We start from the raw sequence: 72,089 nt of genomic DNA, 5'->3' as shown, positions 1-72,089 counted from the left end.
CCTTTCTTCAGGGCTGTGGTAGTGTTGGTTACCTTAGCTTTCTCCAGGGCTGTGGTAGTCATTAACTTACCTTTCACCTTCCACTAGAGCTATGGTACCACTGGTTAACTTAACCTTCCTCCTTCCTTCAGGGCTGTGGTAGTCATTAACTTACCTTTCACCTTCCACTAGAGCTATGGTACCACTTGTTAACTTAACCTTCCTCCTTCCTTCAGGGCTGTGGTAGTTCTGGTTAACGTGCCTTTCTCCTTCCTTTTGGGCTGTGATAGTGCTGGTTAACTTACTTTTCTTCTTCATTTAGGCTGTGGTACAGCTCATTAACTTGCCTTTTTCCTTCCTTTGGAACTGTGGTAGTGCTAGTTAACGTATCTTTCTCCTTCCTTTAGGGCTTTGTTAGTACTGGCAAACTTAATTTCCTCTCTTTTTCAAGGCAGTGGTAGTACTAGTTAACTTACCTTTCTCCTTTCTTCAAGGCTGTGGTAGTGCTGGTTAACTTACCTTTCTCCTTCCTTTGGGGCTGAGATACTGCTGCCTAACTTACATTTCTCCTTCCTTTGGGACTGTGGTGATGATGGTTAACTTACCTTTCTCCTTCCTTGAGGCTGTGTGAGTGTTGCATAACTTACTTTTCTCCTTCCTTTGGAAGTGTGTCAGTGTTGGTTAACTTACCTTTCTCATTCCTTTGGGCTGTGATAGTGCTGGTTAACTTACCTGTCTCTATTCTTCAGGGCTGTGGTAGTGCTGATTAACTTCCCTTTCTCCTTCTTTTGGGGCTGAGATACTGCTGCCTAACTTACCTTTCGCCTTCATCCTTTGGGGCTGTGGTAATGATGCTTAACATGCCTTTCTCCTTCCTTTGAGGCTGTGGGAGTGCTGCATAACTTACTTTTCTCCTTCCTTTGGAGCTGTGTCAGTGTTGGTTAACTTACCTTCCTCCTTTCTTCAGGGCTGCGGTAGTGCTGGTTAACTTACCTTCCCCCTTTCTTCAGGGCTGCTGTAATGCTGGTTAACTTATCTTTCTCTTTCCTTCCTCCCTTCTTCAGTGCTGTGATGGTGCTGGTTAACTTACCTTACTCCCTTTTTCAGGGCTGTGGTTGTACTAGTTAATTTACCATTCGCCTTCCATCAGGGCTGTGGTAGTGGTTAACTTATTTTTCTCCTTACACTGGAGCTGTGGTAGTGCTGACTAATTTAACCTGCTTCCTTCCCTCTGGCTGTGGCAGTTCTGGTTAATATGCCTTTCTTCTTCCTTCAGGTGTGTGGTAGTGCTGGTAACTTCCTTTATCCTTCCTTTGGGGCTGTGGTAGTGCAGGCTAACATACCTTCCTCCTTTCCTCAGGGCTTTAGTACTACCGAGTAACTTACCTTTCTCCATCATTCCTTTAGTGCTTTGCTAGTGCTGGATAACTTACCTTCATTCCTTTGGGGCTGTGGTATTGCTGTTTAACTTACCTTCCTCCTTCCTTTGCAGCTGCATTAGTGCTGGTTAACTTACCTTTCTCCTTCTTTTAAGGATGTGGGACTGCTGCTTATCTTACATATTAGCTTCCTTTGGAGCTGTGGCAGCGCTGGTTAACTTACCTTTCTCATTCATTTGGGGCTGTAGTAGTGCTGCTTATCTTACATTTCTTCTTCCTTTGAGGCTGCGGGAGTGCTGCTTATCTTACCTTTCTCCTTCCTTCAGTACTGTGTTAGTGCTAGTTAACATACCTTCCTCGTTTCATTGCAGCTGCATTAGTGCTGGTTAACTTACCTTTCTCCTTCTTTTAAGGCTGTGGGACTGCTGCTTATCTTACATATTAGCTTCCTTTGGAGCTGCGGCAGTGCTGGTTAACTTATCTTCCTCCTTCCTTTGCAGCTGTGGTAGTACTGGCCAACTTACCTTCTCTTTTCTTCAAGGCTGTGGTAGTGCTGGTTAACTTAGCTTTCTACTCCCTTCAGGGCTGTGGTTGTGGTTTTCTACTCCCTTCCAGGCTGTGATTGTGGTTAACTTAACTTTCTCCTTCCAGAGGAGCTGTGGTACTACTGGTTAACTTAACCTTCCTCCCTCCTTTGGGGGCTCTGATAATGCTGTTTAACTTATCTTCCTCCTTTGTTCAGGGCTGTGGTAATGCTGCTTGACTTGCCTTTTTCCTTCCTTCAGGGCTGTGGTAGTCCTGGTTAACATGGCTTTCTCCTTCCTTTGGGGCTGTGGGAGTGCTGCTTATCTTTCATTTCTCCTTCCTTTGGAGTTGAGATAGTACTGGTTAACTTACTTTCCTCCTTTCTTCAGGGCTGTGGTAGTGGTTAACTTATTTTTCTCCTTACACTGGAGTTGTGGTAGTTTTTATTAACTTAACCCGCCTCCTTCCCTCTGGCTGTGGTCATTCTCATTAATATGCCTTTCTCCTTCCTTCAGGTCTGTGGTAGTGCTGGTAACTTACCTTTTTCCTTCCTTTGGGACAGTGGTAGTGCTGGTTATCTTACCTTTCTTCTTCCTTTGGGGCTGTGGTAGTGCAGGTTAACTTACATTCCTCCTTTCTTCAGGGCTTTAGTACTACCAATGAACTTATCTTTCTCCTTCCTTCCTTCAGTGCTGTACTAGTGCTGGTTAACTTACCTTCATCATTCCTTTGGGGCTGTGGTATTGCTGTTTAACTTACCTTCCTCCTTTTTTTGCAACTGTATTAGTGCTGGTTAACTCACCTTTCTCCTTCTTTTGAGGCTGTGGAACTGCTGCTTATCTTACCTATTAGCTTTCTTTGGAGCTGTGACAGTGCTGGTTAACTTACCTTTCACCTTCCTTTGAGGTTGTGGTAGTGCTAGTTAAGTCATGTTTGTCCTTCATTTGGGGCTGTGAGAGCACTGGTTAACTTACCATCCTCCTTTCTTCAGTGCTGTGATGGTGCTGGTTAACTTAATTTTCTCCTTCATTTGGGGCTGTTGTAGTGCTGGCTAGGTTACATTTCTCCTTCCTTTGGAGCTCTGGTAGTGCTGGTTAACTCGCCTTTCTCCTTCCTTTGGAGCTGTGATAGTGCACGTTAACTAACCTTCCTCCTTTCTTCAGAGCTCTGGTAGTGCTGCTTAACTTACCTTTCTCATTCATTTGGGGTTGTGGTAGTGCTAGTAAACTTACCTTTCCCCTTCCTTTGTGGCTCAGGAAGTACTGATTAGTTTATCTTTCTCCTTCCTTTAGAGCTGTAGTAGTGCTGGTTAACTTACCTTTCTCCTACCTTTAGACTGTGTCTGTGTTAGTCCTGGTTAACTTATGTTCCTCCTTTTTTCAGGGCAGTGTTAATTCTAGTTACCTTACCTTTCTCCATCCTTTAGGGTTGTGGTAGTGCTGATTAACTGACCTTTCTCCTTCCATTAAGGCTGTAGCAGTGCTGGTTAACTTACATTTCTCCTTTCGTCAGTACTGTGTTAGTGCTGATTAACTTAACTTTCTGCATCCTTCAGTGATCTGGTTGTACTGGTTAACTTGCATTTCTCCTTCCTTCCTTCAGTGCTGTGATAGTGCTAGTTAACTTACCATCATCCTTCCTTTGGGGCTGTGTGGTAGTGCTGGTTAGCTTACATTTCTCCTTCCTTCCTTCAGTGCTGTAATAGTGGTAGTTAACTTACTGTCGTCCTTCCTTTGGGTCTGTGGTAGTGTTGGTTAGCTTACTTTTCTCCTTCCTTTGCAGCTGTGGTAGTGCTGGCAACTTACCTTTCTTCAGGGCTCTGGTAGTGTTGGTTAACTTAGATTTCTCCTTCCTTCAGGGCTGTGGTAGTGGTTAACTTACCTTTCACCTTCCACTGGGACTGTGGTACTGCTGGCTACCTTAACCTTTCTCCTTCCTTCAGGGCTGCGGTAGTTCTGGTTAACATGCCTTTCTCCTTCCTTTTGGGCTGTGGTAGTGCTGGTTATCTCAACTTTCTCCTTCCTTCAGAGCTGTGATAGTTCTGGTTAACTTACTTTTCTCCTTCATTTAGGCTGTGTTACAGCTCATTAACTTCCCTTTCTCCTTCCTTTAGAGCTGTGGTAGTTCTAGTTATCTTACTATTCTCTTTCCTTTGTAGCTGTGGTAGTTCTGGTTATCTTACTATTCTCCTTCCTTTGTAGCTGTGGTAGTTCTAGTTATCTTACTATTCTCTTTCCTTTGTAGCTGTGGTAGTTCTAGTTATCTTACTATTCTCTTTACTTTGTAGCTGTGGTAGTTCTGGTTATCTTACAATTCTCCTTCGTTTGTAGCTGTGGTAGTTCTAGTTATCTTACTATTATCCTTCGTTTGTAGCTGTGGTAGTTCTAGTTATCTTACTATTCTCTTTCCTTTGTAGCTGTGGTAGTTCTAGTTATCTTACTATTCTCTTTCCTTTCTAGCTGTGGTAGTTCTGGTTATCTTACTATTCTCTTTCCTTTCTAGCTGTGGTAGTTCTGGTTATCTTACTATTCTCCTTCCTTTGTAGCTGTGGTAGTTCTAGTTATCTTACTATTCTCTTTCCTTTGTAGCTGTGGTAGTTCTAGTTATCTTACTATTCTCTTTCCTTTCTAGCCGTGGTAGTTCTAGTTATCTTACTATTCTCTTTCCTTTGTAGCTGTGGTAGTTCTAGTCATCTTACTATTCTCCTTCCTTTGTAGCCGTGGTAGTTCTAGTTATCTTACTATTCTCTTTCATTTGTAGCCGTGGTCGTTCTAGTTATCTTACTATTCTCTTTCCTTTGTAGCTGTGGTAGTTCTAGTTATCTTACTATTCTCTTTCCTTTGTAGCTGTGGTAGTTCTAGTTATCTTACTATTCTCTTTCCTTTGTAACTGTGGTAGTTCTAGTTATCTTACTATTCTCTTTCCTTTGTAGCTGTGGTAGTTCTGGTTATCTTACTATTCTCTTTCCTTTGTAGCTGTGGTAGTTCTAGTTATCTTACTATTCTCTTTCCTTTGTAGCTGTGGTAGTTCTGGTTATCTTACTATTCTCTTTCCTTTGTAGCTGTGGTAGTTCTAGTTATCTTACTATTCTCTTTCCTTTGTAGCTGTGGTAGTGCTGGTTATCTTAGCTTTCTCCTTCCTTTGGAGCTCTGGTAGTGCTAGCTAACTTTCCTTTCTCTCTCCTTTAGGGCTTTGTTAGAGCTGGAAAATTTAATTTCCTCTTTTTTTTCAAAGCAGTGGTAGTGCTAGTTAACTTACCTTTCTCCTTTCTTCAAGGCTGTGGTAGTTCTGGTTTACTTACCTTTTCCTCTATTCAGGGCTGTAGTAGTGCTAGTTAATTTACCTTTCTCCTTTATTCAGGGCTGTGGTAGTGCTAGTTGGTTTACTGTCATATTCTTGAAAAATGCTTCTATTGAATGATGATAATGTTGATGGAAAATGCCTATTTACGACACGTCTAAAAGGCAGGACATCGGAAATGACATATCCAAACTTCCTGGTTCGACGAGTTCGACATAGCAAGAGGTGATGTCAGTCACCTGTTCTATACACATTAACATACTACCCCACCCAATGGTCAATGGTACATTAATTGTACTATTTTGCAGGGAGCACTATGACCCTTGTACCCCACATACCTCCTGCACATTAAGTATACCAACTCTGAGATCACACTACAGTGAGGAAATTGGCTAATTCCCTGTTCCTCACTGAATCTCTACCTCCCTACCCAATGTTGAACCCAAAATATTGACCTACACTACCCATTCACTGTAGCTTAGTTGATTGTTTTTGGTTTGACATTATGCTGACTTGGAAACTGCAAGTCGATCACATGTCAGTCGACCAATGCAGTTTCCAAGTTTTGATAGAAATCCATGCTGGTTAAATTACCTTTCTCCTTCATTTGGGCTGTGGTAACGGTTAACTTGCCTTCCTCCTTCCTTTACAGCTGTGGTAGTAATGGCCAACTTACCTTCTCCTTTCTTCAGAGCTGTGGTAGTGGTTAACTTACCTTTCACCTTTCATTAGGACTGTGGTACCACTGGTTAACTTAACCTTCCTCCTTTATTCAGGGCTGTGGTAGGCCTGCTTAACATGCCTTTCTCCTTCCTTTGGGACTGTGCTAGTGATAGTTAACTTACCTTCCTCCTTTTTTCAGGGTCATGGTAGTGCTGGTTAACTTACCTTTCTCCTTCCTTTGGGGCTGTGGTAGTGCTTGTTAACTTACCTTCCTCCTTCCTTTGGAACTGTGGTAGTCCTGGTTAACTTACATTTTTCCTTCCTTTGTGGCTGTGTTAGTCCTGTTTAACTTACCTCTCTCTTTCCTTTGGGGTTATGGTAGGGCTGGTTAACTCACCTTTCTCCTTCATTCAGGGCTGTGGTAGTTCATAGGTTCCTAGGTGTTTACTAGGCTAACAACCACAAGGGCCTTTTTAAGCCTAGCCATGCAGCCCAAATCTCTGATGAGTTCTGATACCCCTGATAAGTGTAAGCAGGGGGTTGGGAGATGAACCATTTATAGGTTACCTCTGTCCATAAGAGACATAGGTGCCAAACCAGGAATGAATTTCCGGTTTCCCATCCAATTGTCCAAGTTGCTTTTGAATTGGGTTAGAGAGGAACTCTGCTTCACATGAATGGAGGGCATGTTCTATACATGAGGTAGTCTCTGGGATACATACCTATCTCTCCAGCAGTACCTATTTATGTCACAGGCAAGGTTTAAGTCTTTAGAGCAGGTAATTCTGGTGCTGTTTACTTTGTGGATATGCAATAGGTCCAATAGAGTAGGGTCTGACAATGCCTTATATGCCAGCCATAGAGCTCCATTTCAAAGCCTGTAGGAGACCGAATATAGTGATAGGGCCTTGAGGCAGTCTGCATAGGACATTTAACTTTCACCTTAAATTCTTTTAGTGAGGAACCTCTGTGAATGTTTCAATTGTTGGATACGCCTGGTTAGGTACATACCAAAGGGGGCATTTTATTCAGTGATCGGTCTGATGAATGCCAATGAGTGCTGGTTAACTTACCTTTCTCCTTCATTTAGGGCTGTGTTAGTGCTGGTTAACTTCCCCTCCTCATTTTGCCAGAGCAGTGGTAGTGCTGGTTAACTTTCCTTCCTCATTTTTCCAGGGCAGTGGTAGTGCTAGTTAACTTAACTTTCTCCTTTCTTCAGGGCTGTGGTAGTTCTGGTTAACTTACATTCTTCTTCATTCAGGGCTGTGGTAGTGCTGATTAACTTACTTTCTCCTTTGTGGCTGTGGTAGTGGTTAACTTACCTTTCTCCTTCCACTGGGGCTATGGTACTGCTGATTACCTTAACCTTCCTCCTTCCGTCAAAGTTCTGGTAGTACTGATTAACTTAACTTTCTTATTCCTTCCTTTCGGACTGTGGTAGTGCTGGCCAAATTACCTTCTCCTTTCTTCAAGGTTGTGGTAGTCTTGGTTATCTAAGCTTTCTACTTTCTTCAAGGCTTGGTAGTGATTAACGTACCTTTCTTCTTCCTTTGTGGCTGGGGTACGTTTGGTTAACTTAACCTTCCTCCTTTCTTCAGGGCTGTGGTAGTGCTGGTTAACTCACTTTTCTTCTTCATTTGAGGCTGTGGTAGTGCTGGTAAACTTATCTTTCTCCTTTCTTGGGGTGGAGATACTGCTGCCTAACTTACCTTTCACCTTCTTCCTTTGGGGCTGTGGTAATGATGGTTAACTTACCTTTCTCCTTCCTTTGGTGCTGTGGCAGTGTCGGTTAACCTACCTTTCTCCTTCCTTTGGGACTGTGATGCTGCTGGTTAACTTACCTGCCTCCATTCTTCAGGACTGTGATAGTGCTGGTTAAGTTCCTTTTCTCCTTCCTTTGGGGCTGAGATACTGTTGCCTAACTTACATTTCTCCTCCTTCTTTTGGGGCTGTGGTAATGATGGTTAAATTACCTTTCTCCTTCCCTTGTGGCTGTGATGGTGCTGGTTAACTTACCTTCCTGTTTTCTTCAGGGCTGTGGTAGTGCTGTTTAACTTAGCTTTCTCCTTCCTTCCTTCCTTCCTTCAGTGCTGTGTTAGTGCTGGTTAACTTACCTTACTCCCTTTTTCAGGGCTGTGGTTGTACTAGTTAACTTACCGTTCTCCTTCCATCAGGGCTGTGGTAGTGGTTAACATATTTTTCTCCTTACACTGGAGTTGTGGTAGTGCTGATTAAATTAATCTGCCTCCTTCCCTCTGACTGTGGCAGTTCTGGTTAATATGCCTTTCTTCTTCTTTCAGTTCTGTGGTAGTGCTGGTAACTTACCTTTTTCCTTCCTTTGGGACTGTGGTAGTGCTGGTTATCTTACCTTTCTCCTTCCTTTGGGGCTGAGATACTGCTGAGTAACTTACCTTTCTCCTTTTTCCTTTGGGGCTGTGGTAGTGCTGCTTGACTTGCCTTTTTCCTTCCTTCAGGACTGTGGTAGTCCTGGTTAACATGGCTTTCTCCTTCCTTTGGAGCTGTAGGAGTGCAGCTTATCTTTCCTTTCTCCTTCCTTTGGAGTTGTGGCAGTGCTGGTTAACTTACCTTTCTACTTCCTTTAGGACTGTGTTACTGCTGGTTAACTTACCTTTCACCTTTCTTCAGGGCTGTGGTAGTGCTAGTTAACTACCCTTTTTCCTTCCTTTGGGGCTCATGTACTGCTACCTAACATGCCTTTCTCCACCTTCCTTTGGCACTGTGGTAATGATGGTTAACTTACCTTTCTCCACCTTCCTTTGGTGCGGTGGTAATGATGGTTAACTTACCTTTCTCCACCTTCCTTTGGGGCTGTGGTAATGATAGTTAACTTACATTTCTCCTTCATTTCAGGCTGTGTGAGTGCTGCATATCTTACTTTTCTCCTCCCTTTGGAGCTGGGGCAGTGTTAGTTAACTTACATTTCTCCTTCCTTTGGGACTGTGATACTGATGGTTATCTTACCTGCCTTCATTCTTCAGGGCTGTGGTTGTGCTGCTTGACATTTTTCCTTCCTTCAGGGCTGTGGTAGTGCTGGTTAACTTACCTTTCTCCACCTTCCTTTGGCGCTGTGATAATGATGGTTAACTTACCTTTCTCCACCTTCCTTTGGTGCTGTGGTAATGATGGTTAACTTACCTTTCTCCACCTTCCTTTGGCGCTGTGGTAATGATGGTTAACTTACCTTTCTCCACCTTCCTTTGGCGCTGTGGTAATGATGGTTAACTTACCTTTCTCCACATTCCTTTGGCACTGTGGTAATGATGGTTAACTTACCTTTCTCCACCTTCGTTTGGTGCTGTGGTATTGATGGTTAACTTACCTTTCTCCACCTTCCTTTGGTGCTGTGGTAGTGCTGGTTAACTTACCTTTCTCCACCTTCCTTTGGCGCTGTGGTAGTGCTGGTTAACTTACCTTTCTCCACCTTCCTTTGGCGCTGTGGTAATGATGGTTAACTTATCTTTCTCCACATTCCTTTGGTGCTGTGGTAATGATGGTTAACTTACCTTTCTCCACCTTCCTTTGGCGCTGTGGTAATGATGGTAAACTTACCTTTCTCCGCCTTCCTTTGGCGCTGTGGTAATGATGGTTAACTTACCTTTCTCCACCTTCATTTGGCACTGTGGTAATGATGGTTAACATACCTTTCTCCACTTTCCTTTGGTGCTGTGGTAATGATGGTTAACTTACCTTTCTCCACCTTCCTTTGGTGCTGTGGTAGTGCTGGTTAACTTACCTTTCTCCGATTTCCTCTGGCGCTGTGGTAGTGCTGGTTAGCTTACCTTTCTCCACCTTCCTTTGGCACTGTGGTAATGATGGTTAACTTACCTTTATCCACCTTCCTTTGGTGCTGTGGTAATGATGGTTAACTTACCTTTGTCCACCTTCCTTTGGTGCTGTGGTAATGATGGTTAACTTACCTTTCGCCACCTTCCTTTGGCGCTGTGGTAATGATGGTTAACTTACCTTTCTCCACCATCCTTTGGCACTGTGGTAATGATGGTTAACTTACCTCTCTCCACCTTCCTTTGGCACTGTGGTAATGATGGTTAACTTACCTTTCTCCACCTTCCTTTGGCACTGTGGTAATGATGGCTAACATACCTTTCTCCACCTTCCTTTGGCACTGTGGTAATGATGGTTAACTTACCTTTCTCCACCTTCCTTTGGTGCGGTGGTAATGATGGTTAACTTACCTTTCTCCACCTTCCTTTGGGGCTGTGGTAATGATAGTTAACTTACATTTCTCCTTCATTTCAGGCTGTGTGAGTGCTGCATATCTTACTTTTCTCCTCCCTTTGGAGCTGGGGCAGTGTTAGTTAACTTACATTTCTCCTTCCTTTGGGACTGTGATACTGATGGTTATCTTACCTGCCTTCATTCTTCAGGGCTGTGGTTGTGCTGCTTGACATTTTTCCTTCCTTCAGGGCTGTGGTAGTGCTGGTTAACTTACCTTTCTCCACCTTCCTTTGGCGCTGTGATAATGATGGTTAACTTACCTTTCTCCACCTTCCTTTGGTGCTGTGGTAATGATGGTTAACTTACCTTTCTCCACCTTCCTTTGGCGCTGTGGTAATGATGGTTAACTTACCTTTCTCCACCTTCCTTTGGCGCTGTGGTAATGATGGTTAACTTACCTTTCTCCACATTCCTTTGGCACTGTGGTAATGATGGTTAACTTACCTTTCTCCACCTTCGTTTGGTGCTGTGGTATTGATGGTTAACTTACCTTTCTCCACCTTCCTTTGGTGCTGTGGTAGTGCTGGTTAACTTACCTTTCTCCACCTTCCTTTGGCGCTGTGGTAGTGCTGGTTAACTTACCTTTCTCCACCTTCCTTTGGCTGTGGTAATGATGGTTAACTTATCTTTCTCCACATTCCTTTGGTGCTGTGGTAATGATGGTTAACTTACCTTTCTCCACCTTCCTTTGGCGCTGTGGTAATGATGGTAAACTTACCTTTCTCCGCCTTCCTTTGGCGCTGTGGTAATGATGGTTAACTTACCTTTCTCCACCTTCATTTGGCACTGTGGTAATGATGGTTAACATACCTTTCTCCACTTTCCTTTGGTGCTGTGGTAATGATGGTTAACTTACCTTTCTCCACCTTCCTTTGGTGCTGTGGTAGTGCTGGTTAACTTACCTTTCTCCGATTTCCTCTGGCGCTGTGGTAGTGCTGGTTAGCTTACCTTTCTCCACCTTCCTTTGGCACTGTGGTAATGATGGTTAACTTACCTTTATCCACCTTCCTTTGGTGCTGTGGTAATGATGGTTAACTTACCTTTGTCCACCTTCCTTTGGTGCTGTGGTAATGATGGTTAACTTACCTTTCGCCACCTTCCTTTGGCGCTGTGGTAATGATGGTTAACTTACCTTTCTCCACCATCCTTTGGCACTGTGGTAATGATGGTTAACTTACCTCTCTCCACCTTCCTTTGGCACTGTGGTAATGATGGTTAACTTACCTTTCTCCACCTTCCTTTGGCACTGTGGTAATGATGGCTAACATACCTTTCTCCACCTTCCTTTGGCACTGTGGTAATGATGGTTAACTTAGATTTCTCCACCTTCCTTTGGCGATGTGGTAATGATGGTTAGCTTACCTTTCACCTTCCTTTGAGGCTGTGGCAGTGTTGCTTATCTTACTTTTCTCCTTGCTGGTAAACTTAATGTTCCTCTTTTTTTTCAAGACAGTGGTAGTGCTAGTTAACTTAACTTTCTTCTTTATTCAGGGCTGTGGTAGTGCTGGTTAGTTTACTATCATGTTCTTGAAAATGCTTCCATTGAATGACCATAATGTTGATTGAAAATTTCTATTTATGACATGTCTAAAAGGCAAAACATTAGAAATTACATATCCGAACATCCTGGTTCGACGAGTTCAGCATAGCAGAAGGTGATGTCAGTCACCCATGCTATACACATTAACATACTGCCACACTCAATGGTCTATGGGATGGTACATTAATTGTACTATTTTGCAGGGGGACTATGTTCCCTGTACCCCCCACACCTCCTGCACATTAAGTACACCAACTTCGAGATTGTACTACAGTGAGGAAATTTGGCTAATTCCCTGTTCCTCACACTACATTGAGGAAATTGGCTAATTCCCTGTTCCTCACTGTACCTCGACCTCCCTACCCAATGTTGAACTCAAAATATTGACCTACACTACCCGTTCATTGTAGTCTAGTCAATTTTTTTTTGGTTCGACATTATGCTGACTTGGAAACTGAAAGTCGATCACATGTCGGTCGATCAATGCAGTTTCCAGGTTTTGATTGTAATCCGTGCTGGATAACTTACCTTTCTCCTTACTTCAGGGCTGTGGGAGTGCTAGCTAACATAACTTTCTCCTTCTTCCTTGGGGCTGTGGTTGTACTGGTTAACTTACCTTTCTCCTTTCTTCAGGGCTGTGGTAGTGCTAGTTAACTTACCTTTCTCCTTCCTTCAGGGCTGTGGTAGTGGTTAACTTGCCTTCCTCCTTCCTTTACAGCTGTGGTAGTGCTGGCCAACTTACCTTCTCCTTTCTTCAGGGCTGTGGTAGTGTTGGTTACCTTAGCTTTCTCCTTCCTTCCTTCAGGGCTGCGGTAGTGGTTAACTTACCGTTCACTTTCCACTAGGGCTGTGGTACCTTGGTTAACTAAACCTTCTTCCTTCCTTCAGGGCTGTGGTAGTCCCGGTTAACTTGCCTTCCTTCTTCTTTTGGGGCTGTGGTAGTCCTGGTTAACTTACCTTTCTTCTTCATTTGAGGTTGTGGTACTGCTGGTTAACTCACCTTTCTCCTTCATTCATGGTAGTTAATAGGTTCATAGGTGTTTACTAGGCTAACGACCACAAGGGCCTTTTTAAGCCTAACCATGATACATCCCAAATCCCTAACAAGTTCTGATACCCTTGATAAGTGTAAGTAGGGGTTTGGGAGATTAACCATTTACAGGTTACCTCTGTCCATTAGAGACATAGGTGCCAAACCAGGGATGAATTTCTGGTTTCCCATCCAGTTGTCCAAGTTGCACTTGAATTGGGTTAGAGAGTAACTCTGATTCACATGGATGGGGAGCATGTTTTATACACGTGGTAGTCTCTGGGATACATACATATCTCTCCAGCAGTACCTATTTATATCACAGGCAAGGTTTAAGTCTTTAGAGTGGGTAATTCTGGTGCTGTTTGCTTTGTGGATATGCAGGAGGTCTATCATAGTAGAGTCTGACAATGTCCTATATGCCAGGCATAGATCTCCACTCCAAAGTCTGTAGGAGACAGAATACAGTGATAGGGCCTTGAGGTGGTATGCATAGGACATTTAACTTATGCCCTAAATTCTTTTAGGGAGGAACCTCTGTGGACATTCCAATTGTTGGATATGCCTGGTTAGGTACATACCAAATGGGGCATTTTATTCAATGATAGGTCTGATGAAAGCCAATGAATGCTGGTTAACTTACATTTTTTCCTTCCTTTGGAGCTGTGGGAGTGCTGATTAACTTACCTTTCTCCATTGTTTGCAGCTGTGTTAATGGTTAACTTACCTTTCTCCTTCCACTGTAGCTGTGGTACTGCTGATTAACTTAACCTTCTTACTTACTTCAAAGCTCTGGTAGTACTGGTTAACTTAATTTTCTTATTCCTTCCTTCTGGGCTGTGGTAGTGCTGGCCAACTTATCTTCTTCTTTCTTCAGTGTTGTGGTAGTGTTGGTTAACTAAGCTTTCTCCTTTCTTTGAAGCTGTGGTAGTGCTAGTTAGCTTACATTTCCTCTCCTTTTGGAGCTGTCATAGTGGCAGTTTGCTTACTTTCCTCCTTTCTTCAGGGCAGTGGTAGTGCTAGTTAATGTGCCTTTCTCCTTCCTTCAGAGCTGTGTTCATACTGGTTAACTTACCTTTCTGCTTTCTTCAGGGCTGTGGTAGTCATTAACTTACCTTGCTCCTTCCACTGTTGCTGTAGTACTGCTAGTTAACTTAACCTTCCTCTATCTTCAGGGCTGTGATAGGCCTTGTTAACATGCCTTTCTCCTTCCTTTGGGGCTATGGTGGTTCTGGTTAAGTTACCTTCTGCCTTACTTTAGGGCTGTGATAGTGCTGGTTAACTTACTTTTCTCCTTACTTTAGGGCTCTGTTAGGGCTGGTTGATCTACCTTATGCCTTTCTTCTGGGCTGTTGTAGTGCTGGCTATCTTACCTTTCTCCTTCCTCTAGAGCTGTACATACATATATACATACAAATGTTTCAAGCACAAGCATTAAAGCCCTTCTAGCTTGCCAATATGCCAAAGCACTTCTTCCCATAATAAATGTCCAGGCTGTTCTTAAAAATATCTAAACTAGTACTTGCTTTAATGTAATTTGGTAGTCTGTTCAATGCATCAGCTATTCTGTCAGAGAACCAATTAGTACACTTCTCATTCCTATAGAATCTTCTACATAGGTTATTTCATGATTCTCTAGTACTTTTTGATAACACCAAACATTCCTAGAGGTAGTTGTCCTTAAATGTCCTATATACCTGAATAAGATCTCTTAAATATATGTAAGAGACACTGTACAACTTCAAATATTTAAGTCTTTCATAATAACTTAGATTTTCACATCCATGGATGCCCTTGGTATATTTCCACTGTACTTTCCTGTTTTTTCATGCTTGTTTTCCTATAGGGTTTCCATATTGTTATTCCATACTCAAGTTTGGGTCTAATGTAACTAACAAACAATGACTTCATTATGTTTGATTTCCTAGACTTTATAAATCTTTTTATACAACCTACAGTTCTATAACTATCATTAGCCAATTGGTTGATATGATTAGAAAAACTCATAGCTGAATCTACCCATATACCCAGGTCCTTAAATTAGTCTACAGTTTCAATCACTGTGTGCTGAATTAAATATTCACCTTTCAGTTTGTCTTCCAAATCTCATATGCTTAGTTTTTGATGTATTTATCAACATATTATTCTCCTGTGCCCAAATGGTCAATTTAGTTAAATTATTTTGCAGACATGCCTTATCTGTAACACTTGTAATCAGTTTACCCAATTTCAGGTTGTCAGCATATAGACTGTAGAGCACCTTAAATGAAAAAGTAAGGTCTGAAAGATACAATCTAAACAAGTAAGGGTCTAGGACAGAGCCCTGTGGGACACTTTGACTGTAACCAACGATTTCACCTGTCCAGTTGGTGTGTGATACTTGCCATGTCCTATTTGTAAGCTATGCAGTTATCCATCTTATCAACAGTACATCAATACCTAGTTGCACTAATTTATTGATCAGTGTTTTGTGTATGACTGTGTCAAATGCTGAAGTTAAATCTATATAAATCACATCACAACATAATTTTTCACTCATAGCTGTTAATATATTGTTATAGAACATCATGTTACAGGTGGTAATAGATCTATTTTCAACATATGCATGCTGATATATGGTTTCAAGTCCCAACCTATCCAGTTCTGATAATAACTTATCCAGTATTACCTTCTCCATTATCTATCCACAACATGAAAGTAGACTTATGACTCTGGGTTTGTCCTACTCCCCTTTCCCTTAAAGACAGGTTTAATAAATGCATGTTTCCAATCTTGACGAATCTCCCCATATTTATATGATCTAGTGAATAACAGATGTAATGGCAGTGTAAGTTTTTGCTTGTGTTCTCAGGTCAATGTTACTTATTCCGTCTTCTCCCTGCGCTTTGTTTATATCCAGTTTGCACAGTTCTTTTTCAATATAATCTAATTTGATTCCAGTATCTGGGGTTACCTAGATGTCACTAGGACAACTTACCACCCCTTTTATGGAGCCAAACTGTTTTACATAAGATTTTGTAAATATATCTGTAATCTGTTGTGTCTGAGAATAAATTTTAGAATCTGCACAGTTTATCAATTTGTGCATCTTTACTCCTTCCACATCTTATGTAGCTATAAAAAGGTTTCTTATTATGCTCAATATCTTTATATAAACTTTCTTCAAATTTTTCTTGATCTTGTATAACACTATGTTTAATCTGTTTGTCCAGCTCGTTTATTTCAGTTTTCAAAGTTGTAGTTCGACCTCTTTTCCATGCCTTATATTTTTTGTCTCTCACCTTAATCAGTTATCTTGTTCTTATGGAAATATACGCCCCTGATGTTGTGTGCCTAGATCCTGATGTTAAATTTTTTTTTATGTTTTGCACTCAATTTCTCTTTCAAAACTTTTCACATTCCATCTGCAGTTTTTCCACTGAACACCTCACTCCAGTTAGTTTTATATAGTAACTGTTTTGCTTCCCTATAATCTGTAATTAACCTTTTGTGCATTGCCTTAGATTTCAGTTTGGCAGAATTATCTAGCAACAAATTAACCTTTATGACCCCATGATTACTGCACATCAATGGTGGTAAAACTTGACTTGAAGTTACAGTAATTTCTTTGGGAACACAAACAATATCTAGTATATTTTGTCCCTGGTAGTTTTTTTTTTTTTGTTACGTCTGAAGCATTTGTTGTTCCTGAATATACTCTGTGAATAATTTCTTTACTAATGTCATTGAATCAATATTATTCCAGTCTGTTTCTGGTAAATTTAAGTCCTCAGCTAATATTATTCTTCCCTCCTGTGTTTCATGTAAGAAATGTATGAATTCCTCTAGGTCATCTGCACTTGACTTTTGTGGTCTGTTCACTCCCAACAATTGTTAAATGTTCCAGGGTTGTCTTTATTGTCACAGTTACGCAGTCTATAGTATTGGTGTTATCACTGAACATGTAATAATCACAAGTCTCATAATTATCTTTAATCCCTATCATAACACTTCCACCTGATTTTTTGTTAGAATGTCTGTTACAGTAAAAACGTTTTATACCCTGACAGAACAGGTTTCCAGTCATTGTTATTTAACCATGTTTCAGAAACTATAGCAACATCAATATTGTGGGAACGTAGCAAATTTTCTAATAAAAAAACTTTATTATTAATGCTCCTAGCATTAACAACCATCAGAGATGCACCAAATGTTGCTATCTGTGAACTGTTACATTTTTGACCTGGCAAAAATTCTGGCTAGTGTTTGTCAAATATTGCAAAATATCTGCTGCAAAAATTCTCTTCCTTGATCTTGACAAATGCACATCATCCTGTCTGAACACATGTGCCCAAAAGAAGGCTTGGATGCCCTACACATTTTCATTTTTTAAAGCACAGGTTCATAGGTAGGTACTAGGCTATCTACCCGAGGGCATTTATAAGCCTAGCCAGAGTGTGAAGGCTTTCACTGCCCCATTGATTAATTAACTGATCCTCTGTCAAGCAGAGCCAATGAAGTGATCCCAGGAGTGTATTTTCTGTTACCCATCCACTCATCAAGGTTTTTCTTGAAGAGTATTAGTGAGGGGCTCTGCCTAATGTAGTTTGAAATTTTGTCCCAAAGCATGGGGAGTCTCTGTGACAGGAATCTATCCCTCCAGCATGTTCTATTTATTGTTGTGGTGAGGTTTAGCTCACTAGAGCGCATGGCTCGCATTGACTTGGATTTCTTTAGGTGGTGCATGTCCATCCCATCAATTCTGAGCTGGACATGGCTTTGTAAGTCAGGCAGAGATCACCTGTGAGTAAGCAATATGCCACTGAGTACAGCCGGAATGTTTTCAGTCGGGCTGCATAGGACATATGTTTGAGGCCAGTAATCCTCTTGGTGAGAAATTTTTGTGGTCTTTCCAGCTGTTGGAAGTGTCTTGTGAGGTACATCCCAAATGGGGCATTGTACTTTATGATGGGTCTGATGAGTGACAGGTAGAGGGGCGCTATAACCTCTTTATTTCTAGATGCAAACCCTTTAGTAATTAGATGGGCCACATAGAAGGATTTCCTAACTACTTTGGCAATATGATTGTCAAAGGAGAGATTACTATCTACTTGGGTCCCCAGAGCTGTTATTACCTCTTCTGTATGCAGTAATCTGTGGGTGTTTTGTTTTTCCCAAATGGGATGACTATGCATTTTTTGGCATTTGGACATTTTTTCCATGTAGGTGTTTATCCAAAAAATCTTTTCATTCACAGTGACCTGACTATCCTTTCTATAGGTGATTTGTGAAAAATATGTCCTAACACCAGTACAAGCTATACTATCTAGGAGGGCTCTCAGTTCCCTACTAACCATCAGAGAATCCTTGCAGGTGACATCATTTGTACCAACATGAATAAATAACAGATCCACACTTCCTTACATTAAGACATTCCAAGGTTTGTTTCACAGCTTCTATTTTTGCTCCTGGCAAGCATAACACTACCCAATGTTCATTATCATCTCTGCAAATATAAGTATCAGTTCCTCTAATAACTGAATCTCCAATTACAAGAACATCTTTGCTGACCAGCTCTGAAGAATCTTCAGCTTCTAATACAGACATTTCTGCTCTATCAATTGTTACAAAGGATAGATCTTCATCACTATTAGTCTTATTAATTCCACTGTTTTCATTGCGTATTAAATTCTCATCCAGCTGGCATTGTAAATCCACAGCTTGAGCCATGTAGTCAACATCTGTCTTTCTCTTCTTTTCAATCCTTCCACGTTCAGTTTTGATTTCTTCCTTTTCACCTGCCCCTTGCTTCTTTTTTCTACCTTTTCCATTGGAAAGGTGATGCATTTTTCTGTAGACTGAAGGGTTTCTGTGTTACATAACAAAGCAGAATTGTTTTTACTATGTATTCTCTTTCCTTTACAGTCATTGGTCAGTTTCTTTTTCTTCCTTGTTATTTGTTGAGAAGTTGTTCCTTTCTTTTTTTTTGTTTCCTTCTAAACAAACCAGATCCTCAGATTGCTGAGTACTTGCATCCACAATTCCATAGTTCTCAGGGGCCTCATCATCTTTCATAGGGGTTGAATGATTTGCAGACAATAGATGCATCATTTCCTAAATGTGTTCTATTTGTTCTATGCCTAACATTATTTAGTTCATCAGTCCAGTCACTAATACATGAAACAGTTCTCCAAGCCATGCCAATTGCACATGTGCAATCATCATCATCACGTTGAGATCTGCTTCTAACAATGGTAAGCAAATCATCCAACTTTTGACACGAGGAACAAAGATCACCAGTGTTATCAGCTGTTACCTTTAAATATGGATAGCATTTATTACACTGTACAAGATACTTGTGCATTAGCAAATTGTTAATTGCATACTCATTTAAGGAATCCATATTCAGATTTAATTGAATAAAATATTGCCAAGGAAAACAATTACACAAAGTCAGTAGCAAAGAATTCAAAGGAACATAAATCAACTTCTATGACAAAAATTATACCAGCAATATCGAACTAAATAATAAAATACAATAAAGTTGTTCTGACCATACAAGTTCTACCTGCCAGACAGAAGTTGTAATTTCTTTACGTAGCAGGCGTGCAGTAGCTTCTGCTCACTATAGCTCACAGTCACACCTCCTTTTAACAGTAAAAATAAATAAAACTTCTCTTACCAGTCAACTCCACAACAAATCACAAGCCAAGACAGGATTGTTTTGATATGCTCAGAATCTTCCTCTCTGCAGTCTATGCAAATTTATAGCTGTCTAGGCCCCTTGTGGTGGCTAGAGCTTGCCTGTCCAAAACCTATCCCTTTCTCACAACCAAAAGTGAAACTAAAGGTAAAACAACAAAATATGAATCAAAGTAAAGATTGTTAATAAGCAGTCTCTTCCTACCTACAAACAGTTAAAAATAGTGCTGACAAATGCAATAAAAATTCAAATAAAATTGCTCTTACCAGTCAACTCCACAATAAATCACAAACCAAGACAGGATTGTTTTGATATGCTCAGTGGTAGTGTTGGTTAACCTACCTTCCTCCTTTACTATCCTCCTTTCTTTGGGGCTCTGGTACTACTGATTAACTTACCTTTCTCCTTCCTTCCTTCAGTGCTGTGGTAGTGCTGCTTAACTCATTCACTCCGGAGCAGCTCAGAAAATGCTGCCTGCTAACAGTGCAGCCTGAGCTCATTTTCAGAAAATCCATTTGTAATACCATACAGAAAACAAATGTTCATAACTCTCTAACCATAAGAACTAGACTAAAAATGTAAATGTGAAAGTTGTTCAGCAAATACTGACCTTTCTACCAGTATAAATGTTGATAGTGTGTCTGTTATTATTAAATATTTGTCAAGGAATGCTGATATTGTGCATATTTTTTACCTTTTTTTTTTTACAAAAAAATCACAATATCTTGGTGAATGTACCATGGAGACCCATACAATTTGTAATTAATTTGTATGAATTTTAGCTTTAAAATGATACATTAACCATTACTATGTGATGCTCCATTATGGAGATATTCACAGAATATTATTAATGAATTATTAATGAATTATTATTAATTATTAACACTGAACCTGGTTCAAGGCTCCAGAGAGCACCCCTGCAATACCAGACTACAACTCTTACCACACTTTTCAGCCACAAAACCAAGAATGAAACACTAAAGGTGGAGGAGTGTTCATATTCACCAATGATATTCACACCTCCAGGCTAGTTGCCCAACACAATGCATCTGAAATTCTCTAGGTGAAACTAACACTAAGCAAGACTGCAATCCAAATTGTAGCTTGCTACAAATCCCCCACCATGCCCCAAGTTTCTCACTACACCTTTCTAAATATACTGGAAAATATTAAGATACAACCAAACATCCTAATACTGGGTGATTTCAACTACCCTGCCATTAACTTGGAAAACTACTCAGGTACCAACTCCTTTTCCCAATGGTTCTTAGAATTCATAAATTACAATGCCCTGGATCAACTAATCCATTGTCCCACCAGGTGCTCCAATATCCTAGACCTGGTCATTACCAACATGGGAGATAGATGCTCCACACCAGTGGTCACCCCCTCATTGACCAGGTCTGACCATAAGGAAAACACCCTTGACATCCACATCTCAACCCCACCCCCCAGTAAGGAAACCTCCTTAAAAAACTTCTCCAAAGCCAACTTCATGCTACTGAAGTCAGAAGATGAACTTCATGACACCCATGCAGACGGGATCTGAAAGTTCGACTGCAGAATCCTACGCTAAGGCACTGTACGAGCACATCCACTCATGCATGAATCGTGCCATCCCAAACAGAACCAAGATGCACTCCTCAAAAAAAAGGAAGCCAATCTGGCGGTCCCCTGCTATAAAAAATTATACAACAGAAGGAAGAAACTGTTGCAGAAAAGAGGAAAATCCCAGGATGCAAAAACCCTCCCTCACCAGCCTCAGTAAGAAGCTGAGATCCCTCATAAAATCCTCAAAAGCTAGTTACGAAAATAAAATTGCCAAAGATTCCAAAGACAACCGCAAGGCATTCTACAGTTATGTCAAGAATCTAAATGGCAATGCTCAGATCTGCTCTGAGCTACAACAGAATGGCATTAAATATACTGATCCCAAGGATATTGCCAATATCCTGGCAGATCGATTTAGTGCCAATTTCACCCCCTCTCACCCCCTACAGGGCCCATTTCAATACCAAAAGATTGCCAAATCCCGGTAATGACAGCCACACAGGTAGAAACCGCACTCTCCAAAGCTAAGAATACAGCATCCATGGGACCAGATTATATCCCAGGCTGCGTACTACATGAACTACACCTCACCTGTCATGTTTAATCATAGCCTCACCTCAGGCTTCATGCCCACTGAGTGGGGCACAGCTACAGTTATCCCACTCCACAAGGGGGGATCCACCTTGGATCCCGGGAACTACCGCCCCATCAGTCTGATGAGCCTGATCTCCAAGGACATGGAATGCATTATTGTGGAACTTATAAACAAAGACATTGGCAACCTTGAAACACTGGACCCCACCCAGTTTGGGTTTATGAAGGGCCGATCTTGTCTCCTGAACCTGATTGACTTCTTCAAATCAGCCTCCAGAGCTGTGGACGAGGGTAAGGCAGTCCACACAGCCTATCTGGACCTTGCCAAAGCCTTCGACACCATCCCCTACTCTGGAATCATAGATAAACTTACTAAGCTGGGCATAAATCCCTACATCACTCGATGGGTTGCCAACTGGCTTACTGACACAACCCAGACTGTAAAAGTAGCTGACTCCAAATCCAAAGTGGCAAGTGGAGTACCTCAGGGTTCAGTCCTGGGACCACTCTTGTTTGGCATCTACTTCTCTGAAGTACAAGCCAACACTAAGGGACTCTGGCTAACAAAGTTCGCAGATGACTGCAAACTGGGAGCCATTATTGAATCCCCAAATTATGTGGATATTCTACAAAAGGGCCTTACAAAAACAGATGCCTGGTGCCAGAGCCATGGGTTCAAGCTTAATGCCAAGAAATGTATAGTTATCCCGTTTGGAAAAAAACATGTACTCATGAATTACCACATAGGTGGCAGTACACTAAACATCGAAAGTGTGATGAGAGACTTAGGGACACAGGTGGACAGTGGTCTCACCTTTAATAACCACATCACCACAACAGTCAGGAAATCCTTCTATGTGGCACACCTCATCACTAAGGGCTTTTCATCCAGAAAAAAAGAGGCAATTTGTCCCATTGTACTCATCCCTCATTAGACCCATTATAGAGTATAATGCCCCGTTTGGTATGTACCTTACAAGACATCTGCAACAGCTGGAAAGGCCACAGAAATACCTCACTAAATGAATTACAGGCCTAAAGCAGATGCCATATGCTGACCATCTAAAAAAACTCCAGCTATACTCTGTGGCATATTGTCTACTCAGAGGCAATCTCTGCTTAACATACAAGGCCATATCAAGTCCTGAGCTGTTGGACATGCTCCACTTAAAGAAATCCCAATCCCTCAGAGCCACACATTCCAGGGATCTAAACCTTGTCATCACAATGAACAAAACATGCTGGAAGGATAGGTTCCTGACCCAGAGACTCCCCATACTCTGGAATAGACTGCCCATACATGTCAAGCAGAGCGCCTCCTTGGCCCTTTTCAAAAGGAACCTTGATGATTGGATGGAAGATAGGAAATTTACCCCGGGGATCATGTCAGTCACCCTGCTAGACAGGGGTATAGGGAAGTAAATATTGTGGGAAGAAATATCCAGGGAATTGTTATGGCTAGGCTTGTATAGACCCTAGGGTAGATAGCCTAGTACCAATCTATGAATATTATATTTCTCATAACTGATAAATAAACAAAGCATAATACGTCATCACCTGTAACAGAGATTACATATCAGTGTACAAGTTGTTTGGCTCAATGTCATCTTTAAAACAATGCCCCATTTGTGTCATCACCATGCTCCCTTGCAAAAATATGGGCATAATAATGAGAAATATTACAAATGTACAATTTTCATAATCCTACAAGACTAAACAAACTGTGATATCTGTGCATGTGTACAGCATACAGACACAGTTATTTTACCATGTTGTAAGGAGTAATACTGTCTTCAAAATTAAGTATTACTTGGGACATTGACATGCGCCCTTGCAAAGTTATTTAGCAAAATATGAAATAAAAAGTCATAATTTTCATAACCTTAGTCGTAAACAAACTTTGATATCTGTATATGTGTACAGCATACAGACACAGTTATTTTATCATGTTGTAAGGAGTAACACTGTCTTCATAATGAGATATCACTTGGCACAGTTACATGCTCCTTGGCAAAGTTATTTACCAAAATATTTAAAAAAATCATAATTTCCATAACCTAAGTCCTTAATAAAGTGTGATATCTGTACATGTGTACAGCATACAGACAGGCTGTAAGGACTAATACTGTCTTCAAAACTGGCACAATTACATGCTCCCCAGCAAAGGTATTTACCAAAATATTCATAACCTTAGTCGTAAATAAACTGTGATATCTGTACATGTATACAGCATACAGACACAGTTCTTTTATCATGTTGTAAGGACTAACACTGTCTTCAAAATGAGGTATTACTTGGCACAATTACATGCTTCCTAGCAAACCTATTTACCAAAATATGAAACAAAATCATAATTCCATAACCAAAGTCCTAAACAAAAGATGATATCTGTACCATTGTCCTGCATACAGATGCATACAGACTCAGTTCTTATTCCATCCTGTAGCTACTAAGACTGCCTTCAAAATGAGATATAGCCTCACAGCAAGTGGTTCTCCAGTTCGATTCTCGGCTGGAGCACCTCCTGTGTGGAGTCTGCATGTCCTCCCTGTGGCCGCGTGAATTTTAAAAGACATGCAGGTAGGTGCATGGGTGTACCTTCTTTGAAGGTTGGGTGCTGGGCTGGCAACTAGACACTGTAAAAATTCACTGCCAGTCATTAGCAGACCGGAGTTCCACTGTGGTGACCCCTAATCAGGAAAAGCCAAAAGAAGACTTAGCATGCTGACATGTTCCCTGACAAAATTATTCTCCAAATATGAAACAATATCATAATTGTCACAACCGAAGTCCTAAACATAATGTGATATCTGTACATTTGTCCAACATACAGACACAGTTCTTTTTCCATCCTGTAACTAATACTGCCTTCAAAATGAGGTATTACTTACCCTGATGACATGTTTCCTGACAAAGTTATTTAGCACAATAGGAAAAGAAATCATAACTCTCATAACCATAATTGTAACCAAACCATGATATGTGTGCAGGATGGTTATTGACATATTCTCTTGTACGTGGCACTCTCCTCAAACAGTTGTTCTTACTCAGCAAGTTCACCATCTCCCTACCACAGTTATTTGCCAAACTAAGAAAAATATCATAATTTACATAACACAATTCATAATCAAACGGTTATCTGTACCTGCGCACAGCATACAGATAGTCCTTTTACAATCTGAAAATGAAGTGTTACTCAGCATGTGTACAAGTTTTCTAGCAGTTCTTTTCCTATGTTGTAAGTAGTGACAACAGTGTTCATAAAATATAACAATAGAGTTTCTTACCATGCTGGTCCTACTTGGTCATGGCTGTTGTCCATTTGTTCTCACTAGCTGCATGTTACCAATATATTATGCATAGCTGTCATCACGCCATTGTGAAGGTCAGTCAAGAACAAGACAATGCCCTCCTCAGGTGAATGTCATCACTTCTGAAAAGGTGAACATCTTCTGCGGTGATGCTGTCATGGCAAATTGTTGATCTACTGACCCTGTGATCAAGCCATGCATGAACCCATTCTGTAAATGTCTGGCTTTGTACACTGTCTGTTGACTGCTGTTTTCCATATCTGGCAAGGAATTATGTCAGACCACACAAAATTACAACGTGGCCACTATGACTGCAAGTATTCAAAATTTGTTCTGATTTGAAACCGTAGCTTTCCAAGTGGGTGGTTGATGACATCATTCCCTCCAATGTGCAGCACAAGAATGTCAGGCTCAGGGTAGATTGAACACTTCTCTTCCAACAACTGCAGGAGTCCGCTCTAATGCATGTCTCTTCTTGCAATCCAGTGTACCTTGACACTAGACGTGGGGAAGCTCAAGTTGTAGTGGTTTTCACTTCTGAAGGCATGGCTGGCAGGCCAGGTAATGTAGGAATGGCCACAGACCCACACTCTCACTTGTTGTTTTGCTGCTGGTGAAGCCATTTGGACACACCTGCACAGGAAAGAAATGCAAACAGATTACTACTGATGTTTGAGAGATGTATTGAAAAAAAACTGGTGGGGGGGTGGCTTGAAATGACTCCGCAAAGACAAAAACCTAATTCTGTCTTGTGCATTCATCAATGTGATAACGACCTCTACTCAACAGTGACAGCTGCTGAGAATTTTATCTGAAAAGTGCTAATGACTCAGTGCTATAGTGGAACTGCACTTATTGTTAATGTGATAATGACTCAGTGCTATAGTGGAACTGCACTTATTGTTAATGTGATAATGACTCAGTGCTATAGTGGAACTACACTTAATGTTAATGTGATAATGACTCAGTGCTATAGTGGGACTGCACTTATTGTTAATGTGATAATGACTCAGTGCTATAGTGGAACTGCACTTATTGTTAATGTGATAATGACTCAGTGCTATAGTGGAACTGCACTTATTGTTAATGTGATAATGACTCAGTGCTATAGTGGAACTGCACTTATTGTTAATGTGATAATGACTCAGTGCTATAGTGGGACTACACTTATTGTTAATGTGATAATGACTCAGTGCTATAGTGGGACTGCACTTATTGTTAATGTGATAATGACTCAGTGCTATAGTGGGACTGCACTTATTGTTAATGTGATAATGACTCAGTGCTATAGTGGGACTGCACTTATTGTTAATGTGATAATGACTCAGTGCTATAGTGGGACTGCACTTATTGTTAATGTGATAATGACTCAGTGCTATAGTGGGACTGCACTTATTGTTAATGTGATAATGACTCAGTGCTATAGTGGGACTGCACTTATTGTTAATGTGATAATGACTCAGTGCTATAGTGGGACTGCACTTATTGTTAATGTGATAATGACTCAGTGCTATAGTGGAACTGCACTTATTGTTAATGTGATAATGACTCAGTGCTATAGTGGGACTGCACTTATTGTTAATGTGATAATGACTCAGTGCTATAGTGGGACTGCACTTATTGTTAATGTGATAATGACTCAGTGCTATAGTGGGACTGCACTTATTGTTAATGTGATAATGACTCAGTGCTATAGTGGAACTACACTTATTGTTAATGTGATAATGACTCAGTGCTATAGTGGGACTGCACTTATTGTTAATGTGATAATGACTCAGTGCTATAGTGGGACTGCACTTATTGTTAATGTGATAATGACTCAGTGCTATAGTGGAACTACACTTATTGTTAATGTGATAATGACTCAGTGCTATAGTGGGACTGCACTTATTGTTAATGTGATAATGACTCAGTGCTATAGTGGGACTGCACTTATTGTTAATGTGATAATGACTCAGTGCTATAGTGGGACTGCACTTATTGTTAATGTGATAATGACTCAGTGCTATAGTGGGACTGCACTTATTGTTAATGTGATAATGACTCAGTGCTATAGTGGGACTGCACTTATTGTTAATGTGATAATGACTCAGTGCTATAGTGGGACTGCACTTATTGTTAATGTGATAATGACTCAGTGCTATAGTGGAACTGCACTTATTGTTAATGTGATAATGACTCAGTGCTATAGTGGGACTGCACTTATTGTTAATGTGATAATGACTCAGTGCTATAGTGGGACTGCACTTATTGTTAATGTGATAATGACTCAGTGCTATAGTGGGACTGCACTTATTGTTAATGTGATAATGACTCAGTGCTATAGTGGGACTGCACTTATTGTTAATGTGATAATGACTCAGTGCTATAGTGGGACTGCACTTATTGTTAATGTGATAATGACTCAGTGCTATAGTGGAAGTGCACTTATTGTTAATGTGATAATGACTCAGTGCTATAGTGGAAGTGCACTTATTGTTAATGTGATAATGACTCAGTGCTATAGTGGAAGTGCACTTATTGTTAATGTGATAATGACTCAGTGCTATAGTGGAACTGCACTTATTGTTAATGTGATAATGACTCAGTGCTATAGTGGAACTGCACTTATTGTTAATGTGATAATGACTCAGTGCTATAGTGGGACTGCACTTATTGTTAATGTGATAATGACTCAGTGCTATAGTGGAACTGCACTTATTGTTAATGTGATAATGACTCAGTGCTATAGTGGACTGCACTTATTGTTAATGTGATAATGACTCAGTGCTATAGTGGGACTGCACTTATTGTTAATGTGATAATGACTCAGTGCTATAGTGGGACTGCACTTATTGTTAATGTGATAATGACTCAGTGCTATAGTGGGACTGCACTTATTGTTAATGTGATAATGACTCAGTGCTATAGTGGACTGCACTTATTGTTAATGTGATAATGACTCAGTGCTATAGTGGGACTGCACTTATTGTTAATGTGATAATGACTCAGTGCTATAGTGGGACTGCACTTATTGTTAATGTGATAATGACTCAGTGCTATAGTGGGACTGCACTTATTGTTAATGTGATAATGACTCAGTGCTATAGTGGGACTGCACTTATTGTTAATGTGATAATGACTCAGTGCTATAGTGGACTGCACTTATTGTTAATGTGATAATGACTCAGTGCTATAGTGGGACTGCACTTATTGTTAATGTGATAATGACTCAGTGCTATAGTGGGACTGCACTTATTGTTAATGTGATAATGACTCAGTGCTATAGTGGGACTGCACTTATTGTTAATGTGATAATGACTCAGTGCTATAGTGGGACTGCACTTATTGTTAATGTGATAATGACTCAGTGCTATAGTGGGACTGCACTTATTGTTAATGTGATAATGACTCAGTGCTATAGTGGGACTGCACTTATTGTTAATGTGATAATGACTCAGTGCTATAGTGGGACTGCACTTATTGTTAATGTGATAATGACTCAGTGCTATAGTGGGACTGCACTTATTGTTAATGTGATAATGACTCAGTGCTATAGTGGGACTGCACTTATTGTTAATGTGATAATGACTCAGTGCTATAGTGGACTGCACTTATTGTTAATGTGATAATGACTCAGTGCTATAGTGGGACTGCACTTATTGTTAATGTGATAATGACTCAGTGCTATAGTGGACTGCACTTATTGTTAATGTGATAATGACTCAGTGCTATAGTGGGACTGCACTTATTGTTAATGTGATAATGACTCAGTGCTATAGTGGAACTGCACTTATTGTTAATGTGATAATGACTCAGTGCTATAGTGGGACTGCACTTATTGTTAATGTGATAATGACTCAGTGCTATAGTGGACTGCACTTATTGTTAATGTGATAATGACTCAGTGCTATAGTGGGACTGCACTTATTGTTAATGTGATAATGACTCAGTGCTATAGTGGAACTGCACTTATTGTTAATGTGATAATGACTCAGTGCTATAGTGGGACTGCACTTATTGTTAATGTGATAATGACTCAGTGCTATAGTGGGACTGCACTTATTGTTAATGTGATAATGACTCAGTGCTATAGTGGAACTGCACTTATTGTTAATGTGATAATGACTCAGTGCTATAGTGGGACTGCACTTATTGTTAATGTGATAATGACTCAGTGCTATAGTGGGACTGCACTTATTGTTAATGTGATAATGACTCAGTGCTATAGTGGGACTGCACTTATTGTTAATGTGATAATGACTCAGTGCTATAGTGGAACTGCACTTATTGTTAATGTGATAATGACTCAGTGCTATAGTGGGACTGCACTTATTGTTAATGTGATAATGACTCAGTGCTATAGTGGAACTGCACTTATTGTTAATGTGATAATGACTCAGTGCTATAGTGGGACTGCACTTATTGTTAATGTGATAATGACTCAGTGCTATAGTGGGACTGCACTTATTGTTAATGTGATAATGACTCAGTGCTATAGTGGGACTGCACTTATTGTTAATGTGATAATGACTCAGTGCTATAGTGGAACTGCACTTATTGTTAATGTGATAATGACTCAGTGCTATAGTGGAACTGCACTTATTGTTAATGTGATAATGACTCAGTGCTATAGTGGGACTGCACTTATTGTTAATGTGATAATGACTCAGTGCTATAGTGGGACTGCACTTATTGTTAATGTGATAATGACTCAGTGCTATAGTGGGACTGCACTTATTGTTAATGTGATAATGACTCAGTGCTATAGTGGGACTGCACTTATTGTTAATGTGATAATGACTCAGTGCTATAGTGGAACTGCACTTATTGTTAATGTGATAATGACTCAGTGCTATAGTGGAACTGCACTTATTGTTAATGTGATAATGACTCAGTGCTATAGTGGAACTGCACTTATTGTTAATGTGATAATGACTCAGTGCTATAGTGGGACTGCACTTATTGTTAATGTGATAATGAGCTGCATTTCATCACTTGAAAGTTCTGCATGCTCAGACACAGGTGATAATTGCTGCACATAACCTTTTGAGTCGGCATTCATTATAATTCAGTAAAAATAGTATATCAGAATTCAGTAGAAATAGTACAACACTTAGATGAGCCCCTCCTCCTACCACCTAATTTCCACACGACTGACAAAACGTGGAAAAATCCCAAAATTTATGTTAGCTACCACTCCATCCTCCTATAAAAAAGAAGAAATGAAAAAAAAATCCCCTCTAAATGAACTACAGACAAAATATGCAGATCCATCACCCTATCTCCCAAGAGAAACCACTGTTATAATGATCAAAGTGAAGTAGTCGGTCTTTCAAGATATATACCCGCATACATATACGCATGTGTACATACATATATATCCATGTACACACACACACACACACACATACATATATACACACACACACACACACACACACATATATATATATATATATATATATATATATATATATATATATATATATATAAAGAAAAAAAATCAGGGATTTCAGAGGGTAGGTAGTTGATCAAGAATGAAAAAAAAATGGACACCACAGATGGAACATTATGGTGAGTACAGAACTTCTGTTTCTGACGTTATGTGAGTATGCAAAAGCACCAAAATGAGACATCTACCCAGTGACCCCTTCTGCAGTCTGTCCTACTATGCAGACGCAACAGAATGTAACATTAGTCATGTGACACGTTGAGTATTATGTCGAAGCATGCAAAAGAACCAAAATGAAACAGTTCCATAGGTGTTAGCTGCCATTTACATACATAAACCACATTTTCCTTAATTATCTCTGTAAAAAATACCTGCTACTATCACAACTAAATAAATGAGTGGAATTAACAAAACTAGTCCTATCAAGTATGCACAAGAACCAGATTGAAACATTACCTGCAATGACCGCCTTCAGTAGTATGTCCAAGTGAAAATCTGGTTTGAAATTCAAAATTCCTGACTACAACACAGAACACATATGGTTTGTGTCCTGCCAGAGTGAACTACATAAAAGACATGGCTAGAGTTAGCAAGTAAATGCAAAAACATAATAAATAGGTAAAGGCAGCATAATCTAAAGAAAAGAATGAATACAGTGAAATCTCAAAAGTGTGGCTGCCGAGGTTTGGTAAGCTCTGTGATACTACCCTGAAATTACCCCAATAAGTCTATTCAGGATACAATGAGCTCTGTGATAGTTCTAACATCTGCATGTATGAATACAAGTACTGGAAAGGCAGACAGACAATTTAAAAAAATATAAACAAATTGTGGAATGACAAAATAAGCATGACTCATAACATAAATAACAGTACTTGACTATTTGGCTTTCAAAAATTATAATTACAAAAGCAAATCAAATACTGCTGGCAAATTTTCCAGAACTAACTTCAAACAGTGCACAATCCCAAAGGCTGACATTTTATAAAGGAGAAAAATGTGGTCAAGCAATTATAAGAACACCATATACATGCCTGGGCAGAAATTGTAATGAAACTTTCCCAACAAGCAAATACACCGCAGAATGTTACTGTAAGTAAATATACAACTGTTCATCCCCCCCAAAAGAGTACCACATACACACACACACACACACACACACACACACACACACACACACAGATAATATACCTGAAAGCAGTGCAAAGCCACTATGTGGCATTGTTTTTTTAAGAACTGAAACACGATGGGAAAACACCGTCCCTCATATGGGAAATGAAACCTGGCTCACCTGAATTCTGTGGAATCATCTGGTAGCAGGAAGAATACAACAGATAACACTTGGGTTATTTTATAGACAAGGGTTATTGTTTTCTTTTTCACCTCTCAGTTGTTATTAAGCAGTGCAATGCAGACGATATGTACAGTACATCATGTAGATCCAGGAACTTTGAAGTAAACAGGCATATCAGTGAGACACAAGAATATAATTCAATTTACTATAACACTCACTGGTGAAAATCAGTAAATTAATACAGTCTGCAAGAGAGACACAAATATTGAGGTTTTTTTTTACAAAACTATAATGTATGTACATTACTTGTCAACTCCTTCAGATATAATTATGTACTGTGATTCCAAAAGATAAAAGTATTAACTTTTTCTGTGACTGCATCACCTACCACTGAAAAAAACATACACAAAGACAAATGTATCTAGAAATACGATGATTATCCAGCAACATATAATCATATTCTCTTTCATTTATTCTCTCATTCTCTCTTTGGTGTCCTTTCTCTCTCGCATCCTCTCTGTCTACCTCTGTCATTCATTCTCTCTTGTATGCTGTCCCTCTCTCATTCATTCTTGCACCCTCTGTTTCTTTTATCCTCTCTCTCGCTCTCTTATTCATTCTCTTTTCTCATTCATTCTCTTGCTCTCTCTCATATCCTCTCCCTCATCCATCCTCTCCCTCCTCATTCCTTCTCTTGCTCTCTCTCATATCCTCTCTCTCATCCATCCTCTCCCTCCTCATTCATTCTCTTGCTCTCTCTCATATCCTCTCTCTCATCCATCCTCTCTCTTCTCATTCATTCTCTTCCTCTCTCTCATGTCCTCTCTCTCATCCATCCTCTCCCTCCTCATTCATTCTCTTGCTCTCTCTCATATCCTCTCTCTCATCCATCCTCTCCCTCCTCATTCATTCTCTTGTTCTCTCTCATATCCTCTCTCTCATCCATCCTCTCCCTCCTCATTCATTCTCTTGCTCTCTCTCATATCCTCTCTCTCATCCATCCTCTCCCTCCTCATTCATTCTCTTCCTCTCTCTCATATCCTCTCTCATATCCTCTCCCTCCTCCATTCATTCTCCCACTCTCTCGTGTATCCTCTCTCATATCCTCTCCCTCCTCATTCATTCTCTTCCTCTATCTCATATCCTCTCTCATATCCACTCTCATATCCTCTCCCTCCTCATTCATTCTCTTCCTCTCTCTCATATCCTCTCTCATATCCTCTCCCTCCTCATTCATTCTCTTCCTCTCTCTCATATCCTCTCCCTCCTTCATTCATTCTCCCACTCTCTCGTGTTTCCTTTTTCTCCATCTCGCTTTCATTTTCTCCCTCTTTTTCTCTCTCCTTCATTCATTTACTCACAAACAATAAGTTACAACCACTCGCAACACTAAAATAATCCAGGAACTTTGAAGTAAACAGCAGAATAAATTATCTCATGGTCCTTTAAACAGCAGACTGAATGGTCAGCTAAAACAAATAAAGTATAGCAAGGATGGTAAAAACAGCTCTGACCAGCAAAACGCTACAGTTCAGTATGCTAACAGAATCAGCAGAAGTTCAATCAATGAAGGGGACAGGTCTGCATTTTTCCAGGAACCAACTAATTAATACAGATGCAGACAACACAGATTTAGCATTTTTAATGTCCAGCTATTGCACACCCCATTCCATTGCTATTTAATTTGCAAACTGAAAATGGCAATGTTCGTTTCTTTGCTGGCTGAACTCCCCCAATTTGCAGAAAAAACAATCTGAGCACTGAGAGCATTACTACAAGTCCCCATTTACTTCTAGTTTTACCACATGAAACGAATATTTCTGATTAACATCTGATCCAAAAGATAACATCATGAGCAGTGCAGAACCCTCTCATGGTGCAGTGCAGTGGCAGAAATTTAAAAATTTCATGCTATCACCTGTAGTGGAATAGAACCCATAGCCTACTGATTTTCCAGCAACAGCTTGCTACCATAATTGGCATTGCATTTAGCAAAATTAAGTCTCAAAATGTTATTCAATCCATACAACTGATGTCTAACTCAGGTTTTATTATGTTAAAATAATATATCACACATCAAAATAACACAACACATGCAAGTAAAAATGCAGTCCCTACTTTGTATGTTATTCAGTATTTTTTTGTTGTAATCCAACTGTATATCAGAAAAAACATTGTTATATTTGGAAACTTCATATTGATTTTTCCTTACAATATCAGTGAACATTTTTACATACAAACAACTAAATGTATCAGCAAAGTAGACTGAGTCCAAAGACAGTAAACATCAAATCACATGCTTTTGAAGACTTCTGCTGATTTAGTCCTCATCTGTAATTATTATCATGTGGGTAGATGATATTAATTCAGTATGACAGTAACAGCTTCTGTATAAAATAATAATAGCCTGGTCACCATGCCACAATTCATATAAGACACACTATCAGATGCCACATTCCATTAATTATTCTTGAAGACCTTTATGAGAGGCATACAAGTGAGGTTTAATTGCCCTGATGCATTTTTGCATTGTACAGATCTGACAGTACTAACAAACTACTCCATCCATAAATTATCTGATTTTGCATTGAAGCAAGCCATTTAATACATGTAAATGTTGACTGGTTATTAACAGTCTTTATTATTCTGCAAGTACAAAGTCTATGGCATACAATAAAGTAGTGACGTATTCTGAAGATACAACATAAATATGTAAGAAGCCATGTATGCTCATTAGTACTTTTATCCTCATCAGACAGAACAATACATTCATTCTCTACCCATACAGTGATTTACTGAAATCGTTTTTAGAACATTGCTTTGCTAAAACATGGCACTTTATTCTGCATTTTTATGCCTTTTCGGTGAAAAAAATCAATAATCCCTTAAAGAAGAACAGTAGTACGTACAAGAGAGTAAAGGTATATTAATGTAGGTGACATCATTTCTTAGCTATTTTCGAAGATGTTTGTAAAATATGGCATGTACCAAAGGTGCAATATACAGGAAATGTTGGGGATCAAAAGAGTGTACTCACTTTCATAGTCGTTAATTATTACTAATGCGTATATGTGCCAATTACGAAAGACAAACAGCAACACTTTGATACAGCAACATAACAGAGTATTAATCAGTGTATGTTTTCAGATAAAAGTTATTTTTCAAAATTGCCTTTACTGAGAATAGGACAACACAATTCTTACATTCAGAAATGCATTTAAACCACTGTAGTATGCTGTTGTATAAACTTCCTTTTAAAATTAATACCACTTACATTATCAGCTAAATTTTCTTTGCTCAGTTACACCTCTGGTCCTCCTTCCTTTGGAGATGTTGTAGTGCTGGTTAACTTACCTTTCTCCTACATTTGAGGCTGTAGGAGTGCTTGCCAACTTACCTATCCCCTTCCCTTGTGGTAGTGGGTAGTGCCAGTTAACTCACCTTTCGCCTTCATTCGGGGCAGTGGTAGTGCTGGATAACGTTCTTTCCGCCTTCCTTTGAGGCTGTGTGTGTGCTGTTTATCTTACCTTTCTCCTTTTTTTGGAACTGTAGTAGTGCTAGTTAACTTACCTTTCTCATTTATTTGGAGCAGTGGTAGTGCAGGTTAACTTATCTTCCTCCATTCTTCATGGCTGTGGTAGTGCTGGTTCACTTACCTTTCTGCTTCCTTTGTGGCTGTGGGAGTGCTGCTTATGTTACCTTTCTGCTTCCTTTGGAGCTGTGGCATTGCTGGTTCAATTACCTTTCTCCTTCCTTTGGAGTTGTGGTAGTGCTGGCTAAGTCAGATTCTTCCTTTCTTCAGGGCTCTGGCAGTGCTGGTTAACTTGCCTTTCTCCTTCCTTTTGGGCTGTGTTAGTGCTGATTAACTTGCCTTTCTCATTCATTTGGGGCTGTGGTAGTGCTGGTAAACTTACCTTTCTCCTTCGTTTGTAGCTCAGGGAGTACTGCTTAGTTTACATTTCTCCTTCCTTTGGAGCTGTAGTAGTGCTGGTTAACTTAACTTTCTCCTACCTTTATTCTGTGTCTGTGTTAGTGCTGGTTAACTTATGTTCCTCCTTTTATCAGGGCAGTGTTAATTCTAGTTAACTTACCTTTCTCCTTCCTTCAGGGCTCTGCTTCTACTGGTTAACTTACCTTTCTCCTTCTTTAGGGACTGTGGTAGTTCTGGTTAACTTACCTTTCTCCTTCCCTTTGGGCTGTGGTAGTGATAGTCACCTTAGCTTTCTCCATCCTTCAGGATTCTGGTAGTGTTAGTTAACTTACCTTTCTCCTTCCTTCAAGGCTGTGGGAGTGCTGGCTAACTTACATTTCTCCTTCCTTTGGAGCTGTGATAGTGCTGGTTAACTTACCTTCCTCCTTTCTTTGGGGTAGTGGTAGTGCTAGTTAACTTACCTTTCTCCTTCCTTCAGGGCTGTGGTTGTACTGGTTAACTTATCTTTCTCCTTTATTCACTGCAGTGGTAGTGCTGATTAACTTACCTTTCACCTTCTTTCAGGGCTGTGGAAGTGGTTAACTTGCCTTTCTCCTTCCTTTGGGGCTGCAGTATGGCTGGTTAACTTAACCAACTGTCAGGGCTGTGCTAGTGCTAGTTAACTTACCTTTCTCCTTCCTTTGTGGTTGTGGTAGTGCTGATTAACTTAACTTTCTGCTTCCTTCAGTGATCTGGTTTTACTGGTTAACTTACCTTTCTCCTTCCTTCCTTCAGTGCTGTGATAGTGCTAGTTAACTTACCATCATCCTTCCTTTGTGGCTGTGGTAGTCCTGGTGAAATTACTTTTCTCTTTCCTTTGCAGCTGTGGTAGTGATGGATAACTTACCGTCCTTCAGGGCTGTGGTAGTGGTTAACTTACCTTCCTTCAAGGCTGTGGTAGTGGTTAACTTACCTTTCACCTTCCACTGTGACTGTGGTACTTCTGGTTACCTTAACCTTCCTCCTTCCTTCAGGGCTGTGGTAGTTCTGGTTAATGTGCCTTTCTCCTTCCTTTTGGGCTGTGGTAGTGTTTGTCAACTTACTTTTCTCCTTCATTTAGGCTGTTGTATGGCTCATTAACTTGCCTTTCTCTTTCCTTTGTAGCTGTGGTAGTGCTAGATAACTTACCTTTTTCCTTCATTTAGGGCTTTGTTAGTGCTGGCGAACATATTTTTCTATTTTTTTTCAAAGCAGTGGTAGTGCTAGTTAACTTACCTTTCTCCTTTCTTCAAGGCTGTGGTAGTTCTGGTTATCGTACCTTTCTCTTTTCTTCAAGGCTGTGGTAGTGCTAGTTAACTTACCTTCTCTTCTATTCAAGGCTGTGGTAGTGCTAGTTAACTTACCTTTCTCCTTACTTCAAGGCTGTGGTAGTTCTGGTTCACTTACTTTTCTCTTTTTCCTTTAGGGCTACATTAGCACTAGTAAACTTAATGTTCCTCCTTTTTTCAAGGCAGTGGTAGTGCTAGTTAACTTATCTTTCTCCCTTATTCAGGGCCGTGGTAATCCGGGTTGGTTTACTATCATATTTTTAAAAATGCTTCTATTGAATGACCATAATGTTGATGGAAAATCTCTATTTACAACACATCTAAAAGGCAGAACATCAGAAATGACATATCTGAACTTCCTGGTTCAAAGAGTTCGACATAGCAGGAGGTAATGTCAGTCACCCATACTATACACACTAACATACCACTACACTCATTGTACTATTTTGCAGGGGGGACTATGTCCCTTGCACTCCACACACCCCCTTGACATTAAATATACCAACTCCTAGATCGCACTACAGTGAGGAATTTGGCTAATTCTAAGATTATGACAGGGAGAGAAACTGGAATTCCATTTTAATGACTGATATCTGTTGGAGAGGTAACTTGTGAACTATTATAAGGTAGTTTCTGTTAATCTAAGTAGGGATATCTGGGACAAGAGTTTGGGGTGAGAGACAGTGTGAAAAGCTTTACACAGATTTAAAAATAGAGAAGCGACTATGTTACCTGGATCACTAGCTTTATTTAATGGGTCAGTGAAGGACAGAAGAGCAGTGGTAGCACTGTGTGCAGGTCTGAATCCATGTTGTGTAGTACTGTGTGCAGCTCTGAATCCATGTTGTGTAGTACTGTATGCAGGTCTGAATCCATGTTGTGTAGTACTGTATGCAGCTCTGAATCCATGTTGTTTAGTACTGTGTGCAGGTCTAAATCCATGTTGTTTAGTACTGTGTGCAGGTCTGAATCCATGTTATGTAGTACTGTGTGCAGGTCTGAATCCATGTTGTGTAGTACTGTGTGCAGACGTGAATCCATGTTGTGTAGTACTGTGTGCAGACCTGAATCCATGTTGTGTAGTACTGTGTGCAGGCCTGAATCCATGTTGTGTAGTACTGTGTTCAGGTCTGAATCCATGTTGTGTAGTACTGTGTGCAGGTCTGAATCCATGTTGTGTAGTACTGTGTGCAGGTCTAATTCCATGTTGTGTAGTACTGTGTGCAGGTCTGAATCCATGTTATGTAGTACAGTGTGCAAGCCTGAATCCATGTTGTGTAGTACTTTGTGCTGGCCTGAAACCATGTTCTGTAGTACTGTGCGCAGGTCTGAGTCCATGTTGTGTAGTACTGTGCGCAGGTCTGAGTCCATGTTGTGTAGTACTGTGCGCAGGCCTGAATCCATGTTGTGTAGTACTGTGCGCAGGCCTGAATCCATGTTGTGTAGTACTGCACGCAGGCCTAAATCCATGTTGTGTAGTACTGTGCGCAGATATGAATCCACGTTGTGTAGTACTATGCGCAGGTCTGAATCCATGATGTGCACTACTGTGCACCGGTCTGAATCCATGTTGTGTAGTACTGTGTGAAGGTCTGAATCCATGTTGTGTAGTACTGTGTGCAGGTCTGAATCCATGTTGTGTAGTACTGTGTGCAGGTCTGAATCCATGTTGTGCAGTACTGTGTGCAGGCCTGAATACATGTTGTGTAGTACTGTGTGCAGGCCTGAATCCATGTTGTGTAGTACTGTGTGCAGGTCGGAATCCATGTTGTGTAGTACTGTGTGAAGGCCTGAATCCATGTTGTGTAGTACTGTGTGCAGGCCTGAATCCAAGTTGTGTAGTACTGTGTGCAGGTCTGAATCCATGTTGTGTAGTACTGTGTGCAGGCCTGAATCCATGTTGTGTAGTACTGTGTGCAGGTCTGAATCCATGTTGTGTAGTACTGTGTGCGGGTCTGAATCCATGTTGTGTAGTACTGTGTGAAGGCCTGAATCCATGTTGTGTAGTACTGTGTGCAGGCCAGAATCCAAGTTGTGTAGTACTGTGTGCAGGTCTGAATCCATGTTGTGCAGTACTGTGTGCAGGCCTGAATCCATGTTGTGTAGTACTGTGTGCAGGTCTGAATCCATGTTGTTTAGTACTGTGTGCGGGACTGAATCCATGTTGTGTAGTACTGTGTGCAGGCCTGAATCCATGTTGTGTAGTACTGTGTGCAGGTCTGAATCCATGTTGTGTAGTACTGTGTGCAGGTCTGAATCCATGTTGTGTAGTACTGTGTGCAGGTCTGAATCAATGTTGTGTAGTACTGTGCGCAGGCCTGAATCCATGTTGTGTAGTATTTTGTGCAGGCCTGAATCCATGTTATGTAGTACTGTGCACAGGTCTGAATCCATGTTGTGTAGTACTGTGCGCAGGTCTGAATCCATGTTGTGTAGTACTGTGCACAGGTCTCAATCCATGTTGTGTAGTACTGTGCGCAGGCCTGTATCCATGTTGTGTAGTACTGTACGCAGGTCTGAATCCAGGTTGTGTAGTACTGTGCGCAGGTCTGAATCCATGTTGTGTAGTACTGTGCGCAGGACACTCAATCCATGATGTGCAGTACTGTGCGGAGGTCTGAATCCATGTTGTGTAGTACTGTGCGAAGGTCTGAATCCATGCTGTGTAGTACTGTGTGCAGGTCTGAATCCATGTTGTGTAGTACTGTGTGCAGGCCTGAATCCATGTTGTGTAGTACTGTGTGCAGGTCTGAATCCATGTTGTGTAGTACTGTGTGCTGGTCTGAATCCATGTTGTGTAGTACTGTGTGCAGGCCTGAATCCATGTTGTGTATACTGAGTGCAGCCCTGAATCCATGTTGTGTAGTACTGTGTGCAGGCTTGAATCCATGTTGTGTAGTACTGTGTGCAGGCCTGAATCCATGTTGTGTAGTACTGTGTGCAGCCCTGAATCCATGTTGTTTAGTACTGTGTGCAGGTCTGAATCCATTTTATGTAGTACTGTGTGCAGGTCTGAATCCATGTTATGTAGTACTGTGTGCAGGCCTGAATCCATGTTGTGTAGTACTGTGTGCAGCCCTGAATCCATGTTGTGTAGTACTCTGTGCAGGTCTGAATTCATGTTGTGTAGTACTGTGTGCAGGCCTGAATCCATGTTGTGTAGTACTGTGTGAAGGTCTGAATCCATGTTGTGAAGTAATGTGTGCAGGTCTGAATCCATGTTGTGTAGTACTGTCTGTAGGTCTGAATCCATGTTGTGCAGTACTGTGTGCAGGCCTGAATCCATGTTGTATAGTACTGTGTACAGGCCTGAATCCATGTTGTGTAGTACTGTGTGCAGGTCTGAATCCATGTTGTGTAGTACTGTGTGCAGGTCTGATCCATGTTGTGTAGTACTGTGTGCAGGTCTGAATCCATGTTGTGTAGTACTGTGTGCAGGTCTGAATCTATATTGTGTAGTACTGTGTGCAGGTCTGAATCCATGTTGTGTAGTACTGTGTGCAGGCCTGAATCCATGTTGTGTAGTACAGTGTGCAGGCCTGAATCCATGTTGTTTAGTATCTTGTGCAGGCCTGAAACCAAGTTGTGTAGTACTGTGTGCAGGTCTGATTCCATGTTGTGTAGTACTGTGCACAGGTCTGAGTCCATGTTGTGTAGTACTGTGAGCAGGTGTGAATCCATCTTGTGTAGTACTGTGCGCATGTCTGAATCCATGTTGTGTGGTACTGTGCGCAGGTCTGAATCCATGTTGTGTAGTACTGTGCGCAGGCCTGAATCCATGTTGTGTAGTACTGTGCACAGGCCTGAATCCATGTTGTGTAGTACTTTGTGCAGGCCTGAATCCATGTTATGTAGTACTGTGCACAGGTCTGAATCCATGTTGTGTAGTACTGTGTGCAGGTCTGAATCCATGTTGTGTAGTACTGTGCACAGGTCTCAATCCATGTTGTGTAGTACTGTGCGCAGGCCTGTATCCATGTTGTGTAGTACTGTACGCAGGTCTGTAGCCATGTTGTGCAGTACTGTAGGGAGGCCTGAATCCAGGTTCTGTAGTACTGTGCGCGGGTCTGAATCCATGTTGTGTAGTACTCAGGTCTGAATCCATGTTGTGTAGTACTGTGCGCAGGTCTGAATCCATGTTGTGTAGTACTGTGCAGGTCTGAATCCATGTTGTGTAGTACTGTGTGCAGGCCTGAATCCATGTTGTGTAGTACTGTGTGCAGGTCTGAATCCATGTTGTGTAGTACTGTGTGCAGGCCTGAATCCATGTTGTGTAGTACTGTGTGCAGGTCTGAATCCATGTTGTGTAGTACAGGTCTGAATCCATGTTGTGTAGTACTGTGCAGGTCTGAATCCATGTTGTGTAGTACTGTGTGCAGGCCTGAATCCATGTTGTGTAGTACTGTGTGCAGGTCTGAATCCATGTTGTGTAGTACTGTGTGCTGGTCTGAATCTATGTTCTGTAGTACTGTGTGCAGGCCTGAATCCATGTTGTGTATACTGAGTGCAGGCCTGAATCCATGTTGTGTAGTACTGTGTGCAGGCTTGAATCCATGTTGTGTAGTACTGTGTGCAGGCCTGAATCCATGTTGTGTAGTACTGTGTGGAGGCCTGAATCCATGTTGTGTAGTATGGTGTGCAGCCCTAAATCCATGTTGTGTAGTACTGTGTGCAGATCTGAATCCATGTTGTGTAGTACTGTGTGCAGGCCTGAATCCATGTTGTGCAGTATTGTGTGCAGGCCTGAATCCGTGTTGTGTAGTACTGTGTGCAGGTCTGAATTCATTTTGTGTAGTACTGTGTGCAGGTCTGAATCCATGTTGTGTAGTACTGTGTGCAGGCCTGAATCCATGTTGTGTAGTACTGTGTGCAGGCCTGAATCCATGTTGTGTAGTACTGTGTGCAGGTCTGAATCCAAGTTGTGTAGTACTGTGTGCAGGTCTGAATCCATGTTGTGTAGTACTGTGTGCAGGCCTGAATCCATGTTGTGTAGTACTGTGTGCAGGCCTGAATCCATGTTGTGTAGTACTGTGTGCAGGTCTGAATCCAAGTTGTGTAGTACTGTGCAGGTCTGAATCCATGTTGTATAGTACTGTCTGCCGGTCTGAATCCATGTTGTGTAGTACTGTCTGCAGGTCTGAATCCATGTTGTGTAGTACTGTCTGCAGGTCTGAATCCATGTTGGGTAGTACTGTCTGCAGGTCTGAATCCATGTTGTGTAGTACTGTGTGCGGGCCTGAATCCATGTTGTGTAGTACTGTGTGCAGGCCTGAATCCATGTTGTGTAGTACTGTGTGAAGGTCTGAATCCATGTTGTGTAGTACTGTGTGCAGGTCTGAATCCATGTTGTGTCGTACTGTCTGAAGGTCTGAATCCATGTTGTGCAGTACTGTATGCAGGCCTGAATCCATGTTGTGTAGTACAGTGTGCAGGCCTGAATCCATGTTGTGTAATACTTTGTGCAGGCCTGAAACCATGTTGTGTAGTACTGTGTGCAGGTCTGATTCCATGTTGTGTAGTACTGTGCGCAGGTCTGAGTCCATGTTGTGTAGTACTGTGCGCAGGTCTGAGTCCATGTTGTGCAGTACTTTGTGCAGTCCTGAATCCATGTTGTGTAGTACTGTGCGCAGTTCTGAATCCATGTTGTGTAGTACAGTGCGCAGGTCTGAATCCATGTTGTGTAGTACTGTGTGCAGGTCTGAATCCATGTTGTGTAGTACTGTGTGCAGGCCTGAAACTATGTTGAATAGTACTGTGTGCAGGTCTGAATCCATGTTGTGTAGTACTGAGTGCAAGTCTGAATCCACGTTGTGTAGTACTGTGTGCAGGTCTGAATCCATGTTGTGTAGTACTGTGTGCAGGTCTGAATCCATGTTGTGTAGTACTGTGTGAAGGCCTGAATCCATGTTGTGTAGTACAATGTGCAGGCCTGAATCCATGTTGTGTAGTACTTTGTGCAGGCCAGAAACCATGTTGTGTAGTACTGTGTGCAGGTCTGATTCCATGTTGTGCAGTACTGTGCACAGGTCTGAATCCATGTTGTGTAGTACTGTGCGCAGGTCAGAATCCATGTTGTGTAGTACTGTGTAAAGGTCTGAATCCATGTTGTGTAGTAATGTGTGCAGGTGTGAATCCATGTTGTGTAGTACTGTGTGCAGGTCTGAATCCATACTGTGTAGTACTGTGTGAAGGCCTGAAGCCATGTTGTGTAATACTGTGTGCAGGTCTGAGTCCATGTTGTGTAGTACTGTGTGCAGGTCTGAATCCATGTTGTGTAGTACTGTGTGCAGGCCTGAATCCATGTTGTGTAGTACTGTGTGCAGGCCTGAATCCATGTTGTGTATTACTGTGTGCAGGTCTGAATCCATGTTGTGTAGTACTGTGTGCAGGCCTGAATCCATGTTGTGTAGCTTTATGTGCAGGCCTGAATCCATGTTGTGTAGTACTGTGTGCAGGCCTGAATCCATTTTCTGTAGTATTGTGTGCAGGTCTGAATCCATGTTGTGTAGTACTGTGTGCAGGCCTGAATCCATGCTGTGTAGTACTGTGTGCAGGCCTGAATCCATGTTGTGTAGTACTGTGTGCAGGCCTGAATCCATGTTGTGTGGTACTGTGTGCAGGTCTGAATCCATGTTGTGTAGTACTGTGTGCATGCCTGAATCCATGTTGTTTAGTACTGTGTGCAGGCCTGAATCCATGTTGTGTAGTACTGTGTGCAGGTCTGAATTCATTTTGTGTAGTACTGTCTGCAGGTCTGAATCCATGTTGTGTAGTACTGTGTGCAGGCCTGAATACATGTTGTGTAGTACTGTGTGCAGGTCTGAATCCAAGTTGTGTAGTACTGTGTGCAGGTCTGAATCCATGTTGTATAGTACTGTCTGCCGGTCTGAATCCATGTTGTGTAGTACTGTCTGCAGGTCTGAATCCATGTTGTGTAGTACTGTCTGCAGGTCTGAATCCATGTTGTGTAGTACTGTCTGCAGGTCTGAATCCATGTTGTGTAGTACTGTGTGCGGGCCTGAATCCATGTTGTGTAGTACTGTGTGCAGGCCTGAATCCATGTTGTGTAGTACTGTGTGAAGGTCTGAATCCATGTTGTGTAGTACTGTGTGCAGGTCTGAATCCATGTTGTGTTGTACGGTCTGAAGGTCTGAATCCATGTTGTGCAGTACTGTGTGCAGGCCTGAATCCATGTTGTGTAGTACAGTGTGCAGGCCTGAATCCATGTTGTGTAATACTTTGTGCAGGCCTGAAACCATGTTGTGTAGTACTGTGTGCAGGTCTGAATCCATGTTGTGTAGTACTGTGTGCAGGCCTGAATACATGTTGTGTAGTACTGTGTTCAGGTCTGAATCCAAGTTGTGTAGTTCTGTGTGCAGGTCTGAATCCATGTTGTATAGTACTGTCTGCCGGTCTGAATCCATGTTGTGTAGTACTGTCTGCAGGTCTGAATCCATGTTGTGTAGTACTGTCTGCAGGTCTGAATCCATGTTGTGTAGTACTGTCTGCAGGTCTGAATCCATGTTGTGTAGTACTGTGTGCGGGCCTGAATCCATGTTGTGTAGTACTGTGTGCAGGCCTGAATCCATGTTGTGTAGTACTGTGTGAAGGTCTGAATCCATGTTGTGTAGTACTGTGTGCAGGTCTGAATCCATGTTGTGTCGTACTGTCTGAAGGTCTGAATCCATGTTGTGCAGTACTGTGTGCAGGCCTGAATCCATGTTGTGTAGTACAGTGTGCAGGCCTGAATCCATGTTGTGTAATACTTTGTGCAGGCCTGAAACCATGTTGTGTAGTACTGTGTGCAGGTCTGATTACATGTTGTGTAGTACTGGGCGCAGGTCTGAGGCCATGTTGTGTAGTACTGTGCGCAGGTCTGAGTCCATGTTGTGCAGTACTTTGTGCAGTCCTGAATCCATGTTGTGTAGTACTGTGCGCAGTTCTGAATCCATGTTGTGTAGGACTGTGCGCAGGTCTGAATCCATGTTGTGTAGTACTGTGGGCAGGTCTGAATCCATGTTGTGTAGTACAGTGCGCAGGTCTGAATCCATGTTGTGTAGTACTGTGCGCAGGTCTGAATCCATGTTGTGTAGTACTGTGTGCAGGCCTGAATCTATGTTGAATAGTACTGTGTGCAGGTCTGAATCCATGTTGTGTAGTACTGAGTGCAGGTCTGAATCCACGTTGTGTAGTACTGTGTGCAGGTCTGAATCCATGTTGTGTAGTACTGTGTGCAGGTCTGAATCCATGTTGTGTAGTACTGTGTGAAGGCCTGAATCCATGTTGTGTAGTACAATGTGCAGGCCTGAATCCATGTTGTGTAGTACTTTGTGCAGGCCGGAAACCATGTTGTGTAGTACTGTGTGCAGGTCTGATTCCATGTTGTGTAGTACTGTGCACAGGTCTGAATCCATGTTGTGTAGTACTGTGCGCAGGTCAGAATCCATGTTGTGCAGTACTGTGTGCAATCCTGACTCCATGATGTGCAGTACTGTGCGCAGGTCTGAATCCATGTTGTTTAGCACTGTGTAAAGGTCTGAATCCATGTTGTGTAGTAATGTGTGCAGGTGTGAATCCATGTTGTGTAGTACTGTGTGCAGGTCTGAATCCATACTGTGTAGTACTGTGTGAAGGCCTGAAGCCATGTTGTGTAATACTGTGTGCAGGTCTGAGTCCATGTTGTGTAGTACTGTGTACAGGTCTGAATCCATGTTGTGTAGTACTGTGTGCAGGCCTGAATCCATTTTGTGTAGTATTGTGTGCAGGTCTGAATCCATGTTGTGTAGTACTGTGTGCAGGCCTGAATCCATGTTGTGTAGTACTGTGTGCAGGCCTGAATCCATGTTGTGTAGTACTGTGTGCAGGCCTGAATCCATGTTGTGTGGTACTGTGTGCAGGTCTGAATCCATGTTGTGTAGTACTGTGTGCATGCCTGAATCCATGTTGTTTAGTACTGTGTGCAGGCCTGAATCCATGTTGTGTAGTACTGTGTGCAGGCCTGAATCCATGTTGTGTAGTACTGTGTGCAGTTCTGAATCCGTGTTGTGTAGTACTGTGTGCAGGCCTGAATCCATGTTGTGTAGTACTGTGTGCAGTTCTGAATCCATGTTGTTTAGTACTGTGTACAGGTCTGAATCCATGTTGTTTAATACTGTGTGCGGGTCTGAATCCATGTTATGTAGTACTGTGTGCAGGTCTGAATCCATGTTGTGTAGTACTGTGTGCCGGCCTGAATCCATGTTGTGTAGTACTCTGTGCAGGTCTGAATTCATGTTGTGTAGTACTGTGTGCTGGCCTGAATCCATGTTGTGCAGTACTGAGTGAAGGTCTGAATCTATGTTGTTTAGTACTGTGTGCAGGTCTGAATCCATGTTGTGTAGTACTGTCTGAAGGTCTGAATCCATGTTGTGCAGTACTGTGTGCAGGCCTGAATCCATGTTGTGTAGTACTGTGCGCAGGCCTAAATCCATGTTGTGTAGTACTGTGTGCAGGCCTGAATCTTTGTTGGGTAGTACTGTGTGCAGGTCTGAATCCATGTCGTGTAGTACTGTGTGCAGGTCTAAATCCATTTTGTGTAGTACTGTGTGCAGGTCTGAATCCATGTTGTGTAGTACTGTGTGCAGGCCTGAATCTATGTTATGTAGTACAATGTGCAGGCCTGAATCCATGTTGTGTAGTACTTTGTGCAGGCCTGAAACCATGTTGTGTAGTACTATGTGCAGGTCTGAATCCCTGTTGTGTAGTACTGTGTGCAGGCCTGAATCGATGTTCGGTAGTACTGTGTGCAGGTCTGAATCCATGTTGTGTAGTACTGTGTGCTGATTCCATGTTGTGAAGTTCTGGGCGCAGGCCTGAGTCCATGTTGTGTAGTACTGTGCGCAGGTCGGAGTCCATGTTGTGTAGTACTGTGCGCAGGTCTGAATCCATGTTGTGTAGTACTGTGCGCAGGTCTCAATCCTTCTTATGTAGTACTGTGCGCAGGTCTGAATCCATGTTGTGTAGTACTGTGTGCAGGCCTGAATCCATGTTGTTTAGTACTGTGCGCAGGCCTGAATCCATGTTGTGTAGTACTGTGCGCAGGCCTGAATCCATGTTGTGTAGTACTGTGCGCAGGTATGAATCCATGTTGTGTACTACTGTGTGCAGGCCTGAATCCATGATGTGCAGTATTGTGTGCAGGCCTGAATCCATGTTGTGTAGTACAGTGTGCAGGCCTGAATCCATGTTGTGTAGTACAGTGTGCAGGCCTGAACCCATGTTGTGTAGTACTTTGTTCAGGCCTGAAACCATGTTGTGTAGTACTGTGTGCAGGTCTGATTCCATGTTGTGAAGTTCTGTGCGCAGGTCTGAGTCCATGTTGTATAGTACTGTGCGCAGGTCTGAGTTCATGTTGTGTAGTACTGTGCGCAGGTCTGAATCCATGTTGTGTAGTACTGTGTGCAGGACTAAATCCATGTTGTGTAGTACTGTGTGCAGGTCTGAATCCATGTTGTTTAGTACTGTGTGCAGGCCTGAATCCATGTTGTGTAGTACAATGTGCAGGCCTGAATCCATGTTGTGTAGTACTTTATGCAGGCCGGAAACCATGTTGTGTAGTACTGTGTGCAGGTCTGATTCCATGTTGTGTAGTACTGTGCACAGGACTGAGTCCATGTTGTGTAGTACTGTGCCCAGGTCTGAGTCCATGTTGTGCAGTACTTTGTGCAGGCCTGAATCCATGTTGTGTAGTACTGTGCGCAGTTCTGAATCCATGTTGTGTAGTACTGTGCGCAGGTCTGAATCCATGTTGTGTAGTACTGTGTGCAGGCCTGAATCCATGTTGTGTAGTACTGTGTGCAGGCCTGAATCCATGTTGTGTAGTACTGTGTGCAGGTCTGAATCCATGTTGTGTAGTACTGTGTGCAGGCCTGAATCCATGTTGTGTAGTATTGTGTGCAGGCCTGAATCCGTGTTGTGTAGTACTGTGTGCAGGTCTGAATTCATTTTGTGTAGTACTGTGTGCAGGTCTGAATCCATGTTGTGTAGTACTGTGTGCAGGCCTGAATACATGTTGTGTAGTACAGTATGCAGGTCTGAATCCATGTTGTGTAGTACTGTGTGCAGGCCTGAATCCATGTTGTGTAGTACTGTGTGCAGGTCTGAATCCAAGTTGTGTAGTACTGTGTGCAGGTCTGAATCCATGTTGTATAGTACTGTCTGCCGGTCTGAATCCATGTTGTGTAGTACTGTCTGCAGGTCTGAATCCATGTTGTGTAGTACTGTCTGCAGGTCTGAATCCATGTTGTGTAGTACTGTGTGCAGGCCTGAATCCATGTTGTGTAGTACTGTGTGAAGGTCTGAATCCATGTTGTGTAGTACTGTGTGCAGGTCTGAATCCATGTTGTGTCGTACTGTCTGAAGGTTTGAATCCATGTTGTGCAGTACTGTGTGCAGGCCTGAATCCATGTTGTGTAGTACAGTGTGCAGGCCTGAATCCATGTTGTGTAATACTTTGTGCAGGCCTGAAACCATGTTGTGTAGTACTGTGTGCAGGTCTGATTCCATGTTGTGTAGTACTGTGCGCAGGTCTGAGTCCATGTTGTGTAGTACTGTGCGCAGGTCTGAGTCCATGTTGTGCAGTACTTTGTGCAGTCCTGAATCCATGTTGTGTAGTACTGTGCGCAGTTCTGAATCCATGTTGTGTAGTACTGTGCGCAGGTCTGAATCCATGTTGTGTAGTACTGTGGGCAGGTCTGAATTCATGTTGTGTAGTACAGTGCGCAGGTCTGAATCCATGTTGTATAGTACTGTGCGCAGGTCTGAATCCATGTTGTGTCGTACTGTGTGCAGGCCTGAATCTATGTTGAATAGTACTGTGTGCAGGTCTGAATCCATGTTGTGTAGTACTGAGTGCAGGTCTGAATCCACGTTGTGTAGTACTGTGTGCAGGTCTGAATCCATGTTGTGTAGTACTGTGTGCAGGTCTGAATCCATGTTGTGTAGTACTGTGTGAAGGCTTGAATCCATGTTGTGTAGTACAATGTGCAGGCCTGAATCCATGTTGTGTAGTACTTTGTGCAGGCCGGAAACCATGTTGTGTAGTACTGTGTGCAGGTCTGATTCCATGTTGTTTAGTACTGTGCACAGGTCTGAATCCATGTTGTGTAGTACTGTGCGCAGGTCAGAATCCATGTTGTGCAGTACTGTGTGCAATCCTGAATCCATGATGTGCAGTACTGTGCGCAGGTCTGAATCCATGTTGTGTAGTACTGTGTAAAGGTCTGAATCCATGTTGTGTAGTAATGTGTGCAGGTGTGAATCCATGTTGTGTAGTACTGGGTGCAGGTCTGAATCCATACTGTGTAGTACTGTGTGAAGGCCTGAAGCCATGTTGTGTAATACTGTGTGCAGGTCTGAGTCCATGTTGTGTAGTACTGTGTGCAGGTCTGAATCCATGTTGTGTAGTACTGTGTGCAGGCCTGAATCCATGTTGTGTAGTACTGTGTGCAGGTCTGAATCCATGTTGTGTATTACTGTGTGCAGGTCTGAATCCATGTTGTGTAGTACTGTGTGCAGGCCTGAATCCATGTTGTGTAGCTCTGGGTGCAGGCCTGAATCCATGTTGTGTAGTACTGTGTGCAGGCCTGAATCCATTTTGTGTAGTATTGTGTGCAGGTCTGAATCCATGTTGTGTAATACTGTGTGCAGGCCTGAATCCATGTTGTGTAGTACTGTGTGCAGGCCTGAATCCATGTTGTGTAGTACTGAGTGCAGGCCTGAATCCATGTTGTGTGGTACTGTGTGCAGGTCTGAATCCATGTTGTGTAATACTGTGTGCAGGCCTGAATCCATGTTGTGTAGTACTGTGTGCAGGCCTGAATCCATGTTGTGTAGTACTGTGTGCAGGCCTGAATCCATGTTGTGTAGTACTGTGTGCAGGTCTGAATCCGTGTTGTGTAGTACTGTGTGCAGGCCTGAATCCATGTTGTGTAGTACTGTGTGCAGTTCTGAATCCATGTTGTTTAGTACTGTGTGCAGGTCTGAATCCATGTTGTTTAATACTGTGTGCGGGTCTGAATCCATGTTATGTAGTACTGTGTGCAGGTCTGAATCCATGTTGTGTAGTACTGTGTGCCGGCCTGCATCCATGTTGTGTAGTCCTCTGTGCAGGTCTGAATTCATTTTGTGTAGTACTGTGTGCTGGCCTGAATCCATGTTGTGTAGTACTGTGAGAAGGTCTGAATCTATGTTGTTTAGTACTGTGTGCAGGTCTGAATCCATGTTGTGTAGTACTGTCTGAAGGTCTGAATCCATGTTGTGCAGTACTGTGTGCAGGCCTGAATCCATGTTGTGTAGTACTGTGTGCAGGCTTAAATCCATGTTGTGTAGTACTGTGTGCAGGCCTGAATCTATGTTGGGTAGTACTGTGTGCAGGGCTGAATCCATGTTGTGTAGTACTGTGCGCAGGTCTGAATCCATGTTGTGTAGTACTGTGCGCAGGTCTGAATCCATGTTGTGCAGTACTGTGCGCAGGCCTGAATCCATGACGTGCAGTACTGTGCACAGGTCTGAATCCTTGTTGTGTAGTACTGTGTAAAGGTCTGAATCCATGCTGTGTAGTAATGTGTGCTGGTCTGAATTCATGTTGAGTAGTACTGTGTGCAGGCCTGAATCCATGTTGTGTAGTACTGTGTGCATGCCTGAATCCATGTTGTGTAGTACTGTGTGCAGGCCTGAATACATGTTGTGTGGTACTGTGTGCAGGTCTGAATCCATGTTGTGTAGTACTGTGTGCAGGCCTGAATCCATGATGTGTAGTACAGTGTGCAGGCCTGAATCCATGTTGTGTAGTATTTTGTGCAGGCCTGAAACCATGTTGTGTAGTACTGTGTGCAGGTTTGATTCCATGTTGTGAAGTTCTGTGCGCAGGTCTGAGTCCATCTTGTGGAGTACTGTGCGCAGGTCTGAGTCCATGTTGTGTAGTACTGTGCGCACGTCTGAATCCATGTTGTGTAGTACTGTGTGCAGGTCTGAATCCACGTTGTGTAGTACTGTGTGCAGGTCTGAAACCATGTTGTGTAGTACTGTGTGCAGGCCTGAATCCATGTTGTGTAGTACAATGTGCAGGCCTGAATCCATGTTGTGTAGTACTTTGTGCAGGCTGGAAACCATGTTGTGTCGTACTGTGTGCAGGTCTGATTCCATATTGTGTAGAACTGTGCGCAGGTCTGAGTCCATGTTGTGTAGTACTGTGCCCAGATCTGAGTCCATGTTGTGGAGTACTTTGTGCAGGCCTGAATCCATGTTGTGTAGTACTGTGCGCAGTTCTGAATTCATGTTGTGCAAATCTGTGTGCAGTTCTGAATCCATGTTTAGTACTGCGTGCAGGTCTGAATCCATGTTGTTTAGTACTGTGTGCAGGTCTGAATCCATGATATGTAGTACTGTGTGCAGGTCTGAATCCATGTTGTGTAGTACTGTGTGGAGGCCTGAATCCATGTTGTGTAGTACTCTGTGCATGTCTGAATTCATGTTGTGTAGTACTGAGTGCAGACCTGAATCCATGTTGTGTAGTACTGTCTGAAGGTCTGAATCCATGTTGTGCAGTACTGTGTGCAGGCCTGAATCCATGTTGTGTAGTACTGTGTGCAGGCCTGAATCCATGTTGTGTAGTACTGTGGGCAGATCTGAATCCATGTTGTGTAGTACTATGTGCAGGTCCGAATCCATGTTGTGCAGTACTGTGTGCAGGCCTGAATCTATGTTGGGTAGTACTGTGTGCAGGTCTGAATCCATGTTGTGTAGTACTGTGTGCAGGTCTGAATCCATGTGGTGTAGTACTGTGTGCAGGCCTGAATCCATGTTGTGTAGTACAGTGTGCAGGCCTGAATCTATGTTGTGTAGTACTTTATGCAGGCTTGAAACCATGTTGTGTAGTACTGTGTGCAGGTCTGATTCCATTTTGTGAAGTTCTGTGCGCAGGTCTGAGTCCATGTTGTGTAGTACTGTGCGCAGGTCTGAGTCCATGTTGTGTAGTACTGTGCGCAGGCCTGAATCCATGTTGTGTAGTACTGTGCGCAGGCCTGAATCCATGTTGTGTAGTACTGTGCGCAGGCCTAAATCCATGTTGTGTAGTACTGTGCGCAGGTCTGAATATACGTTGTGTTGTACTATGCGCAGGTCTGAATCCATGATGTGCACTAGTGTGCACCGGTCTGAATCCATGTTGTGTAGTACTGTGTGAAGGTCTGAATCCATGTTGTGTAGTACTGTGTGCAGGTCTGAATCCATGTTGTGTAGTACTGTGTGCAGGTCTGAATCCATGTTGTTCAGTACTGTGTGCAGGCCTGAATACATGTTGTGTAGTACTGTGTGCAGGCCTGAATCTATGTTGTGTAGTACTGTGTGCAGGTCGGAGTCCATGTTGTGTAGTACTGTGTGAAGGCCTGAATCCATGTTGTGTAGTACTGTGTGCAGGCCTGATTCCAAGTTGTGTAGTACTGTGTGCAGGTCTGAATCCATGTTGTGTAGTACTGTGTGCAGGCCTGAATCCATGTTGTGTAGTACTGTGTGCAGGTCTGAATCCATGTTGTGTAGTACTGTGTGAGGGTCTGAATGCATGTTGTGTAGTACTGTGTGCAGGCCTGAATCCATGTTGTGTAGTACTGTGTGCAGGTCTGAATCCATGTTGTGTAGTACTGTTTGCAGGTCTGAATCCATGTTGTGTAGTACTGTGTGCAGGTCTGAATCAATGTTGTGAAGTACTGTGTGCAGGACTGAATCCATGTTGTGGAGTACTGTGTGCAGGTCTGAATCCATGTTGTGTAGTACTGTGTGCAGGTCTGAATCCATGTTGTGTAGTACTGTGTGCAGCTCTGAATCCATGTTGTGTAGTACTGTATGCAGGTCTGAATCCATGTTGTGTAGTACTGAATGCAGCTCTGAATCCATGTTGTTTAGTACTGTGTGTAGGTCTAAATCCATGTTGTTTAGTACTGTGTGCAGGTCTGAATCCATGTTATATAGTACTGTGTGCAGGTCTGAATCCATGTTGTGTAGTACTGTGTGCAGACGTGAATCCATGTTGTGTAGTACTGTGTGCAGACCTGAATCCATGTTGTGTAGTACTGTGTGCAGGCCTGAATCCATGTTGTGTAGTACTGTGTGCAGGTCTAAATCCATGTTGTGTAGTACTGTGTGCAGGCCTGAAACCATGTTGTGTAGTACTGTGTGCAGGTCTGATTCCAGGTTGTGTAGTACTGTGTGCAGGTCTGAATCCATGTTGTGTAGTACTGTGTGCAGGCCTGAATCCATGTTATGTAGTACAGTGTGCAAGCCTGAATCCATGTTGTGTAGTACTTTGTGCTGGCCTGAAACCATGTTGTGTAGTACTGTGGAATCCATGTTGTGTAGTACTTTGTGCAGGCCGGAAACCATGATGTGTAGTACTGTGTGCAGGTCTGATTCCATGTTGTGTAGTACTGTGCGCAGGTCTTAATCCATGTTGTGTAGTACTGTGCGGAGGTCTGAATCCATGTTGTGCAGTACTGTGCGCAAGCCTGAATCCATGATGTGCAGTACTGTGTGCAGGTCTGAATCCCTGTTGTGTAGTACTGTGTAAAGGTCTGAATCCATGTTGTGTAGTAATGTGTGCAGGTCTGAATCCATGTTGTGTAGTACTGTGTGCAGGTCTGAATCCATACTGTGTAGTACTGTGTGCAGGCCTGAATCCATGTTGTGTAGTACTGTGTGCAGGTCTGAATCCATGTTGTGTAGTACTGTGTACAAGCCTGAATCCATGTTGTGTAGTACTGTGTGCAGGCCTGAATCCATGTTGTGTAGTACTGTGTGCAGGTCTGAATCCATGTTGTGTAGTACTGTGTGCAGGCCTGAATCCATGTTGTGTAGCTCTGTGTGCAGGCCTGAATCCATGTTGTGTAGTACTGTGTGCAGGCCTGAATCCATTTTGTGTAGTATTGTGTGCAGGTCTGAATCCATGTTGTGTAGTACTGTGTGCAGGCCTGAATCCATGTTGTGTAGTACTATGTGCAGGCCTGAATCCATGCTGTGTAGGACTGTGTGCAGGCCTGAATCCATGTTGTGTGGTACTGTGTGCAGGTCTGAATCCATGTTGTGTAATACTGTGTGCATGCCTGAATCCATGTTGCCTAGTACTGTGTGCAGGCCTGAATCCATGTTGTGTAGTACTGTGTGCAGGCCTGAATCCATGTTGTGTAGTACTGTGTGCAGGTCTGAATCCATGTTGTTTAGTACTGTGTGCGGGTCTGAATCCATGTTATGTAGTACTGTGTGCAGGTCTGAATCCATGTTGTGTAGTACTGTGTGCAGGCCTGAATCCATGTTGTGTAGTACTCTGTGCAGGTCTGAATTCATGTTGTGTTGTACTGTGTGCTGGCCTGAATCCATGTTGTGTAGTACTGTGCCCAGGTCTGAGTCCATGTTGTGGAGTACTTTGTGCAGGCCTGAATCCATGTTGTGTAGTACTGTGCGCAGTTCTGAATTCATGTTGTGTAAATCTTTGTGCAGTTCTGAATCCATGTTTAGTACTGCGTGCAGGTCTGAATCCATGTTGTTTAGTACTGTGTTCAGGTCTGAATCCATGATATGTAGTACTGTGTGCAGGTCTGAATCCATGTTGTGTAGTACTGTGTGCAGGCCTGAATCCATGTTGTGTAGTACTCTGTGCAGGTCTGAATTCATGTTGTGTAGTACTGAGTGCAGACCTGAACCCATGTTGTGTAGTACTGTCTGAAGGTCTGAATCCATGTTGTGCAGTACTGTGTGCAGGCCTGAATCCATGTTGTGTAGTACTGTGCCCAGGTCTGAGTCCATGTTGTGGAGTACTTTGTGCAGGCCTGAATCCATGTTGTGTAGTACTGTGCGCAGTTCTGAATTCATGTTGTGTAAATCTGTGTGCAGTTCTGAATCCATGTTTAGTACTGCGTGCAGGTCTGAATCCATGTTGTTTAGTACTGTGTTCAGGTCTGAATCCATGATATGTAGTACTGTGTGCAGGTCTGAATCCATGTTGTGAAGTACTGTGTGCAGGCCTGAATCCATGTTGTGTAGTACTCTGTGCAGGTCTGAATTCATGTTGTGTAGTACTGAGTGCAGACCTGAATCCATGTTGTGTAGTACAGTCTGAAGGTCTGAATCCATGTTGTGCAGTACTGTGTGCAGGCCTGAATCCATGTTGTGTAGTACTGTGTGCAGGCCTGAATCCATGTTGTGTAGTACTGTGGGCAGATCTGAATCCATGTTGTGTAGTACTATGTGCAGGTCTGAATCCATGTTGTGCAGTACTGTGTGCAGGCCTGAATCTATGTTGGGTAGTACTGTGTGCAGGCCTGAATCCATGTTGTGTAGTAATGTGTGCAGGTCTGAATCTATGTTGTGTAGTACTGTGAGCAGGTCTGAATCCATGTGAAGTAGTACTGTGTGCAGGCCTGAATCCATGTTGTGTAGTACAGTGTGCAGGCCTGAATCTATGTTGTGTAGTACTTTATGCAGGCTTGAAACCATGTTGTGTAGTACTGTGTGCAGGTCTGATTCCATTTTGTGAAGTTCTGTGCGCAGGTCTGAGTCCATGTTGTGTAGTACTGTGCGCAGGTCTGAGTCCATGTTGTGTAGTACTGTGCGCAGGCCTGAATCCATGTTGTGTAGTACTGTGCGCAGGCCTGAATCCATGTTGTGTAGTACTGTGCGCAGGCCTAAATCCATGTTGTGTAGTACTGTGCGCAGGTCTGAATACACGTTGTGTAGTACTATGCGCAGGTCTGAATCCATGATGTGCACTACTGTGCACCGGTCTGAATCCATGTTGTGTAGTACTGTGTGAAGGTCTGAATCCATGTTGTGTAGTACTGTGTGCAGGTCTGAATCCATGTTGTGTAGTACTGTGTGCAGGTCTGAATCCATGTTGTGCAGTACTGTGTGCAGGCCTGAATACATGTTGTGTAGTACTGTGTGCAGGCCTGAATCTATGTTGTGTAGTACTGTGTGCAGGTCGGAGTCCATGTTGTGTAGTACTGTGTGAAGGCCTGAATCCATGTTGTGTAGTACTGTGTGCAGGCCTGAATCCAAGTTGTGTAGTACTGTGTGCAGGTCTGAATCCATGTTGTGTAGTACTGTGTGCAGGCCTGAATCCATGTTGTGTAGTACTGTGTGCAGGTCTGAATCCATGTTGTGTAGTACTGTGTGCGGGTCTGAATGCATGTTGTGTAGTACTGTGTGCAGGCCTGAATCCATGTTGTGTAGTACTGTGTGCAGGTCTGAATCCATGTTGTGTAGTACTGTTTGCAGGTCTGAATCCATGTTGTGTAGTACTGTGTGCAGGTCTGAATCAATGTTGTGAAGTACTGTGTGCAGGACTGAATCCATGTTGTGGAGTACTGTGTGCAGGTCTGAATCCATGTTGTGTAGTACTGTGTGCAGGTCTGAATCCATGTTGTGTAGTACTGTGTGCAGCTCTGAATCCATGTTGTGTAGTACTGTATGCAGGTCTGAATCCATGTTGTGTAGTACTGTATGCAGCTCTGAATCCATGTTGTTTAGTACTGTGTGTAGGTCTAAATCCATGTTGTTTAGTACTGTGTGCAGGTCTGAATCCATGTTATGTAGTACTGTGTGCAGGTCTGAATCCATGTTGTGTAGTACTGTGTGCAGACGTGAATCCATGTTGTGTAGTACTGTGTGCAGGGCTGAATCCATGTTGTGTAGTACTGTGGGCAGGCCTGAATCCATGTTGTGTAGTACTGTGTGCAGGTCTAAATCCATGTTGTGTAGTACTGTGTGCAGGCCTGAAACCATGTTGTGTAGTACTGTGTGCAGGTCTGATTCCATGTTGTGTAGTACTGTGTGCAGGTCTGAATCCATGTTGTGTAGTACTGTGTGCAGGCCTGAATCCATGTTATGTAGTACAGTGTGCAAGCCTGAATCCATGTTGTGTAGTACTTTGTGCTGGCCTGAAACCATGTTGTGTAGTACTGTGGAATCCATGTTGTGTAGTACTTTGTGCAGGCCGGAAACCATGATGTGTAGTACTGTGTGCAGGTCTGATTCCATGTTGTGTAGTACTGTGCGCAGGTCTTAATCCATGTTGTGTAGTACTGTGCGGAGGTCTGAATCCATGTTGTGCAGTACTGTGCGCAAGCCTGAATCCATGATGTGCAGTACTGTGTGCAGGTCTGAATCCATGTTGTGTAGTACTGTGTGCAGGTCTGAATCCATGTTGTGTAGTAATGTGTGCAGGTCTGAATCCATGTTGTGTAGTACTGTGTGCAGGTCTGAATCCATACTGTGTAGTACTGTGTGCAGGCCTGAATCCATGTTGTGTAGTACTGTGTGCAGGTCTGAATCCATGTTGTGTAGTACTGTGTGCAAGCCTGAATCCATGTTGTGTAGTACTGTGTGCAGGCCTGAATCCATGTTGTGTAGTACTGTGTGCAGGTCTGAATCCATGTTGTGTAGTACTGTGTGCAGGCCTGAATCCATGTTGTGTAGCTCTGTGTGCAGGCCTGAATCCATGTTGTGTAGTACTGTGTGCAGGCCTGAATCCATGTTGTGTAGTACTATGTGCAGGCCTGAATCCATGCTGTGTAGTACTGTGTGCAGGCCTGAATCCATGTTGTGTGGTACTGTGTGCAGGTCTGAATCCATGTTGTGTAATACTTTGTGCATGCCTGAATCCATGTTGCTTAGTACTGTGTGCAGGCCTGAATCCATGTTGTGTAGTACTGTGTGCAGGCCTGAATCCATGTTGTGTAGTACTGTGTGCAGGTCTGAATCCATGTTGTTTAGTACTGTGTGCGGGTCTGAATCCATGTTATGTAGTACTGTGTGCAGGTCTGAATCCATGTTGTGTAGTACTGTGTGCAGGCCTGAATCCATGTTGTGTAGTACTCTGTGCAGGTCTGAATTCATGTTGTGTTGTACTGTGTGCTGGCCTGAATCCATGTTGTGTAGTACTGTGTGAAGGTCTGAATCTAAGTTGTTTAGTACTGTGTGCAGGTCTGAATCCATGTTGTGTATTACTGTCTGAAGGTCTGAATCCATGTTGTGCAGTACTGTGTGCAGGCTAGAATCCATGTTGTGTAGTACTGTGTGCAGGCCTGAATCCATGTTGTGTAGTACTGTGTGCAGATCTGAATCCATGTTGTGTAGTACTATGTGCAGGTCTGAATCCATGTTGTGTAGTACTGTGTGCAGGCCTGAATCTATGTTGGGTAGTACTGTGTGCAGGTCTGAATCCATGTTGTGTAGTACTGTGTGCAGGTCTGAATTCATTTTGTGTAGTACTGTGTGCAGGTCTGAATCCATGTTGTGTAGTACTGTGTGCAGGCCTGAATCCATGTTGTGTAGTACAGTGTGCAGGCCTGAATCTATGTTGTGTAGTACTTTATGCAGGCTTGAAACCATGTTGTGTAGTACTGTGTGCAGGTCTGATTCCATTTTGTGAAGTTCTGTGCGCAGGTCTGAGTCCATGTTGTGTAGTACTGTGCGCAGGTCTGAGTCCATGTTGTGTAGTACTGTGCGCAGGCCTGAATCCATGTTGTGTAGTACTGTGCGCAGGCCTAAATCCATGTTGTGTAGTACTGTGCGCAGGTCTGAATACACGTTGTATAGTACTATGCACAGGTCTGAATCCATGATGTGCACTACTGTGCACCGGTCTGAATCCATGTTGTGTAGTACTGTGTGATGGTCTGAATCCATGTTGTGTAGTACTGTGTGCAGGTCTGAATCCATGTTGTGTAGTACTGTGTGCAGGTCTGAATCCATGTTGTGCAGTACTGTGTGCAGGCCTGAATACATGTTGTGTAGTACTGTGTGCAGGCCTGAATCTATGTTGTGTAGTACTGTGTGCAGGTCAGCGCAGGTCTGAGTCCATGTTGTGTAGTACTGTGCGCAGGCCTGAATCCATGTTGTGTAGTACTGTGCGCAGGCCTGAATCCATGTTGTGTAGTACTGTGCAGGTCTGAATCCATGTTGTGTAGTACTGTGCAGGTCTGAATCCATGTTGTGTAGTACTGTGTGCAGGTCTGAATCCATGTTGTGTAGTACTGTGCAGGTCTGAATCCATGTTGTGTAGTACTGTGCAGGTCTGAATCCATGTTGTGTAGTACTGTGTGCAGGTCTGAATCCATGTTGTGTAGTACTGTGCAGGTCTGAATCCATGTTGTGTAGTACTGTGTGCAGGTCTGAATCCATGTTGTGTAGTACTGTGTGCAGGTCTGAATCCATGTTGTGCAGTACTGTGTGCAGGCCTGAATACATGTTGTGTAGTACTGTGCGCAGGTCTGAATCCATGTTGTGTAGTACTGTGCGCAGGTCTGAATCCATGTTGTGTAGTACTGTGCGCAGGTCTGAATCCATGTTGTGTAGTACTGTGCGCAGGCCTGAATCCATGTTGTGTAGTACTGTGCGCAGGTCTGAATCCATGTTGTGTAGTACTGTGTGCAGGGCTGAATCCATGTTGTGTAGTACTGTGTGCAGGTCTGAATCCATGTTGTGTAGTACTGTGTGCAGGCCTGAATCCATGTTGTGTAGTACTGTGCAGACCTGAATCCATGTTGTGTAGTACTGTGTGCAGGCCTGAATCCATGTTGTGTAGTACTGTGTGCAGGTCTAAATCCATGTTGTGTAGTACTGTGTGCAGGCCTGAAACCATGTTGTGTAGTACTGTGTGCAGGTCTGATTCCATGTTGTGTAGTACTGTGTGCAGGTCTGAATCCATGTTGTGTAGTACTGTGTGCAGGCCTGAATCCATGTTATGTAGTACAGTGTGCAAGCCTGAATCCATGTTGTGTAGTACTGTGGAATCCATGTTGTGTAGTACTTTGTGCAGGCCTGAAACCATGTTGTGTAGTACTGTGTGCAGGTCTGATTCCATGTTGTGTAGTACTGAGCGCATGTCTGAGTCCATGTTGTGTAGTACTGTGCAGGTCTGAATCCATGTTGTGTAGTACTGTGTGCAAGCCTGAATCCATGTTGTGTAGTACTGTGTGCAGGTCTGAATCCATGTTGTGTAGTACTGTGTGCAGTTCTGAATCCACGTTGTTTAGTACTGCGTGCAGGTCTGAATCAATGTTGTGTAGTACTGTGTGCAGGTCTGAATCCATGTTGTGCAGTACTGTGTGCAGGTCTGAATCCATGTTGTGTAGTACTGTGCAGGTCTGAATCCATGTTGTGTAGTACTGTGTGCAGGCCTGAATCCATGTTGTGTAGTACTGTGTGCAGGCCTGAATCCATGTTGTGTAGTACTGTGTGCAGGTCTGAATCCATGTTGTGTAGTACTGTGTGCAGGCCTGAATCCATGCTGTGCAGTACTGTGTGCAGGCCTGAATCCATGTTGTGTCATACTGTGTGCAGGCCTGAATCTATATTGGGTAGTACTGTGTGCAGGTCTGAATCCATGTTGTGTAGTACTGTGTGCAGGTCTGAATCCATTTTGTGTAGTACTGTGGCAGGTCTGAATCCATGTTGTGTAGTACTGTGTGCAGGCCTGAATCTATGTTAGGTAGTACAGTGTGCAGGCCTGAATCCATGTTGTGTAGTACTTTGTGCAGGCCTGAAACCATGTTGTGTAGTACTGTGTGCAGGTCTGAATCCATGTTGTGTAGTACTGTGTGCAGGTCTGAATCCATGTTGTGTAGTACTGTGTGCAGGTCTGAATCCATGTTGTGTAGTACTGTGTGCAGGTCTGAATCCATGTTGTGTAGTACTGTGTGCAGGTCTGAATCCATGTTGTGTAGTACTGTGTGCAGGCCTGAATCCATGTTGTGTAGTACTGTGTGCAGGTCTGAATCCATGTTGTGTAGTACTGTGTGCAGGTCTGAATCCATGTTGTGTAGTACTGTGTGCAGGTCTGATTCCATGTTGTGTAGTACTGTGCGCAGGTCTTAATCCATGTTGTGTAGTACTGTGCGCACATCTGAATCCATGTTGTGCAGTACTGTGCGCAAGCCTGAATCCATGATGTGCAGTACTGTGTGCAGGTCTGAATCCATGTTGTGTAGTACTGTGTGCATGCCTGAATCCATGTTGTGTAGTACTGTGTGCAGGTCTGAATCCATGTTGTGTAGTACTGTGTGCAGGTCTGAATTCATTTTGTGCAGTACTGTGTGCAGGCCTGAATCTATGTTGGGTAGTACTGTGTGCAGGTCAGAATCCATGTTGTGTAGAACTGTGTGCAGGTCTGAATCTATGTTGTGTAGTACTGTGTGCAGGTCTGAATCCATGTGGTGTAGTACTGTGTGCAGGCCTGAATCCATGTTGTGTAGTACTGTGTGCAGGTCTGAATCCATGTTGTGTAGTACTGTGTGCAGGCCTGAATCCATGTTGTGTAGTACTGTGTGCAGGCCTGAATCCATGTTGTGTAGTACTGTGTGCAGATCTGAATCCATGTTGTGTAGTACTATGTGCAGGTCTGAATCTATGTTGTGTAGTACTGTGTGCAGGCCTGAATCTATGTTGGTTAGTACTCTGTGCAGGTCTAAATCCATGTTGTGTAGTACTGTGTGCAGGTCTGAATCAATGTTGTGTAGTACTGTGTGCAGGTCTGAATCCATGTGGGGTAGTACTGTGTGCAGGCCTGAATCCATGTTGTGTAGTACTGTGTGCAGGTCTGAATCAATGTTGTGTAGTACTGTGTGCAGGTCTGAATCCATGTGGGGTAGTACTGTGTGCAGGCCTGAATCCATGTTGTGTAGTAAAGTGTGCAGGTCTGAATCCATGTTATGTAGTACTGTGTGCAGGTCTGAATCCATGTTGTGTAGTACTGTGTGCAGGCTTGAATCCATGTTGTGTAGTACTGTGTGCAGGCCTGAATCCATGTTGTGTAGTACTGTGTGCATGCCTGAATCCATGTTGTGTAGTACTGTGGGCAGATCTGAATCCATGTTGTGTAGTACTATGTGCAGGTCTGAATCCATGTTGTGCAGTACTGTGTGCAGGCCTGAACTATGTTGTTAGTACTGTGTGCAGGTCTGAATCCATGTTGTGCAGTACTGTGTGCAGGCCTGAATCTATGTTGGGTAGTACTGTGTGCAGGTCAGAATCCATGTTGTGTAGAACTGTGTGCAGGTCTGAATCTATGTTGTGTAGTACTGTGTGCAGGTCTGAATCCATGTGGTGTAGTACTGTGTGCAGGCCTGAATCCATGTTGTGTAGTACTGTGTGCAGGTCTGAATCCATGTTGTGTAGTACTGTGTGCAGGTCTGAATCCATGTTGTGTAGTACTGTGTGCAGGCCTGAATCCATGTTGTGTAGTACTGTGTGCAGGTCTGAATCCATGTTGTGTAGTACTGTGCAGGTCTGAATCCATGTTGTGTAGTACTGTGTGCAGGTCTGAATCCATGTTGTGTAGTACTGTGTGCAGGTCTGAATCCATGTTGTGTAGTACTGTGTGCAGGCCTGAATCCATGTTGTAGTACTGTGTGCAGGTCTGAATCCATGTTGTGTAGTACTGTGCAGGTCTGAATCCATGTTGTGTAGTACTGTGTGCAGGTCTGAATCCATGTTGTGTAGTACTGTGTGCAGGCCTGAATCCATGTTGTGTAGTACTGTGCAGGCCTGAATCCATGTTGTGTAGTACTGTGTGCAGGCCTGAATCCATGTTGTGTAGTACTGTGTGCAGGTCTGAATCCATGTTGTGTAGTACTGTGTGCAGGTCTGAATCCATGTTGTGTAGTACTGTGTGCAGGCCTGAATCCATGTTGTGTAGTACTGTGTGCAGGCCTGAATCCATGTTATGTAGTACTGTGTGCAGGTCTGAATCCATGTTGTGTAGTACTGTCCGAAGGTCTGAATCCATGTTGTGCAGTACTGTGTGCAGGCCTGAATCCATGTTGTGTAGTACTGTGTGCAGGCCTGAATCCATGTTGTGTAGTACTGTGTGCAGATCTGAATCCATGTTGTTTAGTACTGCGTGCAGGTCTGAATCAATGTTGTGTAGTACTGTGTGCAGGTCTGAATCCATGTTGTGTAGTACTGTGTGCAGATCTGAATCCATGTTGTGTAGTACTATGTGCAGGTCTGAATCTATGTTGTGTAGTACTGTGTGCAGGCCTGAATCTATGTTGGTTAGTACTCTGTGCAGGTCTAAATCCATGTTGTGTAGTACTGTGTGCAGGTCTGAATCCATGTTGTGTAGTACTGTGTGCAGGCTTGAATCCCTGTCGTGTAGTACTCTGTGCAGGTCTGAATTCATGTTGTGTAGTACTGTGTGCAGGTCTGAATCCATGTTGTGTAGTACTGTGTGCAGGCCTGAATCCATGTTGTGTAGTACTGTGTGCAGGCCTGAATCCATGTTGTGTAGTACTGTGTGCAGGCCTGAATCCATGTTGTGTAGTACTGTACGCAGGTCTGAATCCATGTTGTGTAGTACTGTGCACAGGTCTGAATCCATCTTGTGTAGTACTGTGCGCAGGTCTGAATCCATGTTGTGTAGTACTTTGTGCAGGCCTGAATCCATGTTGTGTAGTACTGTGTGCAGGCCTGAATCCATGTTGTGTAGTACTGTGTGCAGGCCTGAATCCATGTTGTGTAGTACTGTGTGCAGGTCTGAATCCATGTTGTGTAGTACTGTGCGCAGGTCTGAATCCATGTTGTGTAGTACTGTGTGCAGACCTGAATCCATGTTGTGTAGTACTGTGTGCAGGCCTGAATCCATGTTGTGTAGTACTGTGCAGGTCTGAATCCATGTTGTGTAGTACTGTGTGCAGTACTGTGTGCAGGTCTGAATCCATGTTGTGTAGTACTGTGCAGGTCTGAATCCATGTTGTGTAGTACTGTGTGCAGGCCTGAATCCATGTTGTGTAGTACTGTGTGCAGGGCTGAATCCATGTTGTGTAGTACTGTGTGCAGGTCTGAATCCATGTTGTGTAGTACTGTGTGCAGGCCTGAATCCATGTTGTGTAGTACTGTGTGCAGGCCTGAATCCATGTTGTGTAGTACTGTGTGCAGGTCTGAATCCATGTTGTGTAGTACTGTGTGCAGGCCTGAATCCATGCTGTGCAGTACTGTGTGCAGGTCTGAGTCCATGTTGTGGAGTACTTTGTGCAGGCCTGAATCCATGTTGTGTAGTACTGTGTGCAGGCCTGAATCCATGTTGTGTAGTACTGTGTGCAGTTCTAAATCCATGTTGTGTAGTACTGTGTGCAGGTCTGAATCCATGTTGTGTAGTACTGTGCACAGGTCTGAATCCATCTTGTGTAGTACTGTGCGCAGGTCTGAATCCATGTTGTGTAGTACTTTGTGCAGGCCTGAATCCATGTTGTGTAGTACTGTGCGCAGGTCTGAATCCATGTTGTGTAGTACTGTGCGCAGGTCTGAATCCATGTTGTGTAGTACTGTGCGCAAGCCTGAATCCATGTTGTGTAGTACTGTGCGCAGGTCTGAATCCATGTTGTGTAGTACTGTGTGCAGGTCTGAATCCATGTTGTGTAGTACTGTGTGCAGGCCTGAATCCATGTTGTGTAGTACTGTGTGCAGGCCTGAATCCATGTTGTGTAGTACTGTGCGCAGGTCTGAATCCATGTTGTGTAGTACTGTGCGCAGGTCTGAATCCATGTTGTGTAGTACTGTGTGCAGACCTGAATCCATGTTGTGTAGTACTGTGTGCAGGCCTGAATCCATGTTGTGTAGTACTGTGTGCAGGTCTAAATCCATGTTGTGTAGTACTGTGTGCAGGCCTGAAACCATGTTGTGTAGTACTGTGTGCAGGTCTGATTCCATGTTGTGTAGTACTGTGTGCAGGTCTGAATCCATGTTGTGTAGTACTGTGTGCAGGCCTGAATCCATGTTATGTAGTACAGTGTGCAAGCCTGAATCCATGATGTGCAGTACTGTGCACAGGTCTGAATATATGTTGTGTAGTACTGTGTGAAGTTCTGAATCCATGTTGTGTAGTACTGTGTGCAGGTCTGAATCCATGTTGTGTAGTACTGTGTGCAGGTCTGAATCCATGTTGTCTAGTACTGTGTGCAGGCATAAATCCATGTTGTGTAGTACTGTGTGCAGGTCTGAATCCATGTTGTGTAGTACTGTGTGCAGGCCTGAATCCATGTTGTGTAGTACTGTGTGCAGACCTCAATCCATGTTGTGTAGTACTGTGTGCAGACCTCAATCCATGTTGTGTAGTACTGTGTGCAGACCTCAATCCATGTTGTGTAGCACTGTGTGCAAATCTGAATCCATGTTGTGTAGTACTGTGTGCAGGTCTGAATCCATGTTGTGTAGTACTGTGTGCAGGCCTGAGTCCATGTTGTGTAGTACTGTGTGCAGGCCTGAATCCATGTTGTGTAGTACTGTGTGCAGGGCTGAATCCATGTTGTGTAGTACATGTGCAGGCCTGAATCCATGTTGTGTAGTACTGTGTGCAGGGCTGAATCCATGTTGTGTTGTACTGTGTGCAGGTCTGAATCCATATTGTGTAGTACTGCTGCAGGTCTGAATCCATGTTGTGTAGTACGTTCTGCAGGTCTGAATCCATGTTGTGTAGTACTGTGTGCAGGCCTGAATCCATGCTGTGCAGTACTGTGTGCAGGCCTGAATCAATGTTGTGTAGTACTGTGTACAGGTCTGAATCCATGTTGTGTAGTACTGTGTGCAGGCCTGAATCCATGTTGTGTAGTACTGTGTGCAGGGCTGAATCCATGTTGTGTAGTACTGTGTGCAGGTCTGAATCCATGTTGTGTAGTACTGTGTGCAGGCCTGAATCCATGTTGTGTAGTACTGTGTGCAGGCCTGAATCCATGTTGTGTAGTACTTTGTGCAGGCCTGAAACCATGTTGTGTAGTACTGTGCGCAGGTCTGAGTCCATGTTGTGTAGTCCTGTGCGCAGGTCTGAGTCCATGTTGTATAGTACTGTGCGCAGGCCTAAATCCATGTTGTGTAGTACTGTGCACAGGTCTGAATCCATGTTGTGTAGTACTGTGCGCAGGCCTGAATCCATGTTGTGTAGTACTGTGTGCAGGTCTGAATCCATATTGTGTAGTACTGTCTGCAGGTCTGAATCCATGTTGTGTAGTATTTTCTGCAGGTCTGAATCCATGTGAAAATACACTAATTTCCTTGCTTAGCATACTTGAAAACCTATTAATACCATATACTATGTACATTAAGCTGTTGATATTATTCAAACTATATGCCTATGTTACTGTTCATACTTTATGTTTTTATGACTATAATCTGTACCTAAGGGATCTCTAAAATATGTCACCGACTTTGTTACTGAAATGTCATTTTACAATATGTGGAGCTTTCTCCACAGGCCTCTGCTGAAAAAGGACCTGTATCCAGTTGGAATTTCCCAGTAAACAAATGTAAATAAATAAATAAATAAAATAAAAACCGTTTAAGCTTATTTCCATCCTTTCCTTTGCCTAGTCTAGTCCAGATACAGATTTGCTGTATCTAGGACAGTTTGTAACTTTCTGAGGCCCCCAGACCTTTCTGTGTTGTTGTTGGCATCAGAAGAGGAGTGGTTTCTGGCCCAGAAATTGTAGCTTATTGGCTGTTTGGGCAGTTGTTTAATCCCTTTCAACATTCTGGATTACAAGCCCACATTTGCATGGGTTTGCTCTTGTTTAAGCTCCGTGCAGCACCACTGAACTGACATAAACTATTTTCAGTGCCAGAAAGTCTGCTCTTCACTTTTTCCCTTAGATTTTGCTTGGTTTTTTTTTACTTCTTGGACTTCAGTTATCTTAATCGCCTTGCACTTCAACAAGCTGCTGCAGCATTTATTGTAGCACACTTACGTACTATCAGCACTAGCTGTTCCTACACAGTAAGAGCACCAGTACTTATTAGTTATGACCACCTCTCCTGGCATGACTGTAGTGCAATTTCCTGTGCTTTTTCATGCTAACCTGATGCATTTGGTCATTTTGAGACAGTGTAGCAACTGTCTCATGTACACAGACAACCCTCTCCTCTTACCCCCAAAACTCATACATGTGAGAGATGCACGTATATCACCACTGTGGACTCTCCAGACAAGACTGGACTAGCTGGTCAAGTGGAGAAGGTCAACACTTGCAATACTCTACATGCAAAACACACTCTCCAAAACAGCAACTATTACAACTCTCACATAGAAATACAAACCATGCACCCACCATCATGGAGGCTCTCAATAAAAATTTACCCAAACAACAGAGCCCCTCGAGACAGAAATGCACTTGACCACCACAGCACAACACCAACCACAGAACACACAGCTCACAACCACAGTGTGCCCCTCAACATAAGCCATTAAGGCAAAACACTTTGCCCAATGTGCTAATTGGGAGACTCAATAGTAAGGCACACTGATGTCCCACTCACTAGGTTGAAAAATAGAAGGTGACAGTCAGTTGTCTATTGGGTGCCAGGATCCACCACATAACACATGTACTCAGGTCACTTCACAAAGTACAGTTGTGTACACTTACCATAAATGTAGATGTTCGAGTGTATTCACTGTTGCAGTCACTACATTTGGGTTACCTGCTTAAAGTAGCCCTCAGTCAGCCTGATTAACAAAGTCTTGGGTCCTACGTCAGTTGCTGTCGCTTCTTCCGTGACGTCAGGTGTATAAAACATGCAGCCAACGTCATTACATCAGTTTTTCTTGTCCCAGATGTCAGGTGCCCCCCTAAAGGGAAGCAATTAAATCTATAAATATACAAGGTTATACCTCCAACAAAAAAGCAAATACACCAAAAAGCTTTTAAGCATTGAAAAGGAGAGAAGGGGTATAGCCAAAAGAAGTCAGGGGGATGGTGGGAGGGTAACCAGGACTGCAACAGTGAATACACTCGAACATCTACATTTATGGTAAGTGTACACAACTGTACTATGTTCTTCATGTTTCACTTCAGCAGTCATTACATTTGGGTAGATTCCCAAAGCTAAGGATGGGAGGAGGAATTTAGATAGCATTAGGACCAGCTATAAGGCCCTGCAAAAATGCAGTGGCAAAGCCAGCTCTGGATTTAGAGAAAATTGGCAAATGGTAATGCTTGGTGAAAGTATGTACAGAACTCCAGGTAGCAGCTTCTAGGATGTCCCTGGTAAGTATGCCTCTGAGAAAGGCTGTAGAGGTAGATGCCACCCTGGTTGAGTGGGGTCTGATCCCTTGTGGGACAGGATTTCCATGGTGCTTATAGCAGAAATTAATGCAGTGGCTTATCCATTTGGAGATGGTTTGCTTTGAAATAGCCTTCCCCTCTGTCCCTGCAGCAAATGCCACCAGGAGTTGTTCAGATTTCCTTTCAGGTTTAGTCCTGTCCAAGTAGAATCTAAGTTGTCTGTGCACATCTAAAGAGTGCAGTATCCATTGCCTTTTGTTCTGTGGATTAGGAAAGAAGGTTGGCAAATTAATGGACTGATTAAAGGCCACACTGGATACCACTTTTGACATGAAAGATGGATTGGTCCTGAGGGACACCCTGTCCACGTGAAAGATGATGAAAGGCTCCACTGCCATAAGGGCCTGTAATTCAGATACCTGTCTTGCTGAAGTAATGGCTAAAAGGAAAGCTGTTTTCCAATAAAGGAATTTTAAATCTGCAGTAGCAGCTGGCTTGAAAGGAGGAAGGGTGAGTTTCTCCAATACAAGGTTACGGTCCCAGGCTGAAGTTGGAGCTCTCCTGGGTGGCCTTAAATTTTTCCCCCCTCCTGAAGAACTGCTTGAGCAGTGGATGAGAGAAGAGGAGAGGTTCTGTGTTATAATGAGCTGAAATGTCTGAGGCGTGAATTTTTATTGAGGAAAAAGACAGGCCATTGTGAAGCATCTCAGTTAAGTATTGTAAAATCTGAGGTAAATTGGGCACTGCTGTGCTCATCCCTTTAGATTGATTCCAGGCACAGAATCTTTTCCATTTTTTAGCATAAGATTTTCTAGTACTAGGCCTCCTTGCCTCTAAAATGACATCCATCACTGGTTTACTGAGAGATGGTAAAGGAGAGCTTAGGTAATTAGCCAGGTTGTTAGGTTCAGTGTTTGAAGCTGAGGGTGCAGAATCTGGTTCTCCTGCTGAGACAGCAGGGTAGGAGTCTGAGGCAGGTGTCATGGGGCCAACAGTGAAACACTGCGCAGGACGGGGTACCAGTGTTGGCATGGCCAGTCTGGTGCAATCAAAATCATCCTTGGTTTGTCTTGTTTGATCTTTAGTAGTACTTTGGAGAGCAGAGGCAGAGGAGGAAAGGCATAAACTGATAGGTTTTTCCAGCTAAAGGACAGAGCATCCACTTTCCAAGCTTGTCTGTGGGGAGTCCTTGTGCAATTTTTTCCAATTGATAGTTCTGGGGGGAGGCAAACAGATCTATATCTGGGCTCCCCCATTTGCTTGTCAACATGTTGAAAATCCTTGGTTCTAGTTTCCACTCGTGTGGGTCCATGAGGATTCTGCTTAGTCAGTCTGCCAGTGTATTTAGCTTTCCTGGCAGGAATTAAGCTTGTAGATGCACTTGGTAGCTCAAGGCTGTGTTCCACAATGCCATGGCTAGTCTGCAGAAGGGGTAAGAATGTGTATCCCCCTGCTTGATATGTACCACATAACAGTGGTGTTGTCTGTCTTTACCATTAATTGTCCTGGAAGAATGTGGTCCTTGAAGGCTGTCCGAGCATTCTGTACAGCAGCTAACATTTCTTAATGATTGATGTGAAGGTGCATTTGAATTGGGTTCCATTTGCCCTGAATGCACTTCCCTGCCAGGTGCGCCCCCCCATGCATAATCTGATGCGTCTGTTGTTAGGGTTTGGGCAGCAGGGGGTAGTGTGAATGGTATTCCCTTGATGTTCATCGTGTTTCACTGTTGCAGTCATTACAATTGGGTTAACCTGCTGGCATGCTACCCGCAGTCGGCCTGAGTTTCAAAGTCTAGGTCCGGCGTCGGTTGCTGTCGCCTCCTCCCTGATGTCAGTGCGCCAGGGGTATAAAAGATGCAGCCGACACCATTTTCCTCAGTCTTTCTTGCCACACGGTGCCCGAAGCAAAAGCAGTTTGCAAGGGCCGGTCGGCCGACTCCTGAGATTTTCAAATTCGAATTTCAGATCCGAAGTCTTCATTAAAGCTAAGTACCCCATTGGGGAAACTTTTTTCTTGCTCCAGACCGATGTCAGAAAAAGTTAATAATTGTATTTCTTGTGGGAAGCAAATACCTCATAAGGATTTTCATTCTTACTGTATTCCTTGCCTAGGCCCTGACCATGATGTTGCTAGTTGTCAGTTTTGTGCTAAATTTAACCAAAGCACTATTAAGCGTCGGTACAATTTTGCTTTTCATTATTTTGGCAGAAGATTTAACTATATAATGCCATCAGAGCAACCGACTACCGGACTTTATAAAAAGCGCAAAGAAAAGGACAGGCATCCGAGGTCCAAAACCGACGACGAGGCTTCTGCTAGGCCTGTTGCCGGTTCGCCAGTTCTCAGTGAGGAGCTTTTGCAGCCCCTGATGCCCGCTACCTCAGAGCCACAGGCCTTCCGACTCCCACGTGGAGTCGACTAGGCCACTGAAAACTCAAGGTATTGGACACTCGGATACTATTCCCTCAGATGGGTCCGGAGCCGCTGAGCAGGCATCGGATTCTGAGGGTGTTTTCAGGCCTACACAGTTATATGTAAAACCAACTTCAGCTTCAAAGGCAAAGACTAAAGCAGCTCTAAAGACAAAGAAACAAGTACAGCATTCTCCTGGACAGGCCTCCATGCCTAAAAAACAGATGCTTAAAATAGCCGAAGACCTAATTACTTTAATCAGGGGTTCCCATCCCCTACCTGATAAGAGGCCTAGGCAAGAGATAGAATATGCATCTTCAGATCATGTTTCCATTTCCTCTGATTCCTCTTTGGACCAGGAATATTCTCTTCCTCCCTATGAGGATTCTGATGCTGAAGAATCTATCCCTTCAGCCTCTCCTCCTGATGATTATTCTTTTGGGGAGACCCTGCATACTATGAGGGAGCATTTCCACTGGGAGAGCCAAGATTACTCAGAATCCAAGAAAAGGCTCTGAGACTTCCTTTTATTATCTCAGCACAGGCCCCTTGCTATTCCTCTTGTTTTAGACATTGTAGATGATGTATTTTCAGAGTCCGGACTGTCTCCTGACTCTTTGCCTCCAGCTCCTGTTAAGCCAGGGTTCCTCATTCTCATAAATTTCTTTATAAAAACCATGCTGCAAACCCAGAAACTATCTCTCAGGGTCCCAAAGGGGTCAAGGCGTCCACTGCAAAAAACCCTATACACTCTGATAGGGATTCAAGGGCTCTGGACAGATGGGGGAAAAAGATTTATACTTCTGCTACCTTGGCTGTAAGAGCTTTAAATTGTCAATTTCATATGCTTAAATATCAGCAATATCTAATGTTACTGCTTAAACAACAAATGTTGACATATTCAGAATGTGCAGAAAACAAAGAAATGCAGGATTTATTGCATGCAGCTGAACAAGTAGGAAAGCATACTTTGCAATGTGGTTTTGATTCTCTAGAGGCCTCTTGCAGGGCCGCTGTTACAGGTTCTGTCATTAGGAGACATGTTTGGTTAAAAGAACAGAATCTGCTCGATCATGTTAAAGCAAAGTTATTAGATGCTCCATTACAACATGATACCTTGCTTGGTGTTAAGGCAGAAGAGGTGTTGAAGAAAATGGAGGACAAAGCGAAATCTATGCAAACAGTCAAGGATTTCTTACAGGTACAGCCTCCCAGATTTAGCAGGAACTGGCCTGCAAAGAATTGGTCCTTTCCAGTGTCAGACAGACCACAAAGAGGTAGATACAGATGCCCCAGAGGCAGATCACAGCCCCAAGGCTCATACATGCCTAAACAATGGGGTGCTTCAACCTCTAAAAGTGGAGAAGAAAAATCACAGCCATACAGGAAACAGTCTCAATGACATTCCTCTGCCAGCACCAAGCACTTATCTTCTGGCAGCTCCCTTGGGGGGAAAACTAGCACTTTTTTCTCAAAATTGGCACATGATCATTCAAGACAAATGGGTCTTAAATATCGTATCCCAGGGCTACAGGTTCCATTTTCATACCCTGCCAAGGCCAAACGGTATGCCAGACCTGCCACGCAATCAATGGGCAGAGGCACAAAAACAAGTTTCATCCCTCATGGACATGAGGGCCATTCAGCAAGTACCACAGCAAGAGCAGGGACAAGGATTTTACTCAAGGCTATTCTTGGTGCCCAGAAAGGAAAAAACCTGGAGACCAATACTGGACCTGTCTATCCTGAACACATTCCTGGACATTCCAAAATTCAAAATGCTAACTTTGCAGCAGGTTCTGTCCATGCTGGGCATGAAGG

This window comes from Protopterus annectens, chromosome 9.part0, assembly GCF_019279795.1.
Source record: "Protopterus annectens isolate FY-2018-M chromosome 9.part0, PAN1.0, whole genome shotgun sequence".
Classification (NCBI taxonomy): domain Eukaryota; kingdom Metazoa; phylum Chordata; order Ceratodontiformes; family Protopteridae; genus Protopterus; species Protopterus annectens.
The sequence above is the reverse complement of the archived record's forward strand: the minus strand, read 5'-3'. Positions refer to the sequence as shown.